The sequence below is a fragment of the Acinonyx jubatus genome, chromosome D2 (genome assembly GCF_027475565.1).
Source record: "Acinonyx jubatus isolate Ajub_Pintada_27869175 chromosome D2, VMU_Ajub_asm_v1.0, whole genome shotgun sequence".
Taxonomy (NCBI): Eukaryota; Metazoa; Chordata; class Mammalia; order Carnivora; family Felidae; genus Acinonyx; species Acinonyx jubatus.
In genome coordinates this window covers 47,428,225-47,498,594 of record NC_069393.1, presented here as the reverse complement: position 1 = coordinate 47,498,594, position 70,370 = coordinate 47,428,225, and the positions used below count along the sequence as shown (strand labels likewise).

At 50.8% G+C, this 70,370-nt stretch overlaps 1 protein-coding gene across 2 annotated transcripts; it reads right to left on the bottom strand.

The window, feature by feature from the left end:
* Positions 1-29,004: 29,004 nt before the first annotated feature.
* On the bottom strand, positions 29,005-44,048 carry CXCL12 (C-X-C motif chemokine ligand 12). Of its 2 annotated transcripts, none has more exons than XM_027062576.2 (4): positions 43,891-44,048; positions 39,727-39,844; positions 37,531-37,617; positions 29,005-32,268 (listed from the first exon to the last, which is right to left on the bottom strand). In XM_027062576.2, exons 1-4 carry the CDS (start codon positions 43,949-43,951, stop codon positions 32,253-32,255), a joined length of 282 nt encoding a protein of 93 aa, XP_026918377.1. In that variant the 5' UTR covers positions 43,952-44,048; the 3' UTR covers positions 29,005-32,252. The 2 variants fall into 2 exon arrangements, with proteins under 2 accessions (XP_026918377.1, XP_026918376.1); XM_027062575.2 differs by lacking the exon at positions 29,005-32,268 and adding an exon at positions 32,275-34,860.
* Positions 44,049-70,370: the final 26,322 nt, after the last annotated feature.

Sequence of the window (70,370 nt, the reverse complement as noted above, 5' to 3'; positions counted from 1 at the left end):
TTTGGCTCGGAAAAGAAAAGTGGCTGAAACAGGTAGGGAATGTGGTAACTTCGAGGAAGGTTAGAGGGAAAATAGCTTACCTAAGACATTTCCAGGTCTGACCCTCTCCAATAGGTCTGAGTACCACACCTGGGATTCTGGAAAGCATCCCCTGTCCCTTTCACTTGATGGCCTGTGCTGGGACACTGGTAAATGTGCTGGGCTTCCAGTTAAAGTAAGAGGGCATGTGACTGTCAGAGATGACTCTGATCGCAGTGCATCAGAGACCAGGGTCTGCCACTTGTGCTTGGAAGTGATTGGAAATCCACTTGGGAGGGTCTGTCCGGGCCTTAACAAGTCCTTAAAGGCCAGTTGACTACATGTGAATCAGTGCCTGGATCATTGGGTACTGGATGGCTACTTTGTTCAATGACCAGCTTGTAGATTTCCCAAAAGCATTTTAAAAATTATTTATTGAAGTCTCCAGTGATTTATATTAGATGGATTGGCAGAGCCTAAGGGGGCTGGGAGCTGGGGCTCCTGGGCTCCGGGGCTCCAGGGACCCAGGGTCTCTGCCTCCATATCTTCCTGCTACCTCCAGTCCCTCCATCTCTGAGTCAAGCAGTCCAAGCGGGACCATGTGCTGACCGTCCTTTGCTTCTCCTCCGTCAGAGAATTCCTCTCTGCCTCAGTACTCTCCAGGATCCCTGCAGCAGCACAAATGGAACATCCCTTAAAATATCCATAAGCTGATAAAATCGTCACATCCAGTAAGAACAGCCAAACACTCTATAAAGAGCCAAAAGAAACAAGTTGTTGACAACTCTGTGTGTTTGATATGTTCACTAATTAGTCATTAGGCAAATTGATTCATTACATAATTGGCTTTTCCTTTATTGGAGGAGCAGCTAGTCGCAGTCCCAGAAAAAAGAGACCATGAAATCTGAAACACCGCGGTGGGGAATCGGACCTAGAGACGGGAGACAGAGGCACCCTGAACACGTGTGGCCTCGACGTGGAGGGGCTGGGAGAGGAAGGGGGAGAAGCATTAGTTTCTTGGCACCTGAGGGTGCCTAGAACATACTATTCACAAGGAGTAAAGAACAGTCTTTCGTTCCTTTTCCTCATTTGATCCTCACACAATCTTGTGAAGCAAGGCAAGTCTTTTCATTCCATTTGCAGATGAATAAACAGGCCCAGAGATGTGGTTTTCCAAGATTATAAAGTGAATGCTTGATAAAACTTAGAGCTCAAACCCGAATCTTTAAACCCTAAGATCTATGTTCTGGTCTGTTTCGGAGATCAAACGGACAGTGGAGGAGAGATAGCCAGGGGTTGTCTATTTCACCACTGTGTTCTCAGTGCCTTACACACAGTAGGTACACAGCAAATGTATCGTGAATAAATTAATGAATGCAGAGTGATGATGGTGCTAGCGGGGATGATAATAATAAACATAACTAATGCATATTGAGCGTGCAGGAATTATCATACTTAATTTTCAACCCTATCTCATACATCATATTATTAAATCTCTTCTGCAGAGTTGATTTAGAAATATCAGTGGGCCTCAGGCAGAGCCAGGAGACCTTGTAATGAAGCCTGGGAAGTCAAGAGAAAATGCTTGACCAAGCAATGCTTCCCGCCCTTCCCCCCCCCCACCCCCCCCAGGCAAACTGCAGAGAGTAGCTTGATTTCGTAACAGGAAACCGCGTCTGTAACTTGACCCCTGGGTCCTCAGTTTATACTCAGATTCCTGGGCCACGTGGTTCAAATATTTAGAGAAATCTAAATAGTCAACTGTGCCTGTGAGGCCTGGAGGGGAGGCCATCAGGGAAAGCTCTCCCCCTACACTAATCCAATTGTGCGTTACCTCTCTCCTGGAGACGAGCCTCTGCTCTCTCATTTCAGTCTGCCCAACACACCACAACTGGGAGATATGCTTTAAGAGCAGCACAGATCAGAGCACGCTCTGCCCAAAACTGCTGAGAGACTCCCAGATACCTGGGAGGGTCTCAAACCCAAGCCTGCATCGGAATCACCTACAGGGCTTGTTAAAACACAGCTTGCTGGCTCCTAGGCCCAAAGTTTCTGATTCAGTAAGTCTGGCGTGGTGTGAAGGATGTGCATTTCTTGCAGGTTCCCAGGTGATGCTGTTGCTGCCCCTGCAGCCGGTCCGGGGACTGCACTTTGAGAAGCGCGGCTTGAAATGAAAGCGAAAGGCCTCAACCTGGCATTCAAGCACATTTATAATCGGGTGGCCGGTCCTGTCCCCTGCGTTTCTTCCACGAATCTTCTGCACAGTCAGGCGTATTAGTCAGGGCTTCCAGGTGTGCACCTGCCTCTGCCTACCCACTCATCCTGTGTCTGCCAGGAAAGCCTGTGTCCTTTCACCTGTCCCTGCTCATGTCCCAGCTTCTCTGTGCATCCTTGTCTTACACACACCCTCCCCCATTCTGCTCCAATCCACCTGCTTCAGAAAGCCTTTTCTGACCCCGCTTAGCGGGACATGTTCATTTTCTTTCCTTGCTTGTGGAATAGCCTATCAGGCTCTCTCTTCTGGTGCCTATCGTAACATTTCTGTCCCTACACATCTATGTCTCATGTGCACCGCTCGGATGCAGGCTCACACAGAGGCAGGCAGCACAGTGTTAAACGCACAGGCTTTGGGCACTGGCTGAGCTGGTCTCAAGTCTGTCCTCAGCTACTTACTATCTGTGTGAACGACCACGGTCAACCCAGCCTATTAAGGCCTTGGTTTCCTCGTTTGCAGGATGAGAAAAATAAATACTGTGTGCAATGGTTTTTAGGCATGTCTGAAAATGCTTTGACACTCCTCTTGTTGAGTATGGTCTGGCTTCAGTGACTCACTCGTAGCAAACAGAATGCAGTGGAAGCGATGCTCCATGATCGGAAGTGAGGTCAGAAGAGGCCGTACAGCTTCTGCCTGGTTCTGTTAGGGGGCTCTCTCTCGGGATCCAGCTGCCCTTCAGAAACAAGCCACTACAGATGTTCCAGCTGACAGCCCCGGCTGAGGTTCCGTCCAGTCCCACATCAGCAGCCAGACTCAGGAGTGACTCCCACCCTCGTCGGCAAGCCTGGCCCCCCAGAACCACAGGAATGGACAATGAAATGATTGGTGTTGCTTCAAGCCATTAGGTGATAGGGTGATTTGCGCTGATTTGCAAAGCTAAAGGAGACCATGGAAGAATTTTGAGTACAGCCTGGAATGCAGTAAACACACGGAGAGGAGCCATCTTATGGCTCATCGTTCAACCATCCTACCAATCTAACCCACATTCGAATTTCAGGTTTTGCCCGTATGTGCTGTTCCAAACTGCCCAGGTCGACCAGACATCCAGATCCAGGGTCCATGGGCTACAGGCTCCTCCCAAAGCTCAGGGCAAGGCAGCGGCTCACCTGGCAGTTGTTCCTACCTGAGACCTGGGACAAATGTGACCCTGACTGTCCCTGTCTTGCCTCTAGTAGGGAAATGCAGGCAGAGGCCGTGCCATGGTTTCAGGGCTCTTGGCACAGATGTACTCTTCAAACTGTTGTTCACCCGGCTTCCTAGGCAATTTTCAGGAAACTTTCCCCACCTATGATCTTAGTTCTCAAAGGGCCATTGTAGATTTTATAGTTGCAGCTGTAAGACATGGACCCATATTCCTTGATACTCCCCCTGGCAAAAGGTGGGCTACGTCCCACCCCCCACACCACCACCCATGAATCTGGGTTTGACTAATAGAGCACAGGAAGGGATGCCCTGTGACCTCTGGGCTCAGCCAGAGGAGGCTTGGATACATCAGCCTTCATCTCTTCTCAAGTCCCTTGAGATTGTCCCTCTCAGGCCCCTAGTATTAGAATTTTCTAGAGAACGAGAACTAGATACATAGACAGATATAGGAAAGAGAGAGAGAGAAGGGATGTATTTTAAGGAATTGGCTCACATGATTGCAGAGGCTGGCAAATCCAAAATCAGTGTAGACTGGCAGACTGAAGACCCAGGGAAGAGTTGATATCACACTCTTGAGTTTCAGGGCAGTTTGGAGGCAGAATCCTTTCTTTTTGAGGGGAGGTTGGTCTTTTTTCTCTTGAGTCCTTCAACTGATTAGATGCGACCCACCCACATTATGGAGGGTGCTTGCTTTATCCAGTTTACTGATTTAAATGTCAATCTCCTCTTAAAAAAGAAAACACCTCTCGGTGACGTCTGGATTGGCGTTTGACCAATTATCTGTGTACCGTGGCTCAGTCACCTTGCCACATAAAATTAACCATCACAGGTGCTCTCTCCTAGAATCCAGCTACCATGCAGCAAGCATGGTAAGGAGGAAGCACGGTGGTCAGCAGTCACAACAGAGCCTAGCGTGTCAGCCATCCGGCTCAGGTGTCAGACATTGAGTTCAAGCACCTCCAGATGAGTCCATTCCAGCCCCCGGCTGTTAACATCACTCCTGACCATTCGAGTCCTCCCAACTGTGGCCCAGAGATCATGCAGGGCAGATGAAGCACCCCCTTCTGCCCTGTTCAAACTCATGACCTACATAATCTGTGAGCACAGTGTAATGGGGCTGCTATTATGTCTCTGCATTTGGGGGGATGGTTTGATAGAGAATAACAATACAGAACTGGAGTACTAAAATCTTTAGGAGAGAAATTCCAATGCAGTCCTCGGATTAGCTAGGGGAAGATTTTGTTGGTATGGCCAAAAGCCACAGCTCCCAAAACAGCTCTCATTAAGCCAAATCATAAGGCTTCTCATCTCTTCCTGTCTCATCTTTGTTTTTCTTCCCCAGAAATCTAGCCTTCTCTGAACCACCCCAAGAGATCTCAATTGTCAAGCGTTAACTCCCCAGTCCTCTTTATTTCATCTTCTCATGTGCCACTGAACCCTCAACAAACCAGGTCTATAGCATGGATCAGTTTAAAGCTTAAAAAATCCAATTATGTGCAGGCTATGGAGTCTTTATTTGATAAATAACTTCACCGAGAATACATTGGGGGTTACTCTGTTAAGAAAAAGAAAGAAATGTCATAATTACTGGAGTTAGTGAGGGATTCTTTCCATCTATGAAGGATCTCTTGTGAATTTCATGGTTAGTCCTGCACTGGCCCAGAGCCACCTGTAATGAAGGACACTGGGAACGTATAAAAATAATAAGATCGCTTTGGAGGAAAATGCATTTCTTTCAGAAGGAAAGGGAATGCAACAGGCTGTTTGTTTCCCAGCTCCCACTGCCCAGGCTGGTGTAAAGAGCCATGCCCGCTCTGTGGAAGGAAAGGGAGGGTAGGGATGGAAAACCTGGCTCTCCACATTCTGACGCAGAAGTGTTCATCCGGGCCCTTTCTCTTTTAAGTTCTTCTGGGAACTATGTTTGGAAAGCTGTCATTACTGACTTGGTGTATCTTTAACATATGAAACATCGATAAAACTGGGAGACAGAAAGAATGCAGTAGGCAAAGTCGTGCTTCTTTCTACTTGGGCATAAACGGATCACAATTCAGCTGAGAGAGGCAAGGAAGACCGTGAAATGGATTGCGTGAAGGGGAATCCTGATTCCACCTTTTTTCTCTGGGCGGATCTCAGAGCCCTAAGTCCTGGTCAAGACTCAGTTTCTCGGTGCCATTTATTAAGACAAGAAGAACAGTAAACTGGTGAAAGGGCATTTGAGACACTCGCCAACTGTAAGCATTCGGCTCAAGACTTTGCATGGAGCTGGAAGGGATTTCAAATGCTTTGGTTCACAGAACCAAGATCCCAAAATTAACTTGGCCAACCCAGAAAAATGGGAAAAATGTAGCTAAACAAAAATGCAAAGAGGCTATCTTGGCGTTAATCGTGTCTCTCAGACCATCCTTGCAGAAGGAAGGACAAGAGAGAACTTGAAAGCCTTAGGCATCCAGCAACCATGCATCTGAGGGTTTCCTGGAAGATTCCTGAGATCCTGGGGCACGTAGACCATCTGCAGTCCTTAGAATGCATGTGACTTCTCTGCACTGCTCAGGGTCCAGCATTTTCACGCCCACATTGCAGCGACTGTAGGTCCCAGTGGCAGAGGATGGGGCGGCTCTGAGCCCACAGGCAGTCAAGAGTCCCTCTGCATAGGGTGGCAACCATGGGTGCACCCAAGTGTAGGAGCCACCCAGCCCCAGCTTCCCAGCCAGACCTACTGTCTTAGACCTAACCTCCTGTCCTAGTTACTAAGCCTCAGGGCACAGCTTCTAGACATAAGTTTTTTTTTTTTTTTGCATTTAAGTTTCTTCACTTTCTTTCCTTCAAGGTAGTAGGGCTCAGAAGCATCAAACTAACCCAGATTCCTCTGAACTTCCTACACATTGTTAAGACGTCCCAGGGGCTCTTTGGGGGAAGAAACCCAAGGTTCTTTTTTTGGAGGGGGAGGTAGGCATTCTCAGTGGTTGCAAAATACATACCCTACACTTTTTAAAATTAATCAATTGTTCAGGGGCACCTGGGTGGCTCAGTCTGTTAAATGTCTGACTCTTGATTTTGGCTCAGGTTGTGAGTTCAAGCCCCACAGTCCCAAGCTTGGGATTCTCTCTCTCTCTCTCTCCCTCTCTCTCTCTGCTCCTCCTATGCCCCCCCTTTCTTTCTCTCTCAAAAATAAATTAAAAATAAAATAAAATAAAATGAAAATATCCATTATGGTCAGATGCATACCAACTACCCTCTGGGTTGAAAAAGTGGCAATTAAACACAGGATCATCTGGAACTTAACAGAATAGATCCTGCTTTCAAATTTCAATAAACTGGGAAGGAGGGAACTTGGATTTCAGGGCTTAAAGGAAATGGCAGGAACCTGCCTGTGAACCCTTAATTATTGTATTGAATGTTGAAGCTCACGATTATTTTTAATGAGCTGGGGTAATGGATCCAAGATTTTAAAATACCAAAATTGCTTGACTGCTTAACTATGACTGAATAAAGTCATAGTGCAAATTTGAAGGGCAGTTACTGATTTCTGTTCTGGATTTCTTATGAAAGGTCTTGGGAGTACTGACCTCCAGCAGGGGCTGGTAAGGTGGGGCTCTCCTCCCTAGGGATGCTTTTCTCTCCCTCTCAATCTCTCTCTCTCTCTCTCTCTCTCCCTCTCTCAATGTTTATTTTGAGAGAGAGAGAGAGAAAGAGCATGAGCAGGGGAGGGGCAGAGAGAGAGAGGGAGAGAGAATCCCACGCGGGCTCCACACTGTCAGCACAGAGCCCAACGGGAGGCTTGAACCCACGAACTATGAGATCATGACTTGAGCTGAGATCAAGAGTATGTGAGGCGATTAGCACAGGGCCGGGCACACGCAGCAGGACACGTGAGCACGTTACATCCCATAAAACCTTGGCGTCGGGAGGATGTAACAGGCAGAGGGGAGCTGAAGGGAAAAACTGAAGAGGGGACAGCGAAGATACTGCTGCAGATGCGGTTCAGAGAAGGAGAAGGAGCAGGGCGGCTGGAGGACTGGGGCTCCCTGGTTTCACAACTGTGCGATTTCCAGCGGGTGGACGGGGGCGGGGGGTGGGTGTCAATTGCTTCGCTCAGGGCGCAGCCGCTGGGCACCGCCCCCTCTCCCCCCCCTTCCCCCCTCCCCCCCCCCCCCCCCCCCCCCCCCCCCCGGCCTCCCACCCTGCGCAAAGAACCAGGTGATGCGTCGGGAGATAGGGGAGTAGAACAGAAACAAAACACTGCTTCTCCAAAGCCGTTTTCCTCTTGGTTCTTGCCTTTGATGTGTCCCTCCCTATCTCTGTACATCACTTGATGCACAAAGACCAGATTTCTGTAAGTCTCAGGGGTCAGTGGGGCATCAGGCTGGAGTTGGCAATAGGAAACGTGAGACTGAATTTTGGACATGAAATGGGGCCAGAGTGGAGATTAAAGAGCCATTCACATGGACTGATGAGCGCAGCAGAGCTCTGCAAGGTGGAGCGTGGAGGGAGGAGGGAGAAGGGGCTGGGGAGGCAGTTAAGACAGTTAAGAACCCCTTATTCTCTTTCGCAGCTTCCCAGAAGGCTCCCCGAGGGGGTGGGGGAGGGGACAGCTTACTGCCCTGTGGCTCAGTTGCCCCAGGGGGCTGGGTAGGACCTCTTGGGGGGCTCTCCTTTGCAAACACCCTCAGTCTCAGGAGCTCTAAGCTACCCTTCCCACCATGGCCCACACACATTTCCCTGCTTGGCAGCCACTAAAAGTAATTTTCTTAATGATTTTAATTAAGTAATTTTCTTAATTTTTAAACAAAACATACCTGTATGTTTAAGCACATATAATCCCCGGCCTATATATTGGTTGACTTAGAAGTTTCTGTTAGCATGTTCGAAGTCATTCAGGACTGAGATGCCGACTAGAAACGGGTATCCCCTGTCCCCACCTCTCCCCACCCCACTCAGGTAACAGGGCCATTTACTGGAGGGTATGTATCCGACATGCAGATGGAAAAAACAATGGAGAATCAGCTCAGGACAAAAAAAAAAAAAAGGGCAGTGGGGCGCCTGGGTGGCGCAGTCGGTTAAGCGTCCGACTTCAGCCAGGTCACGATCTCGCGGGGTCCGTGAGTTCGAGCCCCGCGTCGGGCTCCGGGCTGATGGCTTAGAGCCCGGAGCCTGTTTCCGATTCTGTGTCTCCCTCTCTCTCTGCCCCTCCCCCGTTCATGCTCTGTCTCTCTCTGTCCCAAAAATAAATAAACGTTAAAAAAAAAAAAAGGGCAGAACAAGGACCAGAGTTGTCTTGGGGGTTCAGCAGCCCCCAGCTTTCTCTATCAGATACCAGTGCCAGACGGAGCCGCATCCTGCTACATTTTCTGTCCTTGCCTCTGAACTGAAAGCTCACATCTCCCACAGGGCATCCCTCTGCCCATCTTGGAAAGGTAGCCCTCAATTCCCAGACCCCCTGCCCCAGCAAAGGTGCTGTGGGTGGGATCAGGGAAGGAGAGAGAAGATTCTGTAAGACAGAGTCCCTGTGCCGTTACGAAGGGGGAATGGATGCTGGGCGATCTGAAAACAGCAAAATTCATTGCAGAGATCCAAGGAGCTCTTTACAGGCACTCTGGACCCTGGGCAGAGCCAAGGACTAAAGGCTCTCATTGGTCCAGGAACAGAGGCCCCCAGGAAGAACTGAAGGAGTCAGAAGTTTTGGGAAGCAGGGCATGAGCCTCCCAGAGAACCCACAAGGAAAGCCTGTGCTCCTGGGAGGCAGTCACTTTAGAGCAGATCTTCTAAATTCGTTGAGAGATGAATGGACAAATTCCATGGCCTCATTCACGGGGCCTCTTTCTAATACCTTTCCTGTAGAACCCCCAATCCCTGCCAATCTCTGAGTCAGTGATGGAAATGCAGTGTAGAGAGATCACTGTTGCCCTCCCCCGAGAATAGTGGCTCCGAGTGTGCTACTAGGATCTGGGACATCACGTGGGCACTCCAGGAACTCCGTGACCTAGGGTGAGGGGAAGAGAGTCCCAGACCTGGGACACAGGCCCTGCAGCCTCTGAGCCTGAGTGGAGGAGGGGGTTCTGTGGTCTCCCTAGGGAAACTGGCCGGGTGGCTGATACCTCACCACCTGAAAGCCTCAGCTGAGGGGCTGTGCATCACTTCTGAGCGAGTCCCAGCTCTCAGCTCACCCGAGGAAGAAGCTTCTGGGCTATTTTCCTGATTCATGGCTAGTGTCACCAGCTTTCTTGAGAGGGCCGGGTGGAAAGGGAAGTTTGCTTTGGCAAGACACATGATTGTTGGGACAGGCAAGTCCAAAATTTGCAAGACAGGCCAGCAGGCTGGAAATTCCCACAGGAGTGGACATTGCAGTCTTGAGTCCAAAGGCAGCCTAAAGGCAGATCCCGCCTCTTCAGAGAACCTCAATGTTTTCTCTTAAGTCCTTCAACTGATTACACGAGGCCCACCCACACAATGGCGGATAACTTGTTCTATTCAGTCTACTGATTTAAATGTTAATCACATCCAAAAAAATACCTTCACGGCAACATCTACATTAGCGTTTGACCAAACAACTGGGCGCCATGGCCATGTGTTTTAAGTTAACACATACAATGAACCGTGACAGCTCCCATCTCTTTGTGAAAGCGACGAATAGTCTCTCCTTCCTATGGTTGTCTAGAGAATGGAAAGGGCTGCTCATAAAGTGCTGCGGCCAAGGTCCGCACACGTCCGTGCCCGGTAAGCACGAGCCGGCTTTGCCTGTGACCATCATCCTAGAGGAGATGCCAGGGAAGCCTCCAACACACTGGATTTAGGCTGTGCACACACGGACCCGGGGTCATCGGCGTGGCCCCTGAGGTCAGGTGGGGGACGACACTTCAGTGCCCATCTTGGCCTGTTTCCCCGGCACCACCTTTTATGAACCCTGCCTCTGCGCCTTCAAATTCCCTGTTTCTTCTCCAAGGAGCCAGGGTTTCCCCTCCCTTGTTCCTGGAGCCTCTCTCCCCAAAGGGCCAAATGTCCCCTGCCCTGTGGGGCTGTGCCAGCTGGGCGCTGTACTCTCGTCCCCCTCCCACAGGGTCGTTGCACACAATCTGGCTCATTTTCACGCCTGTTTTCTACCCACTCCCCAAGGTCCTCCAGCTTGAGGACGTGTCCTTATCGTGAGGCAGCTTTGCGTGGCGGTTATGGGCAAAGACTGGGGAGTCAGCAGATGCTAACAGGCTCCGCCACTTCATGACGAAATGGCCTTCGGACTTGGCTCAACTTCACTGAGCCTTGGGCCCTCCGTCTGTAAAATGGGAATGACACCCTCCATACGGAACTGTGGGAAGAATAAAGGAGACAGATGTGTAAAGTAAGTGGCCAATAATCAGGGGCTGTTGTCACTCATCATGACAGCCCCCGCACGCGGCACAGGGCCCAGCACGTGCCAGCAAATGCCTTGTTTCGTGTGCAACAAGTTCGTCCTGTAGAGCCGGAAGATACATCTTTGCCCCACGTGGGGTGCTTGGAACAGGTGGAAAGCCTGGGCCGGGAGCACCCAGGTTTTCTTGGGCCTCCTGGGCATGTGACCTCACCCACCCGCCTGCTCGGAGGTGCCCATAAAGTAGAGGAGCGTGACCAGCAGACAGCTTTGCTGCCCCATTTCCCTGTGGGCGCGTCCATGCTGCTTACAGATAACTTGCCCTTGCCTCGTTCCTCTTGAGCTTTGTCAGTGACCCGGAGAGGTTGGCACTCTCATTCTCGCCCATTTCACAGATGAAAAACTGAGGTTCAAAATACTGAAGGCCGTGCAACTAGCTGCTAGCGATGGGGTCTCCCTTCCAAAAAGTGTTTCTTTCCAGCATGAGCAGCCCAGCACGGCAGCAACTGAACTCCCTGCCCGGTCTCTGTGTTCTGAGGCCCCAGTGTGCTAGGGAACAACGGGCGGCCCGCTGCGGGTGCCCGGAGGACCACATGCTGGTTCCTCGGGGACGAGGGACATGAGACCCACCTCCCTTACCCCTCACTGCCTCCGGCTCTGGCCACCTTCCTGGGGGAGAAGAACACGTGCTAGAAGAGGGGATTTCTGATGAGACCCGTTTCTGGAAGCGGAGTGTTTCTGACTTGGGCGTTTTGCAAACGAGCGGCGGACAGAAGTTCCAGCCTCTGAGACCGTGTAGTTTAGTGCCTTCAAAAGTTCCCTTCTGTTCAGTTGGTTTAGTTTAGAGCAATTATATAACCACTCAGTTCTTCGCTTCTTCCTCCATGTCTCACCTTCTACTTCCCTTCCCTTGCCTTCTTTCTGCTTCTTGCCTTTTTCTCTCTTGTATTCATGTTCCCTCCCTCCTCCGTCCCCTCCTCTCTCTCTCTCTCTCTCTCTCTCTCTCTCCCTCTGTCTCTCCCTGCCCCATTCCTGCATGGTGATTATGTCAGGAAGGAGGAAAAGTGTGAAATCCATTTTCCTGTACCAGAGATGAGACCTCAACCTAGTAGAGAAAACCTTCAGGACAAAGAGACCTACAAGGACTTAGGGCTTACTTATCAAAGGCAGTGGACTTCCTGTTTACACAGCTCTCCATCCCGGGGGAGGCCCAGCCGAGCCGGCCAGCTGTGGCTTGGGCAAGCCGCCTAGCCGCAAAGCCCAGGATCCCACCGGCTGGTGTCAAGCCCGGCCTCTTACCCCCGGTCCCGTCCCGGGCCTGCTGGAGTCCCCAGGGCCCGTGCGTCCCCCACGCTCCCCACACCTGGATGTCTGCCTCTGAGCGTGTGCTGCTTTCAAACCCCAGGCTCCTTGGTCAGGGGTGCCCCGGGCCTGCACTCAGCACGAGGATGTGTCGGCATTTCTGCCTCCCTTAGCCCTGTTGTGCAGCAGCCTAGGCTGCTCCTGGCCCCTCTGTCCTGCAACTAGGACCCCCGTGTCTCTAAACTGGAAAGGCACCTGGGGATCATTCATCCAGCCGTTCCTCTCATATTCATTACACACCTACTATGTGCTCTGTCCCTGTAGGGCCCTGGTGACGCCTGTGGAAAACGATAAGGCTCTGCCTCATGTACTTATGTTCCCAGACAACGAATACAAAAACAAATTACCAAGGAAATGCCTCTGGCCCCTAATTGCCTAAATGGCATGGGGGCAGAGGCTTATGTGGAGGGGAGGTCGGCCTGCGGTGATCTGGGGAGGCCTCTCTGAGGGAGTTTCCTTAAGTTGAGGGTAAAGAGGGGGCAGCTGTGGGAAGACGGAGGGGCCGGTGCCTCAGGCAAAGAGAACAGTGCAAATGTCCTGAGGAGGGCGCAAGCTGGGCTTAGTCAAAGGACAGAGAAGCAGCTGGGGAGATTGGATGGCAGGAAGTGGCTAGAGGGGTGGTTTTGGTGAACATTGGAAGGTAACCAGAGGCAGAAGTCCTTCTGCCTGTGGGCTCTGGAGAGGTGTTTGGCGCGCACACACACACACACACACACACACACACACAACCATCAAGAACTTCACTCAAGGAGAAGAGTTTGAACTCATCTATGTTTTAAAGATCAAACTGGCTGGCAGGAGCAGTTGAACACCCATCAGAGGGGGTAGAGGGTCTGGTGCCACAGGGAACCCGCCGTTCCCCCGCGCTATGCAGATGTTGCAAACGTGATCTTGATCTTCCCGCAGACGTGGAACCGCAGATGAGCAGAAGGGAGAGGACCGATGTGAGAGCAAGACACAAAGGCTGCAGAGTCCCAGCTGTCCCTTGAGCGCCATCCTGAAAACTTCCCTTGCAAGAATTTGCTCCCGGCCCACCTGGGACGGACGAGGAAGTGTCTTCCGCCTTTCCGGTGGGGACGCATACAACTTCAGGTCAACTTTCCTAACTTCACATCTGGGTGATGCCCTCCCAGCGGGCATCCAACTCACCGTGCTGACTCACGTGGCGCCTCTAACGGAGTGTCAGGTTGCCAGCAAGGACAGGGACTGGAATAGGGGACTTGTCCTTGTAGGGGCCCAGTGGGGGGACTCAGCTTGAATCTCACTCAGGAAAAGACTCTTCCTGAATAGCAAACGTTGAAAAGGGTCCCCATACCCCCCTGAGCCAGTCACAGAACCCTCAGGCGACCTACGGCAAGATGCTTGTCCCAATTTGACCCAATAAGGGATCTTTCTTCCTCAGATGTCAAGAGGTAGTGTCTCTGTACATGGAGTGAGCATTGATGGCAGATACACAGACTGCAGATTTTCTGCCAACAGTGACAAAGGCCCGGATAGGAGGGCTTTGCCACACCAAGGCAGAGCAAGGAAGGGCCCAGGCCAGACTGGGACAAAAATGCCTCCTTGCCCCAGTCGCCCTGTGAAAAAGAGACTGGAAGTAGGTACATCATAACCCACTCTCCTGTGCTCATTGATCGCTCTATATACGGAGCAGCATTTATAATTATAATGACATCCCCACGTCATTGAGCACTCCTTGGGTGCTTATCATATGAAACGTTTTAAATATGTTATCTCATTTATTTCTCCCCACAGGCTGTACACTGCCAATGACAAGGTTGGGACATGGAGAGTTTAGGGGATGTGTCTGGGGTCACACAGGCTAAGCTGGGACCAGAGCCCAGGTCTGCCCAGGTCTAACTGTGCAACTAACGCAGACTAAAGTCGTAAGAATCTCACTCCAGGGTGGGAAGTGAGCTGTGCTCAACAAACCTTTTTGGTGGCATCGTAAGTACTGAGTTAGAATCCCCGCTGGGTGTTTTTAGGCACAGATGCAGGGGCTGCGTCAGCCCCATGTCCCTGTGGGGGCTGACATTTGGGGCCAGAGTCAGCCAGGTCAGGGAGCAGCCCCCTGACTGTGCAGTGCGCTGAGTGCCGTCTTTCCTTCTTCTTTGTCTTTTTTGCTTCTTTGCTTTTACTATAAAAGTAACACAGGCTTATTATACGAAATGCAGGCATCATGGGAAAATACAATGTGAAAGTGAGTGTAGCAGTCAGGGTCCCGGCCGAAAACAGATGGCATGGTCAACTTAGGGTCACTTCAGAAGAGTTTAATAAGGAGACTCCTTACAAAGGTGTGACAGGACACAGTGTCACCTCCTCCCCCACGCGCCACCCCCCCCCCCCCGCGCTCCAAGAGAAGGGAGGGGGAGCAGTCACTAGATGCACTAGATGTAGCCCTGGACAGAACTCCAACTGCAGAAACGGGGGTGACCTGGTGGGAAGGTTCCAGGGAATAAATATCCTGACCTCGCCTCTCCCACCGTCCTCATCTCCTGCTGGTGATGTAGGTGGCCGTGCTGGTCACGTGGGACCCCAGGGCGGAGATCAGGTGCAAGAGAGTGGGATTGGGTCTGGGGGGGCGGTGGTGACAGAAGATATTCCACACAGTCCCCCTGAACCCCCTCCCATAAAGTAACCTCCTTTGGTGGCAATGTCTCTAGACACAGGCTTAGGGATTGAGTCTCCGGGACACTCACTAAAGCCAGACTGTTCCTTTGGACCGAAGCCCCTGCAGCTGGCTGCCCTCGGTTCTGTGGGGAACTGAGTAGAATGCAATGTTCTGGATACACTTGGGGGGTCCCATTAATGGAAGGAGAGCAATGGAGACATTAATGAGGGGTAAGAAGAGGCAGGAACACAGAGGCTGGGTCCACAGCCTGGAAGTGGAATGGACAGCAGGCTGGTTCCATCAAGGCTCCAGCACTGGTTCCAGAACTCCACCTTTGGATGCCCCTCCTGACCCTCCCAGGTTGCTCCTTGCTCTCTTTGCCCATGTACTGAGAACTCTCTGGGCAGCCAGGTGAGGCGACAGGCAAGGGCAGGTGTGATCAGGTGTGGAGGCCGAGAGCTATGGGAAACGCTTCGAGAATTTGAGTTTGAGTTGGCTTTTATTTTTTTTTAATTTTTTTTTTTAACATTTATTTATTTTTGAGACAGAGAGAGACAGAGCATGAACGGGGGAGGGGCAGAGAGAGAGGGAGACACAGAATCGGAAGCAGGCTCCAGGCTCTGAGCCATCAGCCGTGAGATTGTGACCTGAGCTGAAGTCGGACGCTTAACCGACTGAGCCACCCAGGCGCCCCTGAGTTGGCTTTTAAACCATCCCTCTGGCTTTGCTGATGCATTGGATGGGAATGGGGGTGGGTGGGTGGGGTTGTTGCTGAGGAATCGCTGGTGTTTCTGGGTTTGGGGGTGACGCCTCGTGGCTTATTGAGCTAGGAAAACTGGAAGGGGAATTACTTGACCAGGGTAAGGTAGATGTGAAAATCAAGACTTCAGTTTTGTCTCTGCCAACTTTGAGATGCCTTTGACAGGCATGCAAGCAATTGAATGAGTTTGCAGCTTAGCTGAGAAATCAGCATAGAGGGTATGCATGCATATGGGATTCTCAGCATCTTGTTTTTCTTCTCTTTTCTTTTCTTTTCTTTTCTTTTCTTTTCTTTTCTTTTTTGATTGAGGAAGAGAGAGAGTGTGAGTGGACGAGAGGGGCAGAGAGAGAGAGAGAGAGAGAGAGAGAGAGAATCTCAAGCAGGCTCCACACTCATTGTGCAGCCCCGCTTGGGGCTCAAGTCCATGACCCTGGGATCGTGACCTGAGCCCAAAACAAGAGTCAGATGCTTAACTGACTGAGCCACCCAGGTGCCCCTCTTAGCATCTTGATGTCAGCATTGGGATCTCAGTACTGCCCAACCCTGAGGATTTTAGTGCCTGGGGCTTGGGTAGATTCACCTTCTGCCTCATCGAGTGGAATCATTCCTTATCTATCTATCTATCTATCTATCTATCTATCTTATTCTCAAGGTCCCAAGGCAGGTGGAATGGGAAGCCTGGGAGGGGAAAACACACCAGATGGGTCCAGGATGCCTTGCTTTTGGGCATTTGGAGTCAGTGCTCACTGCCTGGCCCCAGGAAGGGCAGTCTGACCAGGGCCCCTCACCAGGACCTCTCAGGCCAGCCTCGAGAAAAAGACAGGGTCAACCCCACCCAGCCCCACAAAGCCTTTTATTATACATGGTGAGGAAAAAAAAAAGAAAAACAACAACAAAAAAAATGCTTCAAGGAGCCAGTGAGTCCAAAATCGAGAGAGGTTTCCTTTGGTGGTACAGCCCCTACCTCAGATTCGGCCACAAAGGCTTTTGGTAGTCACTGGAGTTCAGGGGCACGGAGGGGCTTTTTTTAGGGCCTCACAGCTAGTGACAGAAATGGGGCCAAATTTTACATGTTCTCTGGTGCCCAAATTCATGACCCTCCCTCCCCTTCTTGCCCATCCTGTTTGGTTTTGTGGAGGGCTAGTTAGAAGTGAAGGTGTCCCAGGGACTTCCCTCCTTGGGGACAAAAACAGAGTTCAAGGAGAAGAGGCACTGGAGGGGAGCCGGGCTCTGGAAGTCTTAAAGCGTGCACGACATGGGTTGGCATGGGCCGTGAACCAGGAAGGGCACTGCACCCCATCCAAAAAGATACTGGGCAGACGCTTGAATGAGAAATCAAGACGATAACTCCCCTGGGCTTCCCATCACCTGGATGATGTTGCCTTCACTCTCAGACGTGCTGAGACCAATGAATAAAAGACACAGCACACAAAACTCAGTTCCACCCAAGGGAGAATTTCACAACAACCCAATCTGGAAGAAATATCCTGGACTCCCCTGGGAGACAGGGAGCTCCCTGCACTGGAGGGGAAGGGTGCATGTGGAGGGAGAGAACGAGAGGCAGGGTTAACACTCCAGAGGAAGAGTGTCTTTCAATCTTGAAATCTCTTGCCCAACCACCCCCAGGACAGCACATGGTCACTGCCTGCATATCATCTGGTACTTTTAACGTTTAAGGCTGAATGCCCCAAGCTCCAGAGCACGGGCTGTCCTTCACCTTGTGGTCCTGGACCCACAGCATCATGTCCCCTGGGACCTGTTAGAGACGCACCTGCGTCGGCACCACCCGGACCTGCTGAATCTGAAGCTCTGGGGGTACAGTCAAGAAATCCATGTCCTAAGAAGCTTTGGGGGCAATTCTCTTAATCTCTTCAATTTGAGAACCACTGGTCCAGAGCAGTGATCTCCCAGCATGAGATTACCTACAGAATGAAAAATGGTTGCTGCCTACGTCTCATCTCCAAGACTGGTTTCTCTGGTCACAGCCTGGGATGTGCAGCTTGGGCTGAGGGCCCCTGGCCCAGGCTGTCCCCCAGGAGTCCTCTGCTGCCTCTACGCTTGCTTTTCATGTCTGCTTCTCTGTTTCTTTTGCTAAATCCCCTTCTCGGATTTGCCGTCTCTTTTCTTTCATATAATCGCTGAAAACGTGCTAAGGCAATGATTTCCTTTCCAAACATTTATGGGGAAGGAAGTGCTAAACAAGATAGATACTTGTGAGCAAGTCCTGTGGGGGTTTTGCACAAACGTGCTAAAAACGCTGTATCCCATTTCTCCTCACGCTTCAGTCTGTAGTCCTGGGGAGTTACAGTGTTCTCTATTAAACTTGCTAAACTAAACGGTTTCATTTTTTAATACAATGAGTACTATGCCTTATGTCATATATTCACATATACTGCAAATGTAACCCACATGAAAGTGTTTAGAGAAATATGAGCTTGCCACCCTATTCATGCTAATTGGACCAGTGAAAACTCCTCAGGGCATGTGGGTAACAGTAACCGAAACGGGGCACTAACATAAACAGCTAACATGTGACAGTTTTGCTGTCTTCCCTCTTGGTATAGTGAGTTAGGTTTTGGCCAAAGAGAAGGTAAACAAACTTAAAAAGGGCTGCACGATGGGCAAAGGCTTTCAGAGACTGTCGAATGGCCAGCTGCTCTCAGGGGGTGTCCTAGCAGGGACGGCTGAGAGGGAAGCGGGAGCCTCACGGGGGGCGCAGAAGTCTGTGGGTTGTGAAGTAACTGGGTGGAAAAAAGTAGTTATGAGGGAAGCATCCCGGGGGGGGGGGGGGGAGGTTCCAGCTGAAGGCTAGGTGGCATCGTGGGGTGGAAAGAAGGTCTGGGAAGAGGTCTTGGACAGAGGAAAGAGGCCCCAGGCCCCTGGGGAAGGCAGGAAGGAGCCCATGTGATGGAGGGTGGGGAGGGGACTCAGGGGCGGAGAGGGGTGTCCTGGGAAGTTCTTGGAGGGTTTCAAATAAAAGAGGGGTGCGATGCGTGCAGAACATTTTTATTTAGTGCCTACAGAAACCTCACTGTTTACCGGGCACAAGAGTGGAAGCCCCAAAGCAAGGTGAGACTGATGTTTTGCTCCAGAATCTAACACGTTGCTCTCTTTGAGGTACTTTCCAATCTTCTGTGAGGAGAACAGGGGGTGGACTCTAAAATCCTAAATAATTGAAGGCCATTATCAAGGCCCTTCGCACACGGTTTACATTTACTTGTGTGATATTATTTTACGCATTGTTTCCCATTCATTTCTTTTGTTTGCTTGTTTGTTACTTCCAGACTCTCATGAAAACTGCGTAGCTTTTCTCCCCATGGATGACCTCCACTCGCTGTGTCCAGAGGGTCAGTTAGTCTCTGTGTTTCCATTTCTGGGTTCTGGGAAATGCAAGGGTCCGTGAACCTGCCCTCACTGCACTAAGCGTGGGGGGCACACCCAAAGAGTCACAAATCGAGGCTGACGCCGTTCCCAATGGCTGGCAACGGCCTCCTGGCTAATCGAGTGTTTGGGTTGGGCCAAGTCCCTAAGGTGAGATTTCTCATCAATGTCTTTCGTGCCCGCCATAATTCCACGCCCAAACCCGCCGGAGATGCCTTTTTCGGTCTTGTTTTGCTTTACTTTGATGCTGAAGGGCGTGAACATGTGAACAAAACCTATGAGGAAGGTGCCTCGTAGTGCTGGGAACCTCACAAATTTGTTCCACTTTGATCTGATTTCTGTAAAACAGCCCACGGTGTGTGGGGGGAGAAGAGGAAATGGAAATCATTTCCAAGCCACGCTGGACATTTCTGGACATCCTTCTAAACACCCTCCGGCGGGGGGACCCCTCCGGGTTGAGGGGTGGGTGTGCAGGGACCCTAGCAGATGGGCGCTTGTCCGTCTTATTTTACTTGGAAACCTTATTTATTTATTAATTTATTTTTGGATAGGAGGCCATCTGGCTGCTCTGAGAAGGGGTCCCTCTTTGCCGCACTGGCATTGCCGGTGCCGGGGCCCCCCTGGCAGGACAGCTGGTGGAACGGGTTTGCTGAAGCTGGAGAAATTGGGAAGGGAGGACGATTGGGGATCTGAACTCCCAAGGACACATACGTTCAGGGCTGTGGAGGCCTGTGGTTTGTGAACCATCAGCAAAATCAGGACATGGTGAGATTCAGACGTAAGGTTTTCAGTTCACAGGTAAAGGAGCAACACTGATTTTCGAACCGCATCCTTGGCCGCAGACGTATAATCAGATGTGACCTGCGAGGCAGAACTTCGCAGGGATGGGCAGCTGAAAGGAGCCCCTCGGTCCAGCCCAGAGACACGGCTGTCTCAGCCCTCCTGAAGCTGCGGGTCTAGAGGCTGGAGCACGTGCCAATTTTACATCCCTAGGCACTTGTTTCAACATTGTGTTCAACAGGTAATTCCTTGCGTTGAGTTAGTGGTGGCCCCAGGATGGAGACTTAGAAGTTTAGATTTCCATGAAATTGGGCAGAGCTGGGGGCCCTTGCTGATAGACCCATGGTCAAGGGGAATAGGGCCCCAAACCCCGGATGAGTGGGGCATTTTGTGGGAGGGCTGAGCTCGGACCTAGGAGGACGCTGAAGGTGGCAAGGGAATGGAGGCAGCAGGCTGAGCCCAGGGTGGGTGGACTATGGGTCTGTGTGTCGGAAGGCCAAGACCAGACCCCTAAGCACCTGAACTCGGAATGACTCCTGAGCTCTGACTTCATGACAATGTCCTACGTTTGGGTGTTTCAGGCAGTTCTGGCCACCCAGGGCAGGAGTGCCATGGGAGATGGGCCTGGGGGAAAGCTGAAGCCAGGAATGGAGAGGAGATCCTTGATCCCAGCCTGGCCTCCAGCAAAGAAGCATCCTCCGCACAGACAGCTGAAGGGACGGACATCCCCGGGAGCAACAGCCACCTCACCAAGTCACGGGTCTGATTGCAAATGGAGAGCTTAGGCGGCAGCCCTGAGAAAGGAGGGGAAGTCCTGCGCGCTTGAGTGCTTTGACCGCAAAGCCCAAGTCAGTGCTGTCCTCCCTGGCCACCCAGCTGACCTAGCTGCAAAGTCCCGGTTGCTAGCCTTCAAACCCAAGAAGCCAGGCAGATGGAGAGGATGGGGTCTGTACCCCTGTGATATTGGTCCTGGGGGGCCCTAAGAAGTCACTCGCTTTCTCCCGAGTAGGTCGGGTTGAATGATGTCATGGATCTGGAGCGGCCAGCCCTGAGTCTGGCACTTGGGGAGCATTACCTGGCACCATCTTCGTGGTTGTTATTCCCGTCACTTTCCATCAGCCTCTGGCACTCTCCTTGAGGCCGGCTGGTCAGGGCCGAGTCTAACTCTCTTTCCGCAACTCAGGAATGCTCTTTTTACACCCGCCCCTGGCTGCTCCTGACGGAGGCCTGTCAGCCAGCACTGTCACAGCCAAGGGTCACTTCTGCATGCCTTGTGTGCCGGACCCCAGGCTGGGTCACGTCACCCGGGTACCCTGGGGCAGCCCCCGGCCCCTCCCCTGGGGAGGTGACTCCCTCCCCTGACACCTCCTGTCTACCCCTCTGTAGTAAGTGTGAAACCCACAGGAAGGAAGGAGAAGCAGTAGGAGGAAGGGTTCAGTAAAAAATGTGGAGACTCAAGTGTCGTCTGCTTTTATATACGTACCTCACCCCATTCAGTGTGTTCATGCCTGGCACACGGAGGGATGCAAGGGATGCCAGGCTGGTGATGCCACCCTTCCCTGCCCTCAGGCAGCAGCCCCGCCCACCTCCGGGACAGTCCAGAGCTGTCCCTTCTCCCTGCGCGGTGACGTCCCCCCATCTCCTGTGTGGTCTGCGATGGGGGCGGGGGCACAGACTGTTGGCCCAGTGATCCTTCTTCTCCTGGGCTGGCCTCCCTGTCTCATGCTTGGCCTCCAGAGAGGATGAGGCCCCCCCCCGGGCCAGGCTGGGGATTCGCATGCCCCAGAAAGCAGCTTCAGGTTCAGGCGAAGAGGGGACGGCTGGGCAGGAGGTGGCGACATGGACCCAAGGCTGGTGCAGGCTTTCCTGGAGGGACAGGAGGATAAAGAGGAGGAAGAGGGCTGGGAGGAGCAGGACACATTCCCATTCTGGCACGAGCCTAGCAAGCGGACTCCACACGCTTATTCCTTATTAGATACAGGTGGCTATAGAATTTATCCTTCAAACTAGTTCATTCGGAGAGGGAAAGGGCACTGTTGGTCATTTTGCTGGGACAACAGGCACCCTCTGGGGCTGTCCAGGCACATCCGGCTGCATGGTCACTCCACTCCTTAAGGACTTTGAAAGGGCATCTGAAGAGTATCACAGATACGCCTGATTGTCCAAGGAATGACCCGCTCAGGCTCTTCTCTTTGAGAATTTTGGGGTTCGAGTCCTTCATTCCTAGGACTCCAGGCTCCAGGCCCTTGCTCCTTGTGGCCCGGGTGCAGACCCAGCATGCAGGTCCACAGGGGCCAGGCCTGAGGAGGTCAGCAGGGGCCTCGTGAGCCCTGCCACACTGGAACCGGGCTCTCTCATGAGGCCACTTGAGAACATGGGCCTTGGCAGCTACAGGGAAAGTGCTGTAGGTGGGCGAAATCTTGCTTTGTTGTTCTAGAAAAGCACAGAGCGAGGATGCCTTTCCTGGGATGGGTCATACCCAGCCATTTCCAGAGGGCACACAGAATGAGCTTTGGGGTCAGGCACACCTGTGCCTGGACTCCAGGGCTGCGGCCCAGCACATGCACGTAGACGGCAGGTGCTCCCCTGCCCCGTGGGGGCCTCCCTGCCCTTGTCCGCGTCTGGGAACAGCAACATCTTTGTAACGTGTATCAGTCAGGTGCTTTACTTGGGAAGGACTACCTTCCGTATCCACTTAGAAGCACAGAGCGGGAGGCTCAGTACAGGGTGGCGATTATGGTCGTGGGGCTTTGGTTCTGAAATACCATCATTTACCTGGAAAGCCTAAAGCCAAGGAAGAAAAAAATGCCGTTAGGTGTATACACGGTGGTTGTAAAATATACGCTGATTTTAGAAACATTCACGCTTTCAAAAAATGTTTATTGAATCAAAGAAATCTGGTGTCCTCTTCCAACTTCTTTCCTACCACTCAGGGAGGCAAGGCCACATTCTTTATTGAGTTTTATGTGCACAAGGGCAGTGCGCTTCTTTGAGCATAATCCACAGAAAAATTGGATTTGACGTTATAAAACACACACATGTACACACATACATGTGTGCAAATTTTTCTAGTAGGTACGACCTATGCTGATGTTTCTCTTCTCTTTTTTTGCTATTTGATGCTGCTCCACTCTTTAAAAAATCGCTGCTTCTGACAGTCTATGCCGATTTCGCAGCCTGAGATGACCAAGCTTTTCCTGTCATTTAAACCCCAGACGTACCCTTGGGCCTTACAGAGCAGACCCCAACCTGAGCCCAGCAACCCCTGCCCACCACCTCTCCCTGGGGGGTTCTGCAAACTGTAAGAAGGGGTTGTCAGGGACCCTGGAGCCAAACAGCCGACTATCGGATCCAGCCTCTCGTGTCCCAGCTTTGAGATGTGGTGACTCCATGGCTGCTTTGGACTTCTGTCTCTGTGTCCATCACACGGGAGAGGGCTGTTGTCTTGTGATCGTGGGGAGCACTGAAGAAGAAGGTATCTGAAAAGCACCTCTGTGGGCTCCAGAAATGTCAGCTGGATGGAAAGCACCTGACCAAGGTGTTTGTTTGTCTTCACTGGGAATTCTGTCCTACCTACTTGAGGAGGAGCGCAGTGAATGCATTAGCCTACAGTTCCCCTTGGCCGCCTGAGCACGGGGGCAGGCCCACAGGGAGGAAGAACTGGAAAGAGCTGGTCCCTGGCAGGCCTCATTCCCAAGAGCCAACGTTTGGACATGGCGTGCGAGGGTTCCCAGAGCGGCCGGAAGGAGAGCCGCCTCCCCCGGAGCTCAGGAATGCCCCAAATGATTGTTTCCTCACGGCCTACAAGCCCATGTGACCTGGGCTGATGCTCAAGGAAATGCCTGGGAAGAGGCCAGGACAAGGTGAGTCTGTGGCTGCCTCTGGGGCCTTCCAGACTGACCAAGACCGGTCATTTCTCCTCCGGAGCAACTTCCCCAGCTGCGTGGCAGAGCCTGGATGGTGCTTGGGAAAGGGGAACACTGCCTCTGCTGCCCCAGCCTTTCCTGAGTTCTCCCCTGACCTCCTCCCCAGAGGGCCGGCCATCCTTCTGTGAGCATCTGCCTTTAGGCCAAACCAGCCATGCCCAGGTTGGACTGAAGCCTCCCCTTGGGCAGGCCAGTGGGAAAGGCATGGAGAAGCCTAGAAGAGAAGCATGGAACCCCAATGGCTAAGGGCTCACTCCTGGAACCGAACAGACCTAGGTCAGAATCCCCATTCTGTCATTTCCAAGCTGGGTCCTTTTGTGGAAAGACACAGCCTCGGCTTCCGGTAGTTGAGGCCTATTGATTGTTCTTTCCCACTTGGTGGTGTCTCTGGATTCATGCTCCTCTAGGGCCCTGGCTGTGTCCCAAGGTCTGGCCATCCATCCGTTGCCCCAAGCCAGGCCTGGGATAAAGCACTAAGAGTAGAGATCCTGTTCCCGGGAACCACACCAGCTGTAGCTGTCCTCCTCCTGGGCCCCTGGCTGCAAAGTCCAAGCTCAGTGAACCCCAGGCAGCACTGACACCCCTACAGTCTGCACAGGAAGTGTGTGCAGGTCGCCACAGGGGGGAGGAGCACCCAGAAGGAGGTGCCCCTGGGGACAGGGATGATTCTTTCACCTGGGTCACAGGAAATGAACCATTATAGTTTTTCACGACTCCAGGTGGAAGGGACAGGCACAGGTAACGTGTGTGTGTGATCACCGATATATGCACATTGGAGTGAGGTGAATTTGGGTCTAAAGAATGCCTTCGCTGTGTGCCCTTGAGTGTGCGAACAAACGCACAACCTTGTAAGGTGAGTACGGCTATCTTCATTTCAGAGACACACAAAGAAAGACTCCAATGTGTTAACATCCTGTTGATTTATCAGGCAGTCATCCCCAAACTATGTCTTTAGCATCTTCTGTGTGCCAGCCACAAAGCAAAACAGACCAAGTGCCTCTCTTCCCGCATGGTATTAACCTTCTCGTGTGGAGAAGCAGGCAGTGCCCAGGTAACCATGGCGGAAGGTACCGAGCTGCGGGGAGGCCGAGCAGGATACAGGGGCCTCGCTCAGGGAGGGGCCGCTGTGCAGGCTGGGGCAGTCTGCGAAGGCTTTTTGACAAGGGGATGGTGAGCAGAGACTGAATGAAGGGAAGGGTAAGCCATGGGGTACCTGGGCAGGGGCCACCTAGCACAAACGTCTCCTGCCAGGGGCAGTCCTGGCCTGTTCAAGGGAGAGGGACCCAGTGTGGCTGGAGCAGAGAGGGGGTGTGGTCAGAGAGGTGACAGGGGCCAGTGGGTGTAAACCTCTGTTGGTTAAAAACTGGAGGTTTGGGGGGCACCTGGGTGGCTCAGTTGGTTAAGCGTCTGACTCTTGATTTCGGCTCAGGTCACAATCTCACTGTTCGTGGGCCCTGCCTTAGGCTCTGTGCTGATAGTGTGGAGCCTGCTTGGGATTCTCTTTCTGTCTCTTTCTCTGCCCCTCCCTATGCTCATGCTGTCTCTCTCTTTCAAAATAAATAAACTTGAAAGAAAACACAAAAATACTGGAGGGTTGGTCTAGGGGCACCATGGACAGGCACCATGGCAGGCCCTTCTTGCTGCTTCGAGGGGACACTGCAGGCCACAAGGGTGGGGCAGTGGGGCCTTGGACCAAGATGGTAGCAGTGAGAAGTGACTGGATGCTGGATGTGTTTTGAAGGGTCACTAACCGGGTTTGTTGATGGTTTAGTTCGGGGTTGTAAGAGAATAGAATGAATCAAAGATGGCTCTAGGGTTTTGGCCTGAGCAACTGGAAGGAATAGAATGGTGCTTTGCAGAAATGGAGGTGAGCCGGTTGGGGTAAACGTGGATATCAGGAGTTTCACTTCTCATATGATTATTTTCAGAGGAGGAGCAGGTGTACAAACCTGGAGCCCAGGAGAGAGATCTGTCTGAATTCCTTAGCTGTTGCATGGAGTTCAAGGCCAGGAGAGTGAATGAGGTCATCTGGTGTGAAAACAGAGCATCTGAGGACTGAGCCGAGGGGTGTTCTTGAGTTTAGATGGCCAAAGGATGAGGAGGAAACAGGAAAAAAAAAAAAAAAAAGAGAGAGAGAAGGTATGAAGCTGAAGAAATAGTCAGGAATGGTCTCCTGAGAGCCAACCAGAAAGTATGTTTCAGGGAGGGTGATCAGTGCCGTCAAGGTTGCCGAGACCGTGGAAGCTGAGAACTGATAACTGACCTGTGGGTTTCCCAGAAGCCTGGTGACAACCTTGACAAAGAGCAGTTGTAGTGGAATGAATGGCGGCGTCCAAATTCTAGTTGGGAGTGAGTCCAAGAAAGGTAAGAAAGAGAGGAGAGAAAGCGGACCCAGGAAATATAGACGACTTTTCTGAGAACTTCCGTGGGAGGAGAAGCAGAGAATTATTACAGAAGCTGTAAGAGACTAAGGGGTCGAAAAAATACCACGTAAGGATTGGTTTTATTTTTGTTTTGTTTTGCCTCGATGGGAGATCTTACAGCATGTTGGCGTGCCGATGTAGAGTGAAAGATTCATGGTGTAGGAGCGTGTGTGTTGGGGGGGTTGGGATCGGTGTCCTTGGGCAGGTGAGAAGTGCTGGGCTCCACGGCCAGGTGCGTGGTGGCCGGGGGGCAGGGGGCTTCCTGCGAGGTGAGAGGGGTGGCTGTGGAAACAGATTGGGCAGGCGGTGGACGAGAGGTGGAGCTCATGGATTCCCTCATTGTTGTCTTTCCTTCTGATCTAGAAGCCAGACCATCAGCAGAGTGCGGAGGGTGGGGGAGGATGAATAGTTAAAGGGAGAGAAGAAAGTGTGGAATGAGCACCCAAGAAGAGGAGGGGCTGATGGGACCGGGAAGTGAGGTAGGGTCCCGGCAGCACAGAGGACCCACTCCTGGTTGGCGCTGGTGGGTGCCTTCTGGGCGGAAGAGTATAGGCTCTAAACAGAATCTGTGCACCTTTTGGATGGGGGTGGGGCTTAGGGGATGCCTCTGGGTCATTTACCAATCCCAATATGGCAGCACGCACAAGCTTAAATGGTCCTTCCTTGGAGTGCCAGCTGAGGCCAGGGAGAGGGTTCAGGGAAGACACCTGGCGAGGCGATCTCCAACGTAGCTCCTGTGCAAGCACCCGCCCATGTCCCGATCCTCCTTGTTCCCAGCCTGCCTTGCCCACTATGCCAGCCTAACTGCCCCCAGTGATGGGCGTAATTAGCAGAAATCCTTTCTAGGTCTCCAGGGGGATTTAGGTGATGCAACCCAAGGGGGGCAGGGTGTGTGGCTGGACCTCACGAGGGAACTTCACAGCCACTTCCGCCCCTCTGTGGATGGCCGCATCTCACCTCCGTGTACGACTACTTGGCTCTCATCCCCACTTCTGTCTCTGAGTCTGTTTCACCCATCGTGGCTTCCCTCTGCTTCACTAACTCCTGGCTAGCCACACTCTCCCTCCCAAGTGCAAGGCTCTCAGTCCCAGGCACAGAGAAACCCCGAGAACCCGATGAGCTCTGAGTCACAGCTCTGCACCCCTGGGACAGAACATTGGATCGGTCATCCATCAGTTGTGCCGAGGTCCCCACTCAGGAGGCTTCCCAGCTGCCGGGTCCCAACCTCTGTGGGGGGCCCAGCTCTTCTCAGCTGCACTGAGTGGCTTGTGCTCCATGCAAGGATGCAGCGAGGGGAGTGAGAAGGCTGAAATCCAGCTCCCCCTGCGTACATGCCGGGCCCCCCTAGGGGAGCTGCACCTGCGGGAGAATAAGCTCCCATTCCACCCCATGGGCTCTCAGCGGCAGTCCTCAGGGGCCAGTAGATCACCTCAAAAGAATCTTCGAGGTCTTGGCTTCACCAGCACTTCTGTTCAGAGACTTTGATGGTGCTCTGAGCTTCCTTGAAGCACAGACGCACCTTGTCCCATGTTACCTGCCCTTGGTATATGTGTCCCGTAATACACGTTTACCGTGTATTCTGAAGATGCTCATGTAATTGCGAGTCAGTCCCTGAGACTTCAGGCTCCATGAAGTCAGGGAGCACGGCATCCACACCACCTAATACGGGGCTTAGGGCAGATGTTGTCGGGGGCCGTCAGCCCTGTGAAACATGGTAGGCCGTGGACTTTTTCCTTTTTTTTACACTCCATCATTCCGAATACTTAATACTTAACCCCAGAAGGTGTTAGTTCCCAGTGGAGAAGAGTCCTGGAGTGTGCTAGAACCAGCACTCACAGGCATTCAGGGAACCTACAAGACCCAACCAAGAGGCTTCTCCCCATCTGTCAGCTAAGAGGAAGAAGCTCCCCTTTCAAGATCGCTTACAGTATCTGAGCTTTGGGGAGGTCTAAGTAGAGGCAGGTGCCCCCCAGGAAACAGCACATGGAGAGAGGGAAGGAAACATACACTACCCGTGTCTAATGTCTAGTCTGCACAGCTCCTGGGGATACTAAGCTTCTGGGGTTACAGCTGCAGGGCTGGGACTCAGGGACACGTGATGTGTCTCAAGTCACAGAGTGAGCAGAGAGCCCAGGGTTCCAGCACTGCTCTGCAAATCTGCAAACCCACGCTCGGCCCAGGACGCCATGCTGCCTCTTGCCGTGGGCTCCTCGAATCCCTCTTTCTTCCTCCAGTCCATCTGCAACTGAGCAACCGTATCACGTTCACCCTATAAATAACCGGGCGGTTCCGAGCACAGAGATAACGTGGTCACGTCTGGGCCAATGGGCAAGAAGACCTAGAGGACATTTGGGGCTTTTGCGCTGGCTCTTCTTTGCCAGTGTGGTTGGCCGTAGATGAGAAAGAACGTAAGAGAAAGTGTGCAAGGCTGACCTCTGTGGGGACAGAACCCTATCCGGCTCACCGTCTAGTCACAGTATCGTGGACAGTGCTGGCAGGCAGCCATGGAGAGATTCAGTAAGCTTCCAGGAAGGGCCCCAGGGCAGGACAGAAAATAACGCAGGTTATATTCTGGGTCCTTGGCAGCGCCTTTAGGGATGGGCTGCTCTTGTCTTCCACTAGACGCGGGAAGTACAAAGTGGAGGCTTCCTTCCCCCAGCTGACAGGCAAATATGAGGGCCCTTGCAGGAAACCATCTCTTCTGGAGTAGAGGACTGGCTTGCCTGTGGGAAAGGATTCCAGCAAAACCAAGGGCATTCAGAGAAAACGGAGTGTCTTTCCCCACCCCCCACTAAGGATCAGTTGACCAGCGGAGGCCAGCATGCCCGCAGAATTCTTACTTATGATTAGCGTGATTACGATGGCCTGTTTTCCACTAACCAGTGCAGCTAGGATTACACAACCCCTCTGTGTTGGGTTTGAGGAAGAAAAACCAAGTCTGGAAAACTCCAAATGGCAACACTAATTCCAAACTGTTGGCCGCTACGTTTGAATACATGTCTTTATTAGAAAAATTGTAAGTGCATATACATCTTTTCATTGATATGACTTCAAAGTAGAAATTGTTGTTTCTCAGAAGGAGTTGTTATTTGTTATTAAAAAAAAAAAAGCACACTGCATACAGGAAGCTGCCTTCTCCTGGACCATTTTCACATTATCTGGGAGATGTAATTTAAACAACACAAAATACAGTATTTATCACATTTAACACTGAACCCATCACTGCTCAGAGACTGAGAATCCAGCGAGGTTGCAGACTAACAAGTTTCCCGGGTGGTATTTTTTTCAACTTGGCAATCAATGTCAATGGTCTGCTGAGGGGATTTGAAGGTTTCCAGGGAGCATTTCCCAGGGACAGGGCTCCCTGGGAATGGGTCAGGGAAGATAGGTACAGGGAAGATGTGTACAGGGACCCCACAATTCCCATCCAGTTGCAGAAGGGTACACCGCCTGCCCGGGGTCGGGGGTGGTGATGAGCTCCCAGTGGGGAGCCCATGCCATAACATCAGGCAGCAGTCAGAAAAGGAAGGTCAAATCGGATCCAGTGAAAAAGCTTAGAAGTTCTCTGGTCTTCACACAGGGGGAACTGCAACCTTTGGCTATTCAGGCCCTCTGCTCAAAGCTGAACCTCCTTTCTCTGGAGGACAGGCCCACCGGCAGACGGCCCCCCCCCCCACCTGCTCCCCTACTCCTGAGCCACCTCGCTGGGGTCTCAGCACCTGGCGGGGCTGGACAAAGAACAGTGCAAACAACACAGGGCGCAGATTCAGATATAAACACACAGCACTTCTGGGGGTCCCGGTCCCCACCCCGGCCCCACAGCTGCCCAGGTCCTGATGCAAAGGCTGGCAAGGGAGCACGGCCTTAGAGGTTACACGGAGCCCAAGGGAAGGTCAGGTAGAGCAGCACTGGACGAGGAGGAACAGCTGGGTGACCCCTAATCAACTGATGCACTAGACTTGTTTTTAAAGCAAAAGGGGATGGGCGAGCCTTTTCCTTTGCAAATAGACTATTTAAATGCACATTTGCTTTAGTTGGGCAGCCTCCACTTAGAAGCAGATTGCAAGTGGAGTAATTGTTAGGCAGATAATTTTCCTAGAAGTTTCTACTCTTACCTATTTTCCCCCCTGTTGGGGAGAAACAAACAATTCTTTAACTGTAGTCAAGATTCAGGGCCACGTTTATTTTCTTGGAGTAAGAGATTTAATGGCTCTGGTTCAGGGATTCCAGGAGAAGATGGCTCCACATTTTCCATGAGAGTTTTAAATATCTTGGATGACTTAGAAAAAGGCTACCCCACTGAAAAGCAATCATTTCACATGTTATTCAGGAGCCCTGTAGTGTCAGGTTAATTTCAAAAGACAGTTTTGAAACCAGTTCTGTACTCCTTCTAACTAATAAAGGTCCCTGTGCTTTATTTTATTCAATATAATATTGCTGATTTGAAGATACCAATTTTCGTTTGGCGGAGGGGTTGGCTTTCTACCACGAAGATCCGATATAAAGGAATATTTACGCAAATATTAACATGTTACCGATAACACAAAGATTATTAAATCTAAAAACACCTACAGTTCCAGATTATTTTGTTAGAATATACTTTCTGCGTGTTGTTTACAGTGTCCTCTCAACTGATACATTTCCTTGTTTTGCCCCGCTTTTCTTCCATTTTCTTAATTTAAAATGTTTGCTGGGACACTGAACCAAAAGCAAAGTATTAGTAAGATGAAATGTGAAACGACACAACAAGCAAAAAGCCCCTCAAGTGCTTACCTGCTGCACTTAAACTGTTTAATGCAACTCTACAAACTGGTCTCGGTAAAGGAAAACACCCTACACGTCAGGGTTTTAACCTACTTTCCCAAATATCCCCTTTTCTAAGAGTGAAAGCCAAGATGGACGTTCTGGAAGCACAAGGTAACAGCAGTGGAGAAGTCCAGACGCCACTGTACAAGGTGGTGGATGATGGGCTTGCCAAGTGGGGAAAAAGGGGAGGTTAGATTTTAGGTGGGAAGGAATCTTCACGTCCAGGACTCATTATTTCACGGATCAGCTTTTCAAAAACCAAAAAAAAAGGGTTGAGGATTCTTTTCACGTTCTCGCCAAAACAATCACGCGCTTGATGCAATGGAGCAAAAACTCCCCGTGGCTCTCAGATACCAACTGTAGGAGCATAAAGGCCTGGCCTCCTCATGGGTCAACTCTGCTGTGCACCGAATTCCCTTGGGCTCTGTGGATCCATCTTGGGTTTGTGATCAGTGGAAAAACCCAGGTTGTCCACCCAAGAGGATCACACCCCTAATCAGAAACCTGGTCAAAAGACCTCTCCTTACCCTGAGCCTTTGCATCCAAAGGGTGGACAGTGCGTGCCCCGAGGACGTTGGCTTTGAACAAGAACACAGGATTGGACAACGGACAATATTCCAAACAAGACACAGATGTGCACAGTGTTTGCAGCACCGGGTGACACGAGAGACATTTTGATTTGCTTCTTGGTGCCCAGTTTAAATGAAAGCTTTGGTCTTGAGACAGTCTTTTTCCAGGGCGATGGAGACAGTCTTGGAGATACATGATGATGGATGAGAGAGAGAATGACAACAGCATGATGGGATGTAGGGAAGAGCTCAGGATGAGGGGTGCGTCTCTCCCTGCCCTGGCCTCATCCCCCTGCCTGCCTCAACTTGGGGAAGCCCTGCGATGCTCACCAATGGGGAAGGCCCCAGCTCTCACTCCGAGGAAGGGTGAAGCTCCCGTCTGACTCTCTAAACTTGACCCTGCAGCCCCCCCCCCCCCCCCCATGCACGGGGCAGCCTTCACGAGGGTCTGCCCTGGTTCTGATACGTCCCAGGGGCTCTCCGTCCCACAACAGGATGATCTGGGGTCTCAGCCTGCACAGCTCAGAGAGATACAAAACTCAGGAACCTCTAGCTGGGTGAGGGGCTCCACGGGAAAGATATTATAACAAAGCAAGTAAAATAATGGCCTCAGTCTAAGTTCCTATCTGTCACCAGCGACACTGGATAATCAAACTAAATGAAGAATAAACACCATATATTTTGTTACATAATCAAATGGTGATAGTAAAGGCAAACTGTGCAAAACAAAGCCCTCGGAAATGTACCGGGCCCTGCCTAGGTGCAGCGGAGCCGCTGCGGGCTCTTCCTAACACTGGTTTCAGACCTGGGCTCCTACTGTAAGGTTTCCTCAGGCGTCTGACCCAACCTGCGCCTCTCACATCTTGAACCTCCTGTTAACAAGAACAGAGGGAGACACCGTTAAGGCGGAGGCCAGGCCGCAAGCCTTAAGACGCCGAGCCCTGCTGCAGCAGGGCCCCCACTCCTGACTTCCAAATCGCGGCCGTGTGCCTCCTTTCCGAGGCCCTGGGGAGGGGGAGGGTGGCGAGAGAGGCAGCCAGGGCTGAAGCGGAGGGATGGATGGAAGACGGGAAGCGGAGAGGAAAGTAGGGCGCAGCCAGCACGGGGTACGGCGGACGAACAAGGGCACGCAGACGGCCGGCGAGGCACGGTGGTCACGCGACAGGGCAGGGCGCACTGCCTTAGCCCCAGCAGGGATGGAGGGCTGGCAACCCCTTACCTCAGTGTGGCCCAGTCCTGCACCAGGCCCGGAGCAGGCTGCTTGGCCGTCCAGGGTACCACCGACCACCTCCATCTACCTCCTCACCCCCACCCCACCCCGACTGGCCCCGGGACGGTGCTGGCACCGTTCACTTGCTTCAACCCAAAACAGAACGGAGTCCGGCTCTACTCTTCCACAGCATCCCCCGCCCCGCCCCGCCTGTCTTCAGCGGGGCTGGCGCTACATTAGCTTGTCAGATACAGCGAGGGCCCAGGGCCAGTGAGGTCACAGGAGGACAGAAACGGAGCGTGTTTGCTTTTCGGAATGCGGGGCCAACCGTCTTAGTCCCCAGGGTCCCAGCTCCCCCAGCAGGAGTGGAAGGCGCTGTCTCGCTGAGCACTGCAGAGAGCAGTCTGTCGCCTCAGGGCAGCAATAGCTTAACCCATCATTGCTAGATGGCAAACAGCCCCCTGTGGTCTTCAGAAGGGACCCACTGCCCCTCTCGAGGCACAGAGACGTGCCCTTCCTGCTGTACGAGGAACAGAGAGCATGGGGCGCCGGCCTGACCGGCTCCTGAGCGGATTAGGAAAGGTAGGACTACCCCAGCGCAGGTGCCCCAGCCCAGGCCTGCGCTGCCCTGGGCAGACCAGCAAACATCCTGATGCCTTAGGAGGCAGGGCAGGTGGGGAGCGGGAGGGCATCCCGTACACCCCGGAGCAGGCCTGCCATCCCCAGGGCTGGCGAGAGGGGTGCAGGTTGGAGAGTCAGCCACATAAAAGGGAGAGGGATGGGGAATAAAAGGACTTGGGCTGCAGCGCCCTAGCAGGACACTTCCTTGATGGGGAAAAGGAATAGCCACAAGGTTCTGTGCTGCCATCCCAGAGGAGGACGCTAAAGCGTGAGGGGACACAGTGTTCCAGGTGAGTCTAACAGGCGGGCGCCTTGGGTTTTCTTCTCCTGATTCCATCTGTCCAGTGCTCCAACCACTTCATCTTTCTGGATCCACAGACTGAATCATGACCAGGGGCCTGGGGTGCAGGGGGGGTGTTTATGTGGGACAGGAGGATGGGGAGCACAGCCCAGACATTCGAGGTGTCCTTTTTCGAAGTACTATTGAAATCTGGGTTTTGCTCTCCCATGTGATCCCCCTCCTTCCAGTCCAGATTAGAGAGACTTGGCAAAAAATCTTAGACATAAATCTGCGGGTGGTATGAGGAAGGTTCTAGAGCTTTCTAGAGCACCATGTTCACTTTAAGCACATATTTCCCATGAGTGAGGACTGAGGCAGCTGTGTCCCGGAACCTAATCGCACAAGGTCACAGAGACTGTCCCAGCAGGTGGGTGGGGACAGGCCCTTCACACAGTTCCTCCACATCGGGGACCCGTTTAAAGAATCTATAAAGTGAACTGCCCGGACAAGAGGCTCCCTGAGAAGTATTTTCCACAGCTGCTCCCTGGGAATGCGGAGCTGCTACCCCCTCGGTGTCCGGAAACCAGCCCTGCTCGGAGGTAAAGCCGCTCTCACAGCCCCAGGGCTAGGACGGGGGTGCTGGAGAAGTCCCACCCCAGGTGGCAGAGGGGTGGAGGGCCCCTTGGGAAAGAGTCAGTTACCACCTGTAAAAGGCACGGCCATAGCTATCTGGGCCCCACGAAGGCTGTGCCGGGCAGCACCCGCCGTGGTCAAGGGGAGAGCAGAAGGCCCTCGCCGGCCGAGGCGCCGCTGCTGTGCTAGCAGATGGCCCTGTGCGGGCCAGGCCTGCACTCTGGCCTCAGCAGGAAGTCACGCTGTGAGTGTGTGAGCCGGTGTGCCGGTGAACCGGCCCTTCTGGGAGAGGGAGTGGAGGGCCGGGTGGGGGTTCAGCGGCCCAGGGCAAGGCCGGAGACCCCGGGCCGCTCGAGACAGTCCTGAGCATAGTGTCCTCATCCCAGACCACAACCCCAGTCTCGGCACAACTACTTTCTTCATAACTTAGCAGACCAGGAAGGGCCTTAAAAAGCGCCTAAACACGGGAGCCAGTGTGGCCAGAGGAGCGCGGCTCCTCCGAGGAAGGTCTGAGCACCTGCACGGAAGGCAAGGCGTGTGCCCTGGAGGAGGGTTAGAGCAAATTTACAAAGCGCCGGAGAGACAAGAGCAGCGCGCACTGCAGTCCATCTCGAAGTGGCAGAGAACTAGTTTTTCCTTTTCTGGGCAGCCTTTCTCTTCTTCTGTCGCTTCTTTTTTCCTATCTTTTCTCTTTTCCCCATTTTTTCTTCTCTGCGCCCCCTTAGATAAAATCAGTAGAACCATTAATGACGTTGAAAGGGACCGGGGTCTGTCTCAGTCTGCACACTATTTCACGCTGGCCTGGGGATCAGTCTCAACCCTGTCTTCTGTCTTAGGCCTGGAGGCCCCCGGGCAAAGCACGGCCCACCAGTACTTCCTTAAAATAAAGCAGACATTATCCCCCTGACTCCAAGAGAAATATTGGCCAGCCTTCCAGAACATCTGTGACCTGGCTATCGCCATGGCCAACCTGCCAACCTGGCCCTGGTTCCAGTTATGGCCTGAGGTTTCCAACCCGGAAAGGCACTCACATCTGATAGGCTGTGAAGGGTGTGAAGTCCAGGGCCAGGCTGGACTTGGCCTTCTAACTCACCTCAATCCCATCTGCTCAGCCTTCCTTCCTTCTCAGTGCAGAGCTGAACTCTCTGCTCGAGCTAAAAAAACCCTGCGCTTCAAACTGAATCATGCTTTGGAGGTCAGAGACCCAACATTCAGATGGCCATCCAGGAGAGGAGAAAGAAGGCAGCCTGATGCCACTTTCTCCTTTCTGGATGCTTGGGGGACTCCCCCCAGGGAATGACTGGGATTGTTCTGGAGAGCAAGGGAGAGAGCTGGTTAGCAGAATTTGATTAGAACAACTGGCTCATGACTGTCACATTAAAATGATTCAAGCTGAATGGTATTTAATGATTTATGGGGTAAGGCCACCTGCTCCTGGGCAGGCTTTCTGTTAACCATGGCCTGGAATTATGGGATTTTTACATGGGAGAATGTGAAAGCTGGATATTATGAGAGTTGAGTCTCTGGAGATTACGTGGGGGTGTTAGAAGAACCGAGGAAGAGGAGGAAGGGGAAGAGGAATTAGTGAGTCAAATATTATTCTTCAGAAAACTAGCACTGTTGTTTCCATTGGGCTTAAAAAAAAAAAAAGAAAGAAAGAAAAAAACCAAAAGGCTCAAAAACTTAAGTTGCCGCTCTCATTTGCTCCTGAGCCAGGCCCGTGCTCACATGTGAACTCGGCAAGAGAGATTCAAGGCACCTGACCAGCAGGCCACCTTATCTTCATAAACTCCAGAAAGGTATCAGAGCCCCGTGTCTAACCACTAATGGATTTTATTCCAGGTAAAGAAATTCCCACATCCAGTAGGAGGCTGATGCCATGAAACAATTAGCATTTTTATTGCTAGTGCATATAATGTCACATTGGATACAATTTTAGTACAAGTGAAAAAATACACTGTGGCTAAACATTAAAAAGCTGAAATCACATTTATAGATCATATATATTTCTTTACAAATTGCCAGTAGTTTAAGATGATAGAGAAAGGTAACCTACTGACGTTCATATGGCTCCACTTTCAAATATATGAATTGTTCGACTATAAATATATTCTGAAATACAATTGTTTTCTAAAGAAACATAAAAAAATGTGCACAAAAAATATATAAAAAATGCCTTGCAGAAAGTTACAAATACCACTAGGCCCATCTGTGGATCACATTTACCATGGAAATGTCACCTTGCCAACATTTCTGATTGGAGCCTGAAACCATGCTGTGGTTTCAGGAGGAGGGGTTAGTGGCAAGAGGCTCATTTATTCATTTGTTTTTCCACTTCGGATTTCAGACACCTCAGGGTGTACAGAGCCTCCGTGGCATATATAAGCTTCGGAGGCAATCCCAGAACCAAATTCCTCGAAACAAGTTCAGATTGAAAATTGCATCGGACTCTGCAAAGACCTGCCTTTCAGGGAAGGCGGAGACAGGATCTCCCACCCACCCCCGGAGAGGGCCAGCCCCGTTCTGGAGGCAGAGGCCAAAGAAGATTCTCACAGAGGGCCTGAGCAGGAGGGGAGGGTGAAGAGAGGAGAGGGCTGCAGGGCGGGGGCCCCAGCAATCCCTCTCCTCCCACTGAGCATGTACAGAAATGGGAAGCAGAGCAAGATAAAAGCATGCTGCTGGAGGCAGGGAGAGGCCTGGGAATGACCGGGACAGGGTTTCTGAGCACAGTCCCCAGCGACAGTAGCCTCTACATGGAGCCTACAGATCCGATCACTGAGCTGGAAGGAGAGGGTGGAGGTGGTGGCCGTGGCCTAGCACCGGTCAGTATCAGAGGGTCACCTTGGGCTGTCGTTCTAGGACGGGCACCCACTGCGGGAGCCGCCCACGGTCTTCCTCTGAGTCTGGAGGAAGGACGCTTTTCTGAGCTCCATGCTTGGCCTGTCACCTGACTGTGCCCAGATGCCCCAGGGGCAAAGGAAGAAAAGCTCCACAACAAACCAAATACAGATCGTGAAGTCATCATTGATTAAAAAAAAAGATAATGGGAATGATGTGATTATGAGGATTACGAGAGAACCGACAGCGGGAAATGCTGCTGGTACAATAGGATTTCTTAGAAAAACCCCAGTTATAGAACAGCCAGTGCGCAAGGGTATGGGGCTCGGGTGGACATAAGCTGCGGTATCGTACCATAGGCTATAAATGCGGGTGTCTACGTGCCGGGCCGACCTCAAGCCTGTTCCCAGGTCAGTGCGCTACCCCCAAGGCACGCCTGGTCCCCCCCCATGCAGGCCTTCCTCCCCCAACCTTGCCCTTCCATCTGCCACACGGGTCTTAGCTTTCCTCAAGTGGGTCTACCGGAAAGTCCTTTTTGGCTGTTGTGCTTACTTGTTTAAAGCTTTCTCCAGGTATTCCTGAATCCACTTCAATTTCGGGTCAATGCACACTTGTCTATTGTTGTTCTTCAGCCTCGCCCTGCCAAAACAGAAGAGGCGACAGTGTGTGGCTGAACGGAGAAGGCGCCGCTGGGATCTGGGCACCTGCTCCTCTGACACTCGCGTCAGGGCCCTCCCCGGTGCCACGTGTCCCACTCGGCGGGCTCGGGTTCGGGAGGAACTCAGGGTGTGCCGGGGACACATGTTCCTAGCATTGTGGCAAGTCCTGCCGCAGAGCTAGGGGAAGGCGAGAAGAGGCTTTCCAGGGGAATCCAGGGAGAATGCACCGCAGGGAACATCTGAGTTGGCCTTTGAAGGAGGAGAGGGAGCTGGGCAAGTGAAATCAAGGGGGAGAGAAAAGCAAGAGCAAAGGCACCAAAGGGGCACCTGCTTAGAGGATGTGGAGGAAGAAGCGGGCGGCCAGGTGTAAAGGGCAAAAGAGTGGGACTTTCTCTGTAAGATCGTGAGGGCTTACGTTGGAAAGCGATAAAGGCTGATTCTTATTTGGATGGATCATCTTGAAAGTACGTGGTGGACAGACTTAAGAGTAAGCCTGGAGGTAGGAGGCCTGCAAAGAGGTACTGCGGTAGTCTGGGGAAGAGAGGTGACAGGGCAGTGGGGGAGGGACGGTGCAGGTAGTTTGCCAGAAAATGGTTTCCAGAGAGGGTTTATAGGTTCCCTCAACGTCCCATGGTCACATTTGTTTTTTTACAAATTCAAAGGGCATCTTCCTCCCAGGTCTCTGCCCCACTCACACTTCCCTCTCCAGATCCCCCTCCCTAAAGCCCTGGGTACCAGGCAATCTCAAGCAGCCTGAGGACTCCCTGCCCAGCCACACACGGCTCTGTGTGGACAACTAAGGCCAGCACAGTGGCTTGGGGACACCGCCGGGCGTCACGCAGTCTGCCTGTTAAGTGACTGACATACGCGGAGGAAGAGTGCGGTTCAGAGCAAGGAGTTTGAATTTGGCTGCCACTGCTTATGAATTAATCCTGTGTTTGCCCAGACCAGCGAATCATGTCTGGCTTCTTCAGCTTCAAGGTGCATTCCTAGCAGGTGGACCTGTGTAACCTGAACCGCAAAGCAGGTCTATGGCGCTAAATTCAATGTCTGATACAACACTTCTCAAAGGGGAGGCAGTATTGATTTTAAGAAAGTAAGTGAAAAAAACATCCATCTTCTAGTGGGTCTAAAACATCCTGTAAATGACAAACACGTCCGAGGCAGCAAAGGCTAGCAAAAAAAGACAAAACCAAACTTAAAAACAGTTGGTATCAGGGTGGAAAAGGCTTCTGGCAGTTGCAGCCTTCATTCCAACTGCTGTGCCCCCGCCCCGTTCTCAGCACTGGGGCTTTCCGGGAGGTGAGCTCCCCACGAGAGACCGTGAGCCTCAGCACCTCGGCGTCTAGCCACATGACCACAAGGCGCTGTGTGCAAGCATGGGTGCGTCTGAGCACCCGAGGGCCAAGCAATGAATGGCGCGGGCGGCTCTCTTCCCGAACCTCGCCCCGCCTCCTGCAGCCCAGGCGAGCGATTTTTGTGTGTTGTATAGGTGTCACTTCAGTCTGCCTCGTTCCGCACGTGAATGAAATCAAATATCAACAGCTGCCCTCAACGCCAGCAAAGCAAAAACTCGTGGGTTGTGTGGGAGAAAACGCTGTTAAGTGAGCTGAAAATGTTGAGTTTCACCCAATGGTTAGAGGCTTGGCCTGAATTTGGGTCTCGTGAGATTTTGCTGTGTGATAAAGGATGGATTTAGATCACCAAAGCCTGGAGACTGGCAGGACAGACAACAGTTCTTAGCAAAGGGCTGGCTAATTTACTGGACTTCAGAGGAAACTCTGGTGAAGCCCGTGTTTCTCTAGTCTGGAGGCACCCAACTGTACTGCCATTTCCTGTGCTAAAGGAGGAAACTTGGAAAAAAAGAAACAAGAACGGCTAGGGGCACAGCGGGGTGCCAAGGGTAAGAGTGGCTTTTGAAACTCCAGCTTACTCACAGGCCTGGTGGTGATCACAGCTGCCTCTAATTATGCCAAGTTCAAGGCTGGTGGCTCAGCATGTGTTGGCTCTCCAGCGTTTACAAGTTTTGAGCTAGGTGCTACTATGCCCATTAGAGGCAACACTCCTGGAAGATGATGTTGAAACTTACACGATCTGAAGGGCACAGTTCGGAGTGTTGAGGATTTTGAGATGCTTGACGTTGGCTCTGGCAACGTGGCTCTCGAAGAATCGGCAAGGACATCTGTAGCTCAGGCTGACCGGTTTCCCTAGAAGAGGTGATGGAAGCAACGCAGTTTGTTATGATCCTGCCAGACCTTGGGGATATATGTGTGGATGTGTCTGCGGCCAAGGGTTAAGGTGGTGGAATGATGTCAGGATCCAGAGCTATGGGATGGGTCACGGGTGCATCCTTGCTAAGACCTCTTGGGCAGCACAGTGAGCTCTGGGTGGGCGAAGGCCCGAGCCTCCATAGGGCCAGAGGGCAAATGGACCTTCAGAGAGCTGGATCCTAGGGGGCAGGGGAATTAAAAGAAGCCCCCTGCTCGGTGTCTTAAAATATATTAATCCCAGGAGACAACCATTTCAGTCCAAGGTACTGGGGTTCCCAGTTATTCTTTGCAAAATAAACTCTTCCAGGGCCAACTAGAAAAGCCTCCCCCCACCCCCACCCCCACCCCCCTCCCCCTCCTCTCCCTCAGAGAAGGAGGAGAGGGAAGCAGAAGGCTCCAGAAGCAGGGGTTCCCCTGGGAATGCTGCCCTCCCCCACCTGCAATCTTCTCTCCTCACATTCACCTTAAACCCAGGCAACCACAAAAGAATCCTGGCAGGCTTCCTACCTGGGAGTCCCCAGAGGGCAGGCCAAGGGTCCACCTTCTCCTAGGCACTCCCCTGAAGGCAGGGAGATTATCAGGACTGGAGTCAGAAGTGGCTTTCATTGTGCAGGGATGCTCCAGCCTCCTGGGTTGTATTACCTCTTTGTTTGCCAATTCACCAATTTGCAAAATGCCATAATTGACACTCATTAGTTTAAATAAGCAAAGGGCTCCTGCAGAACCCACCACTCACCCTCTAAGTCTAGAATTGCAAGCCCTGGGGGGCTGGGATCTTTGTGGGTTTTTTTTTTCTTTTCTGCAGATTTTATCCAAGCCCTACTTAATACCCCAAATTATTTGAATTTGTGGATCCTTTCATCAGGGATTAAATGTATGTCTGAGAATATTTAGTCCAGAGATTAAAAAAAAAAAAAAAAAAGTTTCCCTGTTTACAGAGCTCCTAGAGGCCTCCCGGTGGTTCTGAAGTTCTGCATTTTGGGGCAAGAGACCTGGGGAAGCTGCAGGACACCTTGTAAGGGACTTAATTTTTCCAGAAGCTGTGTTCAGTTGAGAGATGGCATGGCCTGCAAACAGCAGCCTATTTAGCCCAGTCAGGGGAAAAGCAGACCACCCGGCCCCCTAGGATCAAAGTCGAATCCTTAAACTCCAGTAAGGAGAAAGCCTGACTTCAGGGTGCTCAGTGACTCAGGGCCCTGGAAGGGTCCCTGGAGCAGCCTTCAAATGTATACCCGAACTGACTCCAGAAAGTCACTGCTGGGGCCTGGCTTTCAGCAACTACACCCAATCCCTGTGGTAGATGCTGGGTGTAGCACATGTTACCATACTGCGCATGCTGCCCTGTAACCAGATCGCCTGGGAAAGCCATCCCGGGGCTGGGGGCTAGGTGGTCTGGGTAAAGGAGAAGCCAAAGTCTCTCCCTCGGAGTGTCCTGTCTCCAGTCTCCCTGGAATGCTCATGTGTCCTCCTGAGCTGGCTAGGGACTGGGGAACTGGGGCTGGGTGGTGACACAGGAAGGGTCCCAACCCCAGCGCAGCAGGCTGAAAGGGACACAGTGTGAGTGCTTTAGCCGGTGGGGGGCTGCTGGTGGGGGCTGCTGCTCTCCCATGTCTGGGAAGCTTTTCTGGCTCCACTAACCAAGTAGTGGAGATCAGGCCAGAAATCAGAGCTGAATCAGAGCTCAAAACACAGGCTTTCTCTTCTCTCCTTTCCCCCCTTTTACCCCCTGGGATTATCCATTTCCTTCAAAGGCAATTCTTATTCCTGCTCCCAGGACCCAGTTGCCTGTCTATCAAGTGGGGAATTTCAATAGGTTTTTTAAAGGGATAGAGCGCCCAAGACTCTTACTAGAGAACTCACCTGGGGTCCTCTCCTCCAGCTTTTTGTCAACATTACTAACTTTTCCAACTGGTTTGGATGTGACTCTGCATATAGGCCTGACACCTGATTGGCCTAGATGTTACCGGTTTGGGACCCGGTGAACTTGGCTCTGTTCAGGAGCAGTTCCAAGAGAATCTTCCACTGCAATGCAGAGACAGGAGCCCTGGCCAGCCTCTCCAACCGGGCCTCGGAATGGAGCCTGGCCTGGATGCATATAACCCCTGGAAGTCCAGGGCATCTAGGGGCCCAGCTGCATGGCTGAAGTCAGGTGGAGGGAGGGCAGGAGAGTGAGCCTGACCCTGAACAAGGGTATCTCCAAGTGCAGTTCTGAAGTCTGTATAGGTCCACAGGCTCCAGGAGGTCAAGAGGTACATTCAAGCCTATACATGCAAGGAGAACCAGACAGACCTAGAGCCCGAGACCCTGATCTGGCCACTTGGCTGCTAAGAGGGCAACTCAGAGGGACAAACAACCAACCCTTCCCAGGGCCAAGATGAGTCTGTCAGTGGGGGCCCCTGCTCCCTCTGTGCTCCCTCCAGGCCAGCTACACCTGGGTCCCTGCATTCCTGTCCTTTCTGCAGTTCCCCAGGGGAGTGGGACAGCTTGGGGAAGCACCATTTCCCTGAGAGGCACAGAATGACACCCCCACTCTCACCAGACACTCAAACTGTTAATGCTCAAGCCAGAGTGTCCCCCACGACCCAGGGCTTCGGCAAGGAGACTCAGCCTCACATACTTTTTCTTTTGGCTTAGGAGGTAAAATCTAAATTGCCTTCCATCCAGTCCCTCTGCAGCTCTGTCCAGCAACTTGCCTGCCACACGTTTAAAGAACACTTTCCAGGCAGTCAGCTATGAACTCCTGTTAGCCCTGGCCCTCTTGCCTGGAGGCTGCAGTCATGCCCACCTTACCCACACCGGCTCCCAGGCCACTGCCTGGGACGATGCAAAGGGTCAGCGAGCGGCTGGAGCCCAGCCTAGGGCTGCAGGCGCTCAGGCCCCACAGCTGCCCCACGGAACACACCAAGTGTCCTTCAAGCCTGTGCAGGCTTTGTTGGCAACTTCGCAGCCAAGAAAGGACAGCGTGGCCTGACTAACACGGCTTGTTTCGTGTGTTTCAAGCCAACAGTTTATTTTGTTTTGCAGCAGTGGTGTCCTGTGACAGGACAGCGAGGTTTCTCTTAAGCTTCAGAAGGAAAAAAAAAAAAAAAAAAAAGCTCTCTCCCTCTCCCAGTGAAACAGGACACCACCTTTCCCAGTGGCCTAAGGCCTTGGCGATTGAACTTTGTTGCAGCGCTCATTCTGAGGGAAGAGCGATGGCTTGGCCGGTGACAAAGGCGCCTGTCTGCAGGTGTGTTTGGGGGACAGGGGAGGGGCACGAGCCACCCCGGCGGCCCCTGGGCCTCTCTTCGGTGACCCCGGGAAGAGGCCAAGGAAGCAGCGGCTGGACGCGCGCCCGGGTTAGCCGCGTCGTTGCGGACCGCGGAGCTGTGCAGAAGCGCGACCGCGCGGGTGGCGCAAACCCGACAGCTGCTCTGTTTGGCTCGCCCGCGAAACCGAGCTAGGGTGGGTGCAGAGAGAGGGCCAGCCTCGCCTAAAGGGGACGCCGCACAGCAGCACCCGACCGCACCGCCACCACGAGCGCGCCGCGATGCGAGACCCGCTTCGCGACGCGCTGTCTCGCACACGCCTCTCCAGCACCCGGCGCAGCGGGGCCTCGGAGTCCCTCTGCTTGGAGACACCGAGTCGCGCGCTGGACGACACTGGCTGGGTGGGGGTGAGGGGTGGGATGAGGGGGGACAGAGCCCGGCGCCGAAGGCTCCCGACCCCGCTCCACTCCCCAACCCCCTGGCGCGCTCCCAGCCAGTTATCCTGTCCGGTCCGACCCCGGGCAGCCGCTCGGGTCTGGCGGCCGCCCACCGTTCGGGACCCCGAGCCCACATGCGGAGTGCGAAGCTTCAGGGAGGGTGGTGGCTGCTCCGCTCGGGGCTTCGAGCGGCGCGCCCCGCGAAGGGGGCCTGCCTCGACCTCCCCGGTGCCAGGCGGCGCGAGCTAGGTTAGCGCGGGGCGGGGCGGGCATGGGCAGAGGAGCCGAGCGCACTCACCGTCGCTGAGGCAGAGCGCAGCCAGCACGAGGGCCAGCACGGCGACGACCTTGGCATCCATGGCACCGGCGGACGGCGGGCGGACGCAGGCGGCACTCGGCGCGAACGCGGCGGCGGAGAGTGAAAGTGCGGCGGCGGGAGGCGCGCGCCGGGCACTTTAGAGGCGAGAGCGGGGCGGGGCGGGGCGGGGCGGGGCGCGCGGCGAGGGGCGGGCCTGGAGCTGCCGCCGGGAGGCCGCGGGGGGCTCCGGCGCGCGTCCCCCTCCCACACCGCCGCCCGTCCCGTCCCCTCCCGCCCTCTCCGCGCCCGGGATGCTCCAGGGGCTGCGGTGTGCCTGGGCCTCTGACCTTCTCCTCTCCGCTGGGCCCTGCTCCGTAGGGCTCGACCTGCAGCGAGGAACGCAGCCGCGCAGGGAGGCTCGGCTAAACGCTGGTTATTGTGCCCACTGAGCAGGTGGAGAGATGGAGTCCCAGAGGCGGGAACTGAAGAGGGACCAAAGAGAACCAAACGAGTCGATGTGTGCCGAGGCCCGAGGTAGCCAAGGGCGTCCCGTTTTCGGAGTCTAGAAGCTCGAGGTGACCACCGGGCCAGGCTCGCGTTGCGCTGGGTCCCCCGCAAACTAGGCCTAAGGGAAGGAGACCAGTCCGGGCAGTCCGCGCGACTGCCATCTCAAGCCAACGCCATCATTGGTAGCCAAGCCTCAGTTTCCTCACTTGTAAAATTGCGACTCTAAAATAGAATGATGCGCCGCGGCAGCAAAATAGTCTGCTCTGCCGGCTGCCGGCTGAATTCAACGTGAATTCTAAGCAAACGTGAATTGACTTAGGTCTCTGTCCTCTGTTCTCTCAACTGTGAAATGGGCTGATCACAGTGTAACTGGGGGAAACGATTGGCACTCCTCACTCAGGTGTGAAGTGCTCACCCTTGAGTCTGGCACATAGTACTCAATAAATGGAAGCTAGAATAATTGTTTAAGCTTCTGCATTTTCTCCCTCTCCCAGTGAATGCCCTGCGCGCGACCCAAAGTGTTGTGAGAACTCCCCCTTTCCCCCTCTCCCTTCTACCCCAGGGCAGTCCTCCTGGCGTGGGCCTTTCTGGTCCAGAAAACGACACCCACAGAGTCGTCCCTGGTTGGTGTCTGAACTCCTGGCAGGCCGCGCCCCAACCTTGAAACCGCCCTAGCCTCGCCAGGGAGGGGTGCAGGCAGGCGGCCCAGGGGTGAGAGGAGCACGATTTGGGACTTCATTAGTGACCACAGGACGCTCCAGCCACCTCCCGCTTACTGGCATGGCTAGACCTTGGAGTGGATTCTATCCTCGCACGCATCCAAGGAGCTGTGGCGGGGACAGGTCTGTCTCCCTCAGCAGTCAGGTAGTCAGGGCCACGGGGGCATGGGCAGGGGCCGGCGGGGCCTGGGCTCAGCAGCTCCAGCCAAGGGCCGCAGTCAGCAGGAAGTTGCAAGAACTCCTGGACTCCGGTGGTGAGGATGAGTGTCTTTCCGAAACTACTTTTACGCCCGATTAGATGCACCGTGAACTTAACATTTATTCATTCATTCACTCCAAGCCGAGCCCACTGCTGGGCACTGGGCGTAGAGCCGGGAAACGCAGTGGCTTGGTCCCTGCCCTTAAGGAACTAACATTCCAGTGGGCAAGCCAGTCCTCAGGCATTCCTGGGACCCCACTTCTTTTCAGGAGAGCCGGGCGGGTAATCGCGGAACTGGTGAGCCTTGGCTGGCTGCGAGAGGAGAAAGAGCGCGCCGGCTGAGCTCCGGCGCCCTCTGGTGGAGAAGTCTCCAACATCCTCTCCATCCCACCCCCGCTTCACCCTGGCCCCTCCCACCCCCACCCCTACCCCGCCCCCAAGGCCGGGTTGACCAAAGCTCAGGCTCTCCCCTGATCCCTGCGCAGGGAGGTGAAACTAAAGTGTTGCGTGGAAAATCGAGAAGGCGGGAGTTGGCATGACTTGGAGCCTGGAACTCAGAGCCTGCCGGGAGCCGCGTGGAGCCTACCTGCTAAAGCAAATTCCAGTTTCTCGTTTGCTTCTTTTCTTGCCTCAAATCTGGTTTTGTCCCCGCAGCCAAGACAGTCACCGGAGGGGCTCCCGTGGGCTGGGACAAAGGAAAACCGAGGCCTCCTGCCTGGCCCTGCCCCCGTCCCCCGACCCCAGGATAGACATTAGTGTGGGACACATTAGAACTGGCCACTTTCTTTATCAATTTATTAAAATACTTCTTGAATTCCTGCTATGTGCTAGACACTGGATAAGTGTTTGAAGTACTTTAGTAAAGGAAGCAAAACAAAATAAAAGCAAAAACCCCAACCTCCAGTCCGGGTACATCCCCAGGAGGAGAGGGGATGGAGGGGAGAAGAAAACTGCACAAAACATAAGTAATTAAGCACATGTTCTATAGAAGGTTCTTACTTAGATGCTATGGCAAAATGGAGCAGAGGGAAGGGGAGCGACTTATAATTTTAAATAGAGACACCAAGAATCTGCATTTTAGGTAAAATCTCCAGGTTTTCAGTTGGCAAGCCATTTGAATTTTAAAATGTTCCCTGCCAATGCTTTTGGAGGCCAGGGGCTACTAGACTGTGCCTCTTCCCCTGAGTTCCGTGTTCAGCCATGGTAGGGGGGGGGCTCCCAAATTCAAGACAGCAGGGCCCATCACTTTTTCTCTTGTGTCCTCTGCTTATGCCACTGCCTCCAGTTATAAGGCTCCACTTTTCTTTCTCTGCCAGGGAACTCCATTTCCCAGCAGGGCCCAAAGCCAGCCCCCCCTCCCTGTGAGATCTTCCAGATCTCTCCCCACTCAACACTCAGAGTCGCTGCTCTTCAGAAACACCACAGTCATGTGGAGTTCAAGGTGGGAGGCAGGCAGGGGTCTGGCTGTTGAGGTGCAACTCCCTGGCCTAATTATGCCGTGACGATCCCTAGACCCCAGTGACCAGTCCAGGTGCCTGCCCACGGCCCTCCGCCCCTCGGCCTGGATTATTCATTCCTTCAGAGTTCAACGGTTGGCCTTTCACGGAAGGACCTTAGTACAAGATGGAGGGTTTGCACCAAATCATTGGTTTCCAGCGTGTAAACGATCAGATGACTTTAGGTGGTACTCTGAAAACATTATTTGTAAAAACATACGGATTCATATATTTGCTTTTAAAAGTAGCAAGACAAAAGTTATAGCTAGCACATTAAAGCAGACATTTCAGATATTGTTCAAGATGGATTTCATTTTTTTAAAAGATATGGTTTCATTTTAAAAAAGCAAGTAAATTTAAACCAACGTAGTATGCAATAGTATGGGGGGGTTGGAGACACAGCACAAATCCAGACAGTGATACAAAAGGACCTGAAGTTTGGAAACGCTGCCTAAATACAGAGCATTTTGGGGGTATTATTTAATACTACCCCCCTCTCCCTTAAAACAAACCATTTGGCCCCAAAGTGGTAAAACAAAACCACACAAGGAGGGTATGACATCTCTCTCACCTTTGCCATCCAGGAGAGGCTAGAGAATGCTCAACCAGGAGTGCTCAGGTCCTAGGCAGGGTGTGGGGATGTTTGAGATCCTGCCCCTGCTTGCTCTGGGCACCCATGGCTTTCCCATCCCAACCAATGAGTCTTCTTTCTCCCAGCTTCTAGTGTAGACCTGGAGGGCCACAACCAGAAGACGGCTGCATGTGCTACACCCCGCCCCCACCTCGGCTCTCCCACCTTTGACACCTCACATTGGGGTTCACAAGTAGGTGCCCTACGCTGGGAACCAAGAGGCCCAGGGAGAAGGACAAATTCTCAGAGCCTGGATGCTGGCGTCTGTGGAATAGGTACGCTAACTCTCAAGGTTGGGGTTGGAATTTACCAAGTGTGAGAAGGCCCTCAGGAAGATAGGACTTCAGCTTACTTTCTCTGAATTTGTTATATTTTGTTCTCACAAAGACGGAACTCGCGGAATAAGCCTTACTGATCTCAGCTTCGAAGACAGGAAGCCCAAAGCTCAGAGTGGTTGAAGGCCTTGACCAACATGAAACAGCTGGTCAGGGGCAAAGGCACAACTCTCTGGACCAGCATTTCTGGATTCTGGAACAACAGCAAGGCCATGGGAGTCTGCACAGGGATGTGAGTCTCTTTCACGGCAGACATCTAAGGATCCTCTTGGAGTCCTGTACCCAGGGCCAGGGCTTAGCATCTGTCAGGCTGGCCATGTTTTCCTCAGCTGGATCCCAAAGGCTCTTCCCAGAGTCTCGTTTCCTCCTAGAGGGAAGGACCCCAGGGAGGCTGAGTCCGGGCTTGTGGATGAAGGGCTCTGTAGCAGGGTCCTGGCTGGTTTGGGGCCACATACGCAGGCAGGGCTTACCATAGTGGATGTGCCCATCCAGCAAGCCAAAAACTCTGTCTCATGGACACTCCTAAAATAGGGGTAATATTTTCTGGGACATCCTCCAGGAGCACTGGACGAGTGGAGCTAGTGTTCTAGGAAAAGCCAGACCCAAGGGCTCTGAGGGTTCACGTCTGTGCTCTCAGCAGCCACACTAGCTCTCACATACCCACCCAATTCTGCCTGCACCCATCACCAAAATCACTGGATTAATCTAATCACGTCTAGATTAATTCTGCTGTTTCCAGCCCTACCCCTCTCTCCTGTTACCCTTGCCTCTAGGCAGACTGGTCCCAGCACCTGGAGCTCCAGCAGTGGCTAGAATTGGGAATGTGCACCAGCTTCTACCACAAACCCCTGGGTGATGGGAGGTGTGAGCCCTTTGGGATAAATGACACTTACATGTGAGTTAGTGCTATACATCTTTCGCTCCCTGTATGCTCACACCTACCTTTGAGGTGGGTTCAGTGTTAACCCCATTCCCCAGATTTGGGAGCTAAGATCACAGCCAGTCTTTGGCAGAGCTGGGATTTAAATCAACTTAGCCTGGCTCTGGACTGGGACTGTTCTTGGTGAAGGATAGAACAGTAGGTTTGAAGAAGAGTGGAAGAAAGCCCAGTTAACTTTAAATTTCAGATAAGCAACGAGTCTTTTCCTTTTTTTTTTTTTTTTTTTTTGGTATATATGTTCCAAATATTGCATAGGACATACTTATACCGAAAAGAATCATTCATTGTTCATCTGAAGTTCAAGTTTAACTAGGTGTCCAGGATTTTTATTTGCTGAGCCTGGTAACCCTACTCCAGAGTCTATACTGTTCAGGACACAATGGAGCCCCTCTTTGTGAGCTCTCTCCCTGGGCCTTCAGGACATGTGGGCAGAGGGGGGTGGGTATTGGGAAGGCAAGTTCTGGAATCACCCACTTTCTCAGTGAGGGGATTTCTTGAGTTTTATTACTACAGAATCTTATTATGGTGTGAAATGGTACATTAAAGCAGTATGGGGATGATCTTTCTTTTCCATATCTCTCTCCTTTCTGCCATGAGAATTTTATTTTATTTTATTTTATTTTTTTAAAGTTTGTTTTTATTTATTTTGAGAGAGAGTGCGAGCGTACTCTGTGTGCACAATGGCGGGGTGGGGCAGAGAGAGAGGGAGAGAGAGAATCCCGAGCAGGGGCTTGATCTCACAACCATGAGATCATGACCTGAGCGGAAATCAGGAGTCGGACGCTTTAACTGACTGAGCCACCCAGGCGCCCCTGCCATGAGTATTTTAATACCACATTAGCCCCAACCCTGATTTTCAAGAAACAGTCTGGTCATGCCCGAGGCGAAAAGAGACAAGCTTTCTCCCCAGCATCACCAGCCCTCCTCTTCCACTGGCCCAGGCACAGGTATGTGAAGCCCAGGTCCTTCTGTTTTCGGTGGCATGGGGAGAGGGTGGGGGACTGTGAGGAGCCGTCATCTCAGGAGCGAGCATCACATGAGTGGTATCCTGCTCTGGGGGGATGTGCAGATGGGGAAAGAGGTCGAGCCCCGCTGTGGGTCATGGAGGAGGCTCTGGGCCTGCTGCCTGCACAGCTGGTCCCCTGGTCGGAGAAGCCAGGATTCCAGTCTCGCTGGCCCTCCTTGTCCATTGGAGGGACTTGTACTTTTTTCTCCACCTTACCTCCCCGTGGCTGGGAGTCTGTAGTCTTGCAGCACAGATGAACCGGACAAGACCTCACACGGAGGCTGCTCAGAGTGGCTTTCAAGGCCAAGTGCGAAGGCAGGCCCCGCTGGCAGCCAGGCCCAGGGGTTGCAAGTGGGGGCTGGACTCAGCTGGGGAGAATGGCCCGGCACCTTAGAGGTGCCCGTCCTTCAGACCCACTGCTCAGAAGCCCACTGGGGAGGTTAAAAGGTAGTTTTGTTGGGGACAGTTAATCCAACAAAGAATTTGTAAATTTCATTCTTTTTTTTCTTTGGCAGTGCAAATCCAGGATGTCCGCTGGGAGCTCTGGCTTCATCCATGAAGTCTCACTGGCTTCCCGCTTCTAGAAATATTTTTCTTCTTAGGGTCCCAGACTGAAGTTTCTATGTTTGCAGCCAGGTTGTCTGATCACTTATGCTCTCTTTTTCTCTGGAGAGTACCCAAGTTTTGCCTCAGAGCCCTAGGCTGTGCCACCAAGGGGTACTATACTTCCTTCATAAATCTGTAATCCAACTTTCCTTCCATCCATCCATCCATCCATCCATCCATCCATCCATCATCTACCCTTTCACCACCTACTCATCTATCCCTTCCTCTGTCCAACATCCACCCACCAATCCATCCATCCATCTCTCCAGTCAGCCAGCCAGCCAGCCAGCCAGCCAGCCAAATGTCCACCCCCCATCCACCTGGCTCTCCCCTTCAACCACTCCCCACCGATCCCTTCCAGGTGCTCTAGCCCTGAGATGCCTTTTCTGCCAGAAGCAGATGTGCCTCCTGCTTCCTGGGCCACAGGGGAAGAATAATCAAGCATCAAGGGCCCCAAATCCAGAGATCACCCAGCAAGCCCTCACCTTGAAACAGATTGAAACCTTTGCTTTCCCCTCGCTGAAGGCATAACCTCTGGGAAAGGCAGGGCGGGCTTCCTGGGGAATGCCCACCCAGGAAGGAGCTGAGAGCAACATGTGAACACTCTTTACCCCCTATCGTTCATTTCATAATTGTCTTCCATAAGGTTGCAAGAAAAAAAAAAATGAAAGAAAGAAAGAAAAGGAAAAGAAAGACAAAATAGCAAAGAAATGAACCTTTACTTCTCTGTTTACTCCTCTGCATTTAATGAGCGGTTGTTAACATGACTAAAACCATCTGAAGATTTTTGCCAAATGGAAAAATCTCCCTACAGGGGCAATAAAACAAATATTCAGGCTAGAGAGAGGCAGTCATAAAAGGCATTACCCGGTTGTAAACAGAGGCGGGCGGTGGTGATGTATTACCCCTGCCTCCGCAGCTTTCACCAAACTTCTGAGATTCCAGGAGCGGCTCTGACCCGAGGCAATATTTACTTCTGCGGCTTCTTCAGCAGGTCAGTGTGGGTATAATTCTGTCTACCAGTTGACTGGAGTTGAGCTTTTGAGCAGGAAGTCCAAACCCTGAGCGCTCATAACTCAGGAGGAGTCAGGCACCCCTGCCCTGTGCGCGCCAAGAAAAGCACATTGTACCGTCTTGGCCGGATGGGGTGAGGGTCTGCACACACCCAGGCCACTGTCCGCAGAGACTGATGGCCTCTGTTTGTACCTGGTCCAACAACGCCACCGGTTTGTGCAGTTGTCAGCTGTATTTTGTCCCAGAGCTCTCGGGACACCCATCCTGTTTGATATACCCCTATGTGGTGATGGTAGGCTTTGCTGGATGACTGTCTCATGCAACTTCGGTAGATGGAGTCCGTGAGCCCTGGCAAAGATCTCAACGTCTGAAGGGAAATCAGAGCTCTAATTTAGGAGAACGGGCATCCTTTCCCAGGGACAAAGCACCAAACTGGAGAGTGAAGGGACTTGCCAGAGCTCAAGACATGGCCTGCATGTTCCCCTTCTTCCCGCCCCCCCCCCCCGCCCCCGACCTAGATGTGGAAGTGCTTGGCCTTTGCTCGCTTTGGATGCAGAAGAGCCTGCTCCCTCCCGACCCCCTGGCCCTCTGCGGGGTGCATCTGCTGGTGTGCAATAGTGGTCTGTAAAGTCTCTCTTTGGCTCTCTGGAGAGCCAAGAGGAGGCAGTTTAATCAATCTATAGAACAGCGGACTATAAAGACCAGAATGAGGACTGGGTCTCTTGGAACTATGTCCACGGTCTGCTCTGGGGTCTGCAGAGCATCAGAGGTTCAGACTGGCTGGGAGCTACAGTGGGGCTCATAGACCAGGCATCCTGGAAGGCTCCCACTGTTCCATGCTTACCAGCACCTTCCCAGGCGGCTCCAGGCATGGCTTTCCGGGCTCCTGAAGATGGGCTCCCTTGACCGTGCCTTAGCAGACCTGGAATCCTCATGACTGAGGTCATGAACCCAGATGCCAGGTTCTTAGAACAGAATAATTCAAAAGCACTGCACTAATAATTATTTACTAGTATTATTATTTTACGTCTTTCCCAGTTTATAGCTCTTGTTGGTTTACAAAGCAGCACTCAGGTGCATTTGTCTCTTCCACTGAACTGTGGCCAGGCAGGGGCTCTCCTCCTCATTTTATGGAGGAGTCCAGGACACGAAGACTCAAGGGACATTGCTCAGGTGTCCTGGGGCCTGTCGTTCTGTCGTCTGCATGACCTCTAAAGGGCTAGGGGTGCTGTCAGGAACAGCAGCTCATTAAAGGGTGATGGTGCACTTGCTGGTCCCCCAGTAGATTTGTCCTTAACAAGACACTGGAAAAACAATTCACCCCCAACAGTCACTGCCTACCGCGTCACTCTTAACACAGGCAGCTTTTTAAAAAAAATATTTTTAATGTGTATTTATTTTTGAGAGAGAGAGAGCATGAGCCGGGGAGGGGCAGAGAGAGAGGGAGACACAGAATCCGAAGCAGGCTCCAGGCTCCGAGCTGTCAGCGCAGAGCCCGACGTGGGGCTCGAACTCACGACCTGGGAGATCATGACCTGAGCCGAAGTCAGACGCTTAACCGACTGAGCTGCCCAGGCGCCCCTACACAGGTGACTGCATACACCCCGTCCCCAGGTCTGATGTCAAGGAAAACAGATTTTGAGCCCACACTGCTCACTCACCCTTTGCTGTTCTCAGCTTGGCCCCTTAACAGACTTTTAAATGGGAGCTTATTTTCCCGTAAGCGTCAACCCCTGGGATTTGGGCAAACGTGGTTTTAGTGAGAACCGGCCTGTCTGCCCACCTAGGATGTGATGGGAGATGGAAATGAAGGTACATTGTCTCTATCCAGGAGCATTAGGGAAGGGGGAGGGGAGGTAGGGGGGACAGAAGGAAGCTTAGGGGCATGGAGCCCCCGCTGAGGTCCAGGGAGGGAGTGCGTTTTCTGGGAACCTCATCACAGTAGGAGGAAGAGGGTGCCTGTGTGTGTGTCCATCAGTCGGCCTCCCGGGAACAATCTTCCTTCCAATCCCAGCATCCCAGGGAGGGCAGGGCCAGGCTGGGGGAGGCCGGCCGGCCACCTGTTCTGCCCTCCATCCCCCAGCAAGTGCAGGGACCTCCCTCCAAGGCCTCACTCACCCAGCCCAGGTGTGTGCCTGCCCTTGCCCCAGAGTACACCTGGGGCCGGGAGGTAGCCCCGGCTGTCAACAGCCGGATTGATTCTGGGAATGACAGGGGACCAACACACAAAAGGAACTTGTTTATTCAGGCTGAAATGCTTCATGTGTGCAACGTTTGACCTCCACCTCCCCAGGTTGACAGATGGTAGATGTGTTTAGTTTGCAGATAAGCAAAAAGAAGGAGCTGGAGTCGATGGCTGTCCACCAGTCACACCTCCCAGTGCCTGCTCTCCACCCCGGGCTCCGCAGAGGAGAGCGCCACCAGTAGGTAGCAACATGGAGTGTGCCCCAGGAAAGAACCTTGACCTCCCGTGCTGGTCCCCTCCACGTCTCCGGCCTGGCCTGGCCCTACGAGGACCACTGCAGGACCAAGGGAACTACTTAACAGATGGTAAGTTCAGCTCAGATCACGGCCAAGGGGGGATGAGAGGCACTCAGCATTGCAGCGAGTGCTCCTTATGGGAAGAGGCAGAACCCTGGGCAAGGCTGCTTTTCTCCAGCAGAGGGCAGCTTCTGATGGGGTGGCTGACAGGTGGCCATCAGCCAGTGGCACTCCCAGCACTTGAGAGAAACAAGTCCTTCAGGTCCAAAGGGGGACCTGCTGTCCCATCACGGCATTTATTATAGTCCGTCCCTTCACTTGGCCAAGCCACATCTAGGAAGAGTTTTGTGTTAGAAGAGGAACCTAGCCAGTTAAGTCACTGGATGGGGGCTGGGGGAGGAATCCATCCAGGCCCACAGGTGGCTCCTGGGGGTGACAGCCACCTAGGACCAGCCAGGGAGATAGGTCCTCGGTGAAACCTCAGGGTACCAGTGGAGTTTTATGGGACACCTTTCAGGCTATTGGTTTGGTGGGGTTTACGATGAAATGTAAGTTGAAACTTTTATAATGAAAACAGCAGGGGGGGAATTCGGTGGCTCAGTGGGTTAAGCATCTGACTCTTGATCTCAGCTCAGGTCTTGATCTCAGGGTCCTGAGTTCAAGCCCTGCGCTGGGCTTAGCGCTGGGCATGAAGCCTACTTTAAGAAAAAGAAAAGAAAGAAAGAAAGAAAAGAAAACAGCAGGGATGTAAAAATTCCACCAGCTCGTTAGAGCAGAATGTCAAACCTTCTGCAAGGGTTTTTGTATTAGTCATTTTTAGAGTCACAAGTGACTAAAACCCAAATGAATTAACTCAGGCCAAGGTGGGGGAATTTACTGGTTCTTGTAAATAGACCAAGGAAGGGAGGGGTGGACTTGCCCCAGGGAAGACTAGATGTCCCTCTCTCCCTTTCTCTCCCCTTCCCCCTATTTGAAGTGCAAGAGAAGCAGTAACTCAGTAGAAGGGGATTTGGTCCCCCTCCCATGTTTTGCCCCTGGGTCTGGTCTTGGAGCACAGTCTGGGCAGGGAGAGGTAAGTAGCAGCAAGGAGAATGGGCTGGGAGTGCTCACTGGCCTCTGTTGCCCCTGGAGAGCCGCTGAGGTCCCACCCCAGCTGCTCGAGGGAGGTCCAGGCCCCTGGGGATCCCGGGGATCCCGGTGACAGTGGTTCAGCCAGGGAGCAACAGATCGGGTTGTGTGGCTGCTGTCCTGATCCTGCTGGAGGGTCCTTGCCTCTTAGCTCCCTCCCACTCCCTTTCTGCCCCGGCTGCTGCAAAGCAGATGAGACCCAGGCCCTGAGAAGGCACCAGCAAAAGCAGAAGCAGAGAGCTGGCCAGGTTCAGAATCTGACTTAGGCTTTCCCCGCTGGTTTTCCCCCATCCCGTTGCCTCACTGCTGGATTTCTTCAAAACCTAACAGGATACTCAGCACGTCTGGTCAGAGACAATAATGCCCTTCCTCTGGGCCAAATGGCCTGGCAAGACCCAGGGTGAGTCGAGTGGTGTTGGGGAGAAGCTCACCTGTATGCTTTGCGGAGTTTGGAAGCTCCAGTTTCCAAAGGGCCACTTAATTCTGAGCATACAGGAGACAGTGCCAGACAAGGAGGGCACAGATGACACCAGCCACCAGGCACCCCAAGAGCCAGCTCTGAGTGTTTCCGGCACTCATCCCGACACGGCCAGCAAGTCTACGAAATAACCATTTTCTTCCGGTCACCACTGTCTTTTCCCATAGGTGGGATACCTTCAGTGCATGAGACAGCAGTGGGAAGAAGTGAGGAGTTGATTGTAGGTTTATTGAGCATCTATTACATGCGGGCGGGCGCCCGCCTGGGAAATAGACATACATTATCTACTTTAATTGACACATGAGCTCCACAAAGCAGGCAATTTTATGGCCGCTTGTTAACCCCAGAAAGAAACGGGCTTAGGAGACGTTAGTAACTTGCCCGACCCTAGAGCTGGTGAGTGGCTGGGATTAAAACCTGGGCTGTCTGACTGAAGCCTGTGAGGGTCCCACTCCCTGCCTGCCTCTATGAGGCAGCAGCTTCTCCTGTGTGCCGGGGAAGGTCACTGCACAGTGCTGAGCCCATGTCCTCACAAACAGAGCTGACCGAAGCTGTTCCCTGCAAGGAATAGGTAGGTAGATGTGAAAGTGCCCTGTAAACTGTGAAATGGTGTGCACGCTGCGCCTTGAGCTGTCACGATTCTTACCATCTTGGCTGGCCACCACACAGCTTCATCAAGGTTACAAGGGCAGGTCTCCTTTTCTTGTTTTCTACTTATTTACAAATGCCCTCTGGCTGGAGAGGGTAACAAGTGGCGGACCCCTCATCCCAGGAATGCAGCGCCTATTGTCATTCTCAGGCAGGCGGTTTTGGAGAGGAGGTGTTGAATGCGAAGCTCAGAAGGTACCTTGCAATTACCAGGGTACAGCTCTGCTTTCCCGATCTTGATACCCCAATCCCCAGTGGATACACTGCACAGGGGGCCCTTCTGTAAGGCCATTGTTGAATTGACTTAGGGATGGATGTAGGGAGAGAGATGGGGTGACAGATTTGCCGGGGACAGGATCTGACCCAGATCTCCTGATGTCCTTTCTGGGTCAGATTTGACCACGAGAAATACATAAAGTAGAGGCAACTGGTCCCCAAAACCTATGGCCTTTTTTTTTTTTTTTAACCAACCAGTGGAAGTACCTGAGTTTCTTGCCATAAAGACTTCAGAAATCTCGCCCCCTCTTCTGATCTGCAAACACCAGGAGCTCAGAGACCTTTCAGGTGCCAGACACTTTTCTACCCAATGGGGCCTGGGAAACACAAGTTGATTTACTTCTCTTTCAAGGAAGGCAGAGCCTAGAAGTGCTTCAAGGTAGATATTTCTGGTTGTTTCCTCCCCAAGAAAAGCACAACTAAAGACGCCTACACATTCCACACCCTCTTTTCAAGGCCCATTAATAAGGGGGCCTGGGGCCAAATCATAAACATGGCAACCTCTAACCACCAAGGCTCACAGAGCGAGGGCTGCATTAAGGGGGAATTTTAGCGAAATGCCGCACGGTTCCTAAATTCATCCCAGATGAGTTCCAGAAGATTAAAGTTATTACAATAAAGCCCCTGGGAATCAATCATGCTCTGCCATATAACCTTCTTGGTTTACCTCTTCATTCACACAAATCATTTTCTCCAGGGCCTTGAGGAGGATGCGGAATCCATGGAGTTAAATGTGGCAAAAAGCAGAGGGACAAAGACGGGAGGCAATACCACAGCTTTGATAGGTTTGGGGGACCCTGGGGTGTTCCTGAGCCGGATGCGCTCAGGCTGGGCTGGACTTTGGGGTGGGAAGCCCCAACAGCAGGGACAGCTTGGCCTGGATGGGAGGCTGGGGTCTGGCATGTGGCTTATTTTGTGACCCGTCACAGCGTGGGGGGCATAGTGGAGGTTGGGGGGGAGAAGGCCAGGAAGCAGAGAACGGGAGATGTGTACTCCAGTAACTTCCCAGCCTGCCTGAGGCCTGTCCCTGGGGGTGGTCATTGTCCAAACCTTGATAAGAAACAGACTGAAAGCTGCAAAGAGACTTGGTAACCCGTGAAACATGGCACAGTTCTTTTTGTCCTTTGAGGCTACTTTGATGTTTTCACCTTTTATACTTTTTTTTTTTTCCCTCCCAAGTGACCTGCAGCTGTCTAAGATAAATCTGCGTGCTCAGGAGCTGTGAGCCAGCCCCCTGGCTCTTCCTGCTTGGAGGAGGGTTCTGTCTACCCCAGGCCACTGTGGTCCCCAACACCCTCCTGTACCTCCGTTCCTCATTCCCCGCTGCACCTGAGACGGGGCCTCAGCCCTTACCTCTGCCTTACTGCAGAGTCCCAAAACCATTCCACAGGGGCATCCAACCTCTCAGACCCACGCTAGCCTAGAGACCCTGCCTACGCACCTAACTCTTGCTCCCAGCCCACCCTCTGCAAGCATGCCAAGCTTGGCCACACTTTGTCGTTTTGTCCCCGAAGGCCCTCGGTCCTGGGCTTCTCTTGAGTACTCACTCTTGCTTCATGATGGTGAGCGGGACCTCCCAGTCCCTTCAGATGAGATCCTGCCCTCAGCATCAGAAACAGACTTGGACCCAATGACCAAGCAAGATGCTCACAAAATTGGCTGGGCATTAGCGTGTTGTTCCGTTTCTCATGTACACATTCTTACTTAAATGACTACTTCACTTAGGGCTTATGCGTTAATGTTGTGGGGATTTTCTGCAGTGTTCTTTCTCGGGGCTGTCTCCTTTAGGTTTTGATGTCAGAATTATGTTAGCTTTCCAGAAAATAATTGAGAGACGTTTCCCCCCCTCTATCTAAACTCTGGATCAGTTTAAATTCAGTGCATCCAGAAAAGTGTTTGGACCAGGTACTCTACAGCGTGCGGTTCTTTGACAATTGTTCTGGTTTGTTCTTTAGGCTTTCTTATCTCTTCTGGAGTCCATGTTGATCACTTGTATTTTTCTAGGAAAGAGGACATTTTATCCAGGTTTTCAAGTCATGAATATGTTTGTGTAATTCTGTGTTGCCTGCACTCATACAGACATGGCAGCAAGTCTACGAAATAACCATTTTTTTTTCGTTTACCACCATCTTTTCCCATAGGTGGGATACCTTCAGTGCATGAAACAGCAGCGCATTTTTACTCCCAAAGTTGGTTATTTGTGCTTTGTCTTACTGTTTCTTGCCCTGTTTCCTCCCTTGCCTCCTTCTTCCCTTTTCTTTAATTAGTTTTTGTTTTTCTTAACAGGGTTAGTCAATATTCTATTCTATTCTATTCTATCCTATTCTATTCTATTCTATTTCTATTCTCCTTTCTCCCAAAGATCCACCTTTTGTACCAGGATCAATTGTATGCTGCTTTTATGTTTTAACTTCTTAATTTGCTTACGATGCTACGTTTAATATTCTTTTCAGCGACTTTAATTTTTTTGCAATTTTTTAAATAGAATTCTTCATTCACTTGTTTCTATTGTCATATTTATTACTACACATGTTAATGGCTACAGGTTTTTCTACGATACAGTTTTAACCGTATCCCAAATATTTTAACAAGGGGTGCTAGTTTTAGGAAGTTTCTTGATCTACCGTAAGTTCTATTTTGAGCACAGTATTGTTTTAGGGAAGGGCTTTTAAAATTACAAAATTGTTCCTTGTTACAGGTAATGACTAAATGTTCATTATAGGTGTTTCTAATTCAACTTTATTGATGTTATGGCAGGTGGCTTTTGCTAGTTTTCATTTTTTATTTGAGATTTTCTTTGTGAAATAATATAAGAAAAATGGGCCATAGAAAAGGCGGTAAACTTTCTGTTTACAAGGTATGGAGACACGGTCATATATAAATTAAGTACGTGTGTTTATGTAAATATATGTGTGTTACACATAATCAATTAAATAAATTACATTATTTGGATTGTCTATATTTTACTCATCCTTAGTTTCTTGACATACAGAATTAAGTAAGAGCAACGGTAAAGTCTTCTAATGATTTTGTGTTTTGCCAAATTTATTCTTTTGTTTATTCTGGCTTTTTCTTTTAATTTCTTTTAATTCTTTTAATTTAATTTTAAAATTTAATTTAATTTTAATTTCTATTACTATTAAATATTTAATAAATGTAAGTTTTTGACAGCTCTGTTTTTACTGTAAATCAAATGGACAACCAAACATTATAAAATATTTTATATTTTTATGTTGAATACTTATGTTGAGTACAACATTTTTTTATTGAATACAATTCAATATTTCTATGACATAATCCTCTGAGTGTAACTATGTATGATGTTAACACTCAGATTTCTATTTATGGACATTGAACTGGAATATTTTTGCTCTTCTTTTTACTTTCAATCTTTCTAAGTTCTTTTATTTTAATTATATATTTTTGTAGAATGCATGTGATTTTGAATTACTTTGTTTTGGCCCTGACTTATAGCTTTTCTTTTCTTTTCTTTTCTTTCCCTTTTCCTTTTATTTTTCTTTTTTGAAGTTTTTATTTATTTGTTTTGAGAGAGAGAGAGATTGAGAACAAGTAGGGGAGGGGCAGAGAGAGGAAGACAGGATTTGAAGTGGGCTCTGTGCTGATAGCTTTTATTTTATGAGTTAGGTCTATACATTTTATTTATTGCTGTAAGACAAAACTTTGGTGGTCAGTTTAAATGTTTCCTGGGTGTTTTTAATTTTTCCTCTCTTTTGAACAATGGTCTGTGTTCTTCCACCTCAAAACCAATGCCAGGAATTAGGAAGGGATATAGTTAGTTTTTAGTCTTATGGTATAATTTAAAATAATAAAGTAGATATATTATCATGATATAAGATTCAAAACAATGTGAAGTCAAATTAGAAAAATGCCTTGTGGCTCAAGAACTTTCTATGATTTGACTTCAGCATTTTTTTTTTCTCCAGCAAGTCAACTGTGATCTATTGTTATAAAATTAGGTGTCTCCTGACCTCACCCCTCCTGTGAAATCTGATGACAGAAAATAAAAACCTTCCTTGGTAACAAGTTTGTCTTTAGCCCCTCTCTGACCACGCAGATTGGCATTAGATAAGAGAAGCCAAAATGGGGTTGACCCTCCAGTCTCAAAGGAGCACCAGCTGTTGGTCCTTGTGGCCTCCAGCACTAGGGACGTTGACAGTGTTTTTCCCTTGTGCAGACAAGCGCTATCCTGGGGTGGCTTGTTTTGTGATGCCCTCTGTCCCTGAGCTCAGTCCCAACCGTGCTGTATCTGAGGGCTAGTCTGCAGAGACTGTGGAATGAGATGAGACTTGCCTAGTCCTGGGTGGACAATTATTTCCCCTTTTTTTCTAGATCGGGTTCTTTGGTTCATTTGAAAAATATGGTGCCAGAGGCTTGGCAAACTTTCCTTAAAATGCCATCTTTAATTACCTCTGAGTCAGTCTTCTTCTCCAAGATGGGACTCTTTGAAGCAAGAGAAGTGTCTTTTTCATGTCTGGGGCTCTAGCACCTGCCCTAGTGCCCGTCAAGGCAAGAAGGGCGCCAGGAGTGTTTGTGGGGTACAAACCTCACCGGGGTGCAGGATGGACTCGTAAATGGAAGCCTCTGATCCGTACGTAGCACAGACAACTGACGGTCAGGTTCTGAATCCCCGTCACACTTGTTACCTGCCAGTCTGCATGCACTTTCTTTGTTATAAATGCCCCATTTGGACCTTCTGACCCTTTGTTTAACTTTCATCTTTATTGTAGCCAATAGTACTGTTTGGGAAAAAGAACCTGGAGGACATTATGTTAAATGAAATAAGCCAGACACAGAGAGACACGGGCATGATCTCACTTGTATGTGGAATCTTTTTAAATAGTTGAATTCGTAGAAGTCAAGAGTAGAATGGTGGTTGCCAGGAACAGGGGAGGTGGGGGCAATGGGAAACTAGGTCAAAGGGTACAGCGTTCAAGTTATGTAGGATGAATGAGTTTTAGAGATGTAATGTACAACATGGTGACAATATCGCAGTCTTGTATACCTGAAATTTACTGAGCGTGGGTCTCAGATGTTGCTAGCACACATATCCAATAAGTGGTAACTGCGAAGAAGTTGGATGTGTTTAATTATTGTGACTATATCATTTCATTATGTATATGTATATTAAAACATCATGTTGTACACCTTAAATATATATCATGTTTATTTAAAACTAATAAAAAATTTAAAAATACCTCACTATAAAAAGAAAGCTTTTTTTTTCCAAAAAAAGGAAAGTTTTTCTTCTTTAAAACAAACATTTAAAAACATTTAGGGTGTGTTTTCTTGTGATCTTGATTTTATTATGAAAAAGTCCAAGAATTCCTTGGGAGAAGTAATTAATGGCCAATGTTCAGAATGGAAAGTTTAACTTTCACTGAAGAAGAACCATTTTCAAGTTCATATAGACAGTAAATTAGCCTCTGGAGCCATAATGCTGTCCTCAAGAGCCTCAACCATCTGGAGAAGTGGTTTCCATGTGAAAATTTACAGTTGCATGATTGTATTTTAGTGCTTCCAGTTTGGTTTCTCATGAGAACTTTCCTTCTTTTGGTGAAGTTATTTAAATTTCAGTATGGCTTGCATGGTGACCAGAGTTCCAGATTCTCATTATGATAGAGTCAGTGTCTTGGCTGCATGTAAATGGTCCATCCTTTTGATGGTATTTAATCTTCTGAAAATGGATATCCATTTTTTTCTAAAATAAATTGATGGTCTCCATTTGAGAGACGACTTTTAAATTCTATTTCAATAATCCTGAAAAACACTGCCAAAGAAAGAACTTTCTTTTTCTTCTCTCTCTTTCTGTGGTCATGAACCATCAATGAGTTCATGAATTTACAGGATTTAATGTTGCATCAGTAAGAAGATAATTTTGTCCACGTCTATTTCCCTGTTTTATCGTTTTTCATTTATGAGAAGCAAAAGATAGATTAAAAATATAAATGCAACCAACTAACATATAATATTAAGAATGATTTAATTTATTGTTAATAAACCTCCTGCAGCATGTAGGCTTTGTTTTGGTCAACAGAGTTTTACCCAGTACGTCAGGCATTTTATAAGCACTTGGCCATGATAGACTTGAAGGACCAGCTACAGAACAGAAAGATCACGGAAATTGTTCAGAAAAAGTATTCTATCAGTAGATGACTTCTGTAGTAACAAAAGTAAGTACTGATTTTTATATAAGCTAAGGGAAAAAAGGTGGTTGTGGACACTGATCTTTAAGGGACACACTTGCATTTAACCAAGTGGTTCCCTCCTACTTCTGGTTCCTCCCATGCCTTTTGAGACTGAGTTGAAAGAAACCTTCACCTCGTTTATTTTTCTATTTTATCTCTCCTATTAAAAATGTGTGTGTGTGCACTCAGATATCACCTCACGCCAGTCAGAGTGGCCAAAATGAACAAATCAGGAGACTATAGATGCTGGAGAGGATGTGGAGAAATGGGAACCCTCTTGCACTGTTGGTGGGAATGCAAATTGGTGCAGCCACTCTGGAAAACAGTGTGGAGGTTCCTCAAAAAATTAAAAATAGACCTACCCCAAGGCCCAGCAATAGCACTGCTAGGAATTAACCCAAGGGATACAGGAGTACTGATGCATAGGGGCACTTGAACCCCAATGTTTATAGCAGCACTCTCAACAATAGCCAAATTATGGAAAGAACCTAAATGTGCATCAACTGATGAATGGATAAAGAAATTGTGGTTTATATACACAATGGAGTACTACGTGGCAATGAGAAAGAATGAAATATGGCCCTTTGTAGCAACATGGATGGAACTGGAGAGTGTGATGCTAAGTGAAATAAGCCATACAGAGAAAGACAGATACCATATGCTTTCACTCTTATGTGGATCCTGAGAAACTTAACAGAAACCCATGGGGGAGGGGAAGGAAAAAAAAAAGAGGTTAGAGTGGAAGAGAGCCAAAGCATAAGAGACTCTTAAAAACTGAGAACAAACTGAGGGTTGATGGGGGGTGGGAGGGAGGGGAGGGTGGGTGATGGGTATTGAGGAGGGCACCTTTTGGGATGAGCACTCGGTGATGTATGGAAACCAATTTGACAATAAATTTCATATATTGAAAAATAAATAAATAAATAAAATGTGTGTGTGTGTGTGTGTGTGTGTGTGTGTATCTGTGTGTGTGTGTGCGCTTTAAAAATATTTTAGTGGTTGCATTAGGGTTTACAATACACATTTTAAAATTTTCCAACTTCACTTTCAAATAATATTGTGCCACTTCACATGTTGGATAAAAATCTTTATTTCCAATTTTTTCTTTCATCTTTTATGCTACTATTGTCACATATTTTACTTTTACATAAACTATAAATGCACAGTACGTTGTTACTATTACTGTTTTAAATAGTCCATTATCTTCAGAGTACTTAAAAATAAGAAAAACTAAATTTTATTTTACCTGAATTAATTTCATTCTCAACGTCTAAATTTCTTTGTGCAGATCCATTTTTCTAACTTATATCATATTCCTTCTCCCTAAAGAAATTCCTTTAACGTTGCTTATGGAGGAGGTCTGCTATGGTGAATTATCTCAGTTTATCTCAGTTTCTATCTAAGAAAGTCTTTATTTTTTTTTCTTCATTTGTGAAGGGTTATTTTCACTGGCTAAAGAATTTTGTGCTGACAGTTTTTGTTTTTCTTTCTTTCAGTATTTAGAAAATATCCCTCCTTTGTTAATAGTTTCTGATGTGAAGTCTATTGTAATTCTTATTCATGTTCTTCTGAAGCTAATGTGCCTTTTTTCTCTGATTGCCTCAAAGATTTTCTCTTTGGGCTTTCAATGATTTAAATATATGTTGTATATTTTTTGTTTGGTGTGTGTGCGTGCGTGTGTGTGTGTGTGTGTGTGTGTGTGTGTGTTTTCTATTTATCCTGCTTGGTGTTCTGTGAGATTCTTGGATCTGTAGTTTAGTATCTGTCATGAATTTGGAAAATTTTTGTTCTTGGATGCTATTTCCTCAAATATTTCTTCTACTCGATTGTTTCTCTTTTCTGGAATCCCGACCATGTGCCGGACCCAGCGTGACAGCTGAAGGAGGTAAAGGAGCACTTACTAATGCCAGGCCCCCAGTAGCACTTTCACTCTGCCTGCCTGAGACTGAGCCTTTCCCCTTTCCCTAACACCAGGCTGATAAACACCAAGTGAAAGTAACATTGGACCGTCGCTGGGACAGTTACAGCAGACGGATTCTTTCTGGAGAACGACACAAAGATCTTGCAACAACCAGCTAGATCCCAAGTCAAGCAGAGTGCGGACAGTGGGAAAAACCCTGGGAAAATTATCCATGTGAGTCTTACAATATTTGATATTGTCCCACAGCTGTTGGATGTACTTTTTTTTTTTTTAGCTGGAACTTTCTTTTTATAAGTTTTTAGTTATTTTTTAGCTCTAGTTTTTAAAAATTGAAGTAAAATTGACCTACAATGTTATATTAGTACAATATAGTGATTCAACAATTCTATACATTACACTATGTTCACCCCTATTTCACTTTGCATTTCAGTTTAGCTAACTTCTACCAACCCATCTTCAAATTCATTAATTCTTTCTTCATCTGTGTCATACCTATTGATTGCATACCTATTTTGCAGGCATTTTTCTCCTGTTACTGTGTTTTTCATTTCTATCATTTCTAATGGATTATTTCTTAGAACTTCTTTTTTTTTTAAGTTTGTCTTATTTTCTTTGAGAGAGGGAGAGATGAGCTGGGGAGGGCCAGAAGATCCGAAGTGGGCTCTGTGATGACAGCTGTGAGCCCAATGTGGGGCTCGAACTCACGAACCATGAAATCATGACCTGAGCTGAAGTCGGACCTTCAACCTACTGAGTCACCCAGGTGCCCTGCCCCATCTTTCTTAGAATTTCTCTCTTTGCTGAAATTACCCATCTGTTGTTACATGTTGTGTTTTTCCCAGTAGAACCTTTAAAATATTGGTCATAGTTACTGTAAATTTCTTGTCTGATGCTTCCAGCTTCCCTGTCGTATCTGACTCGGGTTCTAATGCGTGCTTTGTCTCCTGCAGTGTGTTTTTCTTACATTTTCATATGCCTCCTATTTTTGTTATTGCTTTTGAGGTTGGACATGTTATGCAGGGTGGTAGATATTGAGATATATATTTTGTGCTTGGCTATGAGCATGCCTTTCCTTCTGCTAAGCCTGTAGTGTGTGTGTGGGGGGGGGGGCGGTTTGTATTAATGTAGTCAAGAGTTGGGTTTCATTGGAGTTTGTTGTTGCTCTGGTTACCTCAGTATACCAGAGACTTCAGATTCCCCTGGTAATGCCTTGTGTTTAGGGTGTGGGCTAATTTTCCCAGGGTTTTTCCCACTGTCCGCACTCTGCTTGACTTGGGATCTAGCTGGTTGTTGCAAGATCTTTGTGTCGTTCTCCAGAAAGAATCCGTCTGCTGTAACTGTCCCAGCGACGGTCCAATGTTACTTTCACTTGGTGTTTATCAGCCCGGTGTTAGGGAAAGGGGAAAGGCTCAGTCTCAGGCAGGCGGAGTGAAAGTGCTACTGGGGGCCTGGCATTAGTAAGTGCTCCTTTACCTCCTTCAGCTGTCATGCTGGGTCCGGCACATTTTCCTGCCCTTCTCCAGGGAGACAGATGCACTCTTGCTGTTCGCTTCTCCCGGCTGCAGTGGGTTTCCGCTAATGCTCCAGGGCAACACTTGTTGGTTGCTCTTGTTCTGAAGATTAAGTCTGTTGTCCCCTTTCCCTCTCGGGTACAATGAGTGTGACTACCCCAATTCTCTTAACCTTCCCTTTGAGTCTCTCATGGGGCTGGTGGAGAAAAAGTCCACAAGAGGCTGCCAACGCCCCTGGATCACCACTCACTTCCCCGGTCCCAGGGTTTCAGCTTGTCATGCTAGACCACGTGTGGCATTTACCAATTCACTAAAAAGTTTTAGTTGCATCTGCTGACCAGCTGACATGACACCTGATAGTGTCTGCCCCAGACAAGCCAGCACTCAAATCCCGGGTCTCCTTGCAGGCATCTGTCTCTCCCCAGATGTTGGGCTAGTTGGTTGATCTGTAATCGCCACTCTTTAATGGTCTCAGTTCAAGAAATATCATTAATGTGCAATTTATCCGTTCAAAAGATGCCATTAATTTGCCATTTGTCCAGCTTTTTTTCTTGTTGTGAGGATATTTTTTCAGCTCTCCCTGTCTCTTGAGCTGGAACTGGAGGACCTTTTCTCAGATCTAAACATGTAGAAAGCAGCACTCCCTCAGATATGTGTGCCAGAACTACTGATTCCCTCTTTTTCCTGGAGAGGAGACCCATGTGAACTGGCGTGTGAGGCCCTTCTCTTGTTTTGAAAAACACATCTGTGCATATTTGTGTTCGCCAGAAACCTCAAGTTGTTCAGCCAGTCTCCTGAGTACTATAGTTTTCCCATTTTTGGAAAAAGCTTTGGAAAGTAAGAATGAAGATTGAGTTGTGCTCTAACCAGGGCTTATGGATCCTGATGTGAGAGGTGCCTGCTGGAAGAATCGTTATGGATGGAATGCGGTCAAGGCCAAAACCGAGCTTTACCTTTGGGACTGTCACGGTAAGCCCTGGAGGGACTTGTAAGTGCCCTGGGGCAAGGGCTCAAAGCTCCCTGAAGAAGGTCTTGTCAGAGTGGCTTGAGGGTGGAAGTAAAAGCTTCTTCTTTTAAGACCTGTTGTAAACTCCCTCAGCCAAGTTGTTTGTAGGGAATGGTAGAACAAATATTATTTAAGGAACAGTGTGGGGATATTAGGATGCTGTCCAGCCAAGGAATTTAATCTCACCTGAGGGAAGTGAAAATGTCCAGTTGCTAAAGAGTTAAACAAGGCGGCTCAGGAAGGGATCTGAGACTGTTTGCCACGTACCCTACCCAAGGGTGTGATAGAAAGTACCCTTCCCATTAGATCTAGGGGAATGGGATGGGGGGGTGTGGTCCTAGGAGACCAATTTGGATATCATCTTATACATCCTTGTATTAATTTGCTAAGGCTGCAATGACAAAGTACAGTCTAGGTAGTTTAGACAACAGGAACTTATTGCCTCGTAGTTCTGGAGGATATAAGTTTGAAATTGAGATGTCATCCTTCACAGGGCTGTGAGGGAAGGTTCTGTTCTAGGTCTCTCTCTGGCTTCAAGATGGCTGTCTTCTCCCTGTGTCCTCATATCACCTTGAATTTGTGTCCAAATTCCCCTTTTTTTAAAACATTTTTTAATGGTTTTTTTTTTTTTAATTTATTTTTGAGACAGAGAGAGACAGAGCATGAGCAGGGGAGGGGCAGAGAGAGAGGGAGACACAGAATCCGAAGCAGGCTCCGGGCTCCGAGCTGTCAGCACAGAGCCCGACGAGGGGCTCGAACTCACGGACTGTGAGATCATGAGCTGAGCTGAAGTCAGACGCTCAACCGACTGAGCCACCCAGGTGCCCCCGGATTCCCCTTTTTGTAAGGACACTAGACACCCTGGATTAGGGCCTATCTTACTCTTCATGTTCCCTTAACTAATTAGATCCACAAAGACCCTATTTCCAAATAAGGCAAGCGTCAGCTCCTTGGTCCCAGGGGAAGGGGCCACATAGCACAGGATGAGCAAAGCATGCTTGTCCTCTTCTTGTCTAAGTGCCAACTTCCCTTTCCTGTGGCACCCCCCCTTCAGGCCAGGAGATGTTCTCCGGCCTCCTTCCTTGCCCTTCGATGCTGGCACAGCCTTGTTCTCCAGGGGTGAGCCCATGAGCTGTGGGCTGTGAGCATGGGCTGTGACACAGGCCCTTGTGTCCTGTCTCACTGTGTGCTTCTGGAAGCAGCACCAGGCCTCTGGGACCCATCTGTAGGTCACTGGCCAGTTAAGCCAGTGGCCTCATGGATAGATGTGCATCACCGTGTTCAGACTGGGCTGCATACTGTTGGTCTGGTGTGGAAGGAATTTTCCATGGGTTTGGAGAAGGCTGGTTTTGCTTAGGCTGCCTTATGGGGCAGGTACATCTGGCTAATTTGCTTTGGGGTTATGGGGCTCTAGGCACTGGTGCTTATATCATGGCCGTGTAGGCCAGGGGAACACCTCCTCTGTAGATGAAGAGAGAGTCTGGGCAGGTGCACGTGGGACAGGAGAGGTGACCAAGGCCCCTGTCTCTCTGTTCTAGAAAAGCAGAGCTGAGGTGGTTGAGAGGCCACCAGCTAAGGTGGGGAGGGTCCCTACCACTCCCTGCCTCCTTGGCTTGTGTTGAAGGGGGACAATAGTGGGGCTTGGTTGGAAGCTTCTGGAAGGCTGGCAGAGAGGAAGCCACAGCCCATACATCTGAAGAACCAGAAAGATTAGGCTTCACCAAGACGGTGGAGTGGGAGCTCCTGTCTGCGTCTCATTGCCCCGTGCAACAGAGTGGAGTAGGCCGGCGGTGGGGGGGGGGGGGGGGGGCACAGTGGGGGTTGTGGGGACAGCCAGGGGTGTCACAGAGAAGCTCATGCTTCTGTTGAGGAAAAGGACAAATGATTTCAGTGAAGTGAGCAGCCCGAGGTTGAGTTACTCTGAAGCCTAAATATTTAATGTTTCCTATCTGTATTATGTAGCACCTTCTACCTGGCGGTCAATCGTTCTAACTGCGCAGGAGGCGTCTCTATTCTGTCGGTCGGACGTTCTCAAGGAGATGGAGCATTGGTGTTCGTGACCACGGTCCATCTTGCGACAGTACATAAAATAGCTATCACAGGGTGGGGGTTAATGAAAACTGCATCCACTGCTGTGTTCCCTGGAGCGTGCCTGTATCTGGGAGGTGGGTCCGAGGTGCACAGTACTCCATTTCGGTGCGATCAGTTCCCATGCCTCTTGCTCACTGGTGCTTCTCTGGAAGCCTCCATTTTCTCCAGAATGTCTTTTCAGACTTGTTAAACCAACTGTTCCCTGTCAACATGTGTCGTGTGGTCAGCATGTCAGCGTGACTACCATTTAACAAAAACTACCATTTGGTGGACCCTGTGTGACGTTTAGGTGCATCATCTTAATTCTCAGAGTAGCCCTTTACTATAGGCGCTAGCGTTATCCCCATGCTATAGATGAGGAAACGGAGGCTCAGAGAGGCTAAGCAAGTTACCCGGCATCACACAGCTACTAAGTGATTGGCAGAACTAGGGCTTGTGCCCAGGCTGGATCTGCTCTCCCCACCAGCCCTGATAACCATGGAGCTTTCTCTCGGTACCACACAGGGCTGTTGCTGAGGGCTGGTGGGGGTGCACACAGAGAAATGCCCCTGCCATCTCAGCTTTAAGGGAAGAGATTAATCCCGGACTTGAGAGTGCAGAGCGCTACCGTGTTTCAAAACCAGATGACTGCCGTGCCTGGCCCTCTGCAGAGCCGGGGAGAAGGGAATCGGGGATCCGATTACCTAAGCGCACAGTTAAGTGTTCCATTTGTGCCCGTACACGCGGTGAGGACACACATGCTGGGATACAGGAGGCTTTGAAGCCCTGTGTTATAGATGCCGCATGTCTCCTCTGCCCTTCTGGTCTATGGTCTCCGTGGCCGCGAGAAGCTGCCCGCCACCCACCTCCATCCAGAAAAACACCAGCACCTTCTTAGAATCACACAGCTGGTCACCCAAGCCCCCCCATGAGCACCTCCGTCTCTTAGGAGACACAGGTGTGTTTTGTGTGCCTCAGTCATTGGTCATCCCCAAGTGGGAGGCATGTGAACTCCACATTGACTTTCCACGGATTAGTTTATCTGATTGGTTGCACTGGTGGGACCACTGTTGTCTGTAGTATAGCTACCTTTTGAAAATGTATTAATATGTCGGGGCACCTAGGTGGCTCAGTCACTTGAGCGTCCCGCTTGGGCTCAGGTCCTGATGTCGCAGTTTGTGGGTTCAAGCCCCACGTCTGTGCTGACAGCTCAGAGCCTGGAGCCTGCTTCAGATTCTGCGTCTCCCTCTCTCTGTGCCCCTCCCCTGCTCATGCTCTGTCTCTCTCTCTCTCTCTCTCTCT

Excerpts from the sequence above, each read along its gene's own strand:
- CXCL12 (XM_027062575.2), bottom strand. The coding sequence starts at position 43,951 with ATGGATGCCAAGGTCGTCGCCGTGCTGGCCCTCGTGCTGGCTGCGCTC. Across the intron at positions 37,618-39,726 it reads AACTGTGCCCTTCAGATCGT|GGCGAGGCTGAAGAACAACA; the intron begins GTAAGTTTCAAC and ends CTGTTTTGGCAG. Across the intron at positions 34,861-37,530 it reads CTGGAGAAAGCTTTAAACAA|GGGGCGCAGAGAAGAAAAAA; the intron begins GTAAGCACAACA and ends ATTTTATCTAAG.